Here is a 72,089-nt window from a genome sequence, read left to right as displayed (position 1 = left end):
CATACTAGGAACCGTGGGGACTTACAATACTTCTGCTACCTGCACGGTTCCCCAGCAGGATTTACACCATCGGAAGGGGTTATAGGAATGGGTGCCGTCCGTCCTTCCATCCTTCCGTTCTTCCATCCTTCCGTCCATCCGTCCGTCACATTTCGTTTCCGGAGCAGAACAGAAATATCTTAACCAAACTTGGCACATAGATAGGTCGAATTTCCATGGCAACGACTTTGACTTAGACTGAAAATGGTGATAGTCCTCGTTTTCGGAGCAGATCTTGAAAACAGTATATTATTTCTTCGCCAAACTTAGCGCGAAAAGAGGTCGAGTGGAAAATTTTGGATTTCTGAAAAAATATTTGTCAAGTTTCCCTGGCAACGACTTTGACTTAAACTGGAAAGTGCTCGTTTCCGGAGCAGATCTTGAAAACCGTACAATATTTCATCACCAAACTTGGCACATAAATAGGTCTAGTGGTAAACTGGTGGCTGAAAACTGATTTTGTTTCAAGTTTCCCTGGCAACGACTTTATCTTAGACTGAAAATGGTGATAGTGCTCGTTTCCGGAGCAGATCATGAAAACCGTACATTATTTCTTCACCAAACTTGTCACATCAATAGGTCTAGTGGTAAACTGGTACCTGTTGATACTTTGGGATTTAAAAACAACAACACATTTTCTAGTTTCCCTGGCAACGACTTTAACTTAGACTGAATATTGCGATAGTTCTTGTTCCCGGAACAGATCTTGAAACTCGTACAATTTTCTGTCATGGTTGTAAGAAAACAGTATCAAGGAACTTTGTAGGATATGACCTCACAATCCACAAGTCTCAAGGTAGCACCTATGAGCAGATGATTGGGAACATGACAACTACACAAGGAAGTAAATTTAAAGCCCTGTCTCGTCAAATGTATATGATGCTAAGAAGGGTCAAATCAAGGAAAGGCCTAAAACTTGTAGGTTTTGCACAAAATTGTAGTAAACAAAAACACATTGGATGAGATGAATAGATTACAAAATAAAGAGAACATTCATGGTGATGGACTCAAAGTAGCTCACTTGAATGTTCGATCCCCCAGTGCTCATTACGAAAATGTGAAGAATGATAAGTTTGTTGGTGTGCTTGATGTTTTGGTGTTTCACTGAAACACACATCAATGATTACAGGGATAGAGACCTGCCAGGATATCAAATCTATCTAGGAGAACACTGCACATGGTATTGCTGTGTATGTTTCAACAAGTTTAAAAAAACAGTGTCCAGCTGTGTGATGTAATGCCATCTCGCAGTATTGAATACATTTACAAGTTCTGCATTGCCTGTGTGTATGTTCCTCCGAAAGTGTCATGGACACGGTCATCGCATTCACGTACTAACTTCATGCAGAAACTTCAGGATCCCTCCAAGCAGTAGAAAGGTGAACATGTCCTCGTTACTGGTGATTACAACTGTGATCTGAGTGAAAAACTGAAACTTGAAGAATTCTTAAATGTGCGGAAAATGTCTCACCTCATTCATTTTCCAACTCAATGTCTTGGAGCTACACTGGATTTGTTGTTTACTGAGCATGCCAGTGCTGTAGCATTCCAGACTCCAATCTACTACTCAGACCATCAGATGATTGGTGCTGTACTTCTCATGGGGACCCCATGATCTCAATGATCTCTAATTAAAGTAAGAACTCACATACTTCTCTTATCATTGTTTAATCAAACACACAACTAATTACAAATACAACAGTGTAACTGCATCTTAAACCTACTCAACTGTATAAAAACCGCCTCCGATCCTGTATATATTCTTGTCAACCATACTCTGTACTTCACTTGCTTGATTAGTGTTAGAACCTACACCGGAACGTCGCTCCTAATTGTAATAAAGAAGATGTTCGTCCATTTGTCTCATCCTTACTCATTACAAATACAGTTACGTATTCTATCATAAACTGCAGATGGTAAAACAACACAAGTAATAACCTTTTTAGTGCTGCAATTAGGCCGGTTACGAAAAGGTCCAGTGAACAAAGTTCAGATGAGTTATTGCATTGCACACAACCGGACATCATACTTGCATGCTTGATGTTTGAATAGATTATCAAAACGAATAAGGAAGATCAGTGGGATTGTTTAGATAATGAACCAATGCAAATAGAGGGAGATAATTCAGCGATTATCACCTGTCACATATTTTTGGGGATACAATGACATGCATCAGCCAAGTCAGCGAGAATGACCACTGTAGCTGCTGGTGATAGTGCCGTGCAGTTGCTTGTAAAGTAGATGTAGGTGGTGGTCGAGGTGTCGTGCAGTTGGTAATGAAGTAGATGTAGGTGGTGGTCGAGGTGTCGTGCAGTTGGTAATGAAGTAGATGTAGGTGGTGGTCGAGGTGTCGTGCAGTTGGTAATGAAGTAGATGTAGGTGGTGGTCGAGGTGTCGTGCAGTTGGTAATGAAGTAGATGTAGGTGGTGGTCGAGGTGTCGTGCAGTTGGTAATGAAGTAGATGTAGGTGGTGGTCGAGGTGTCGTGCAGTTGGTAATGAAGTAGATGTAGGTGGTGGTCGAGGTGTCGTGCAGTTGGTAATGAAGTAGATGTAGGTGCTGGTCAAGGTGCAGTGCAGTTGCTAATAAAGTAGACGCTGGTCCAGGTACTGCCAAAAGCGCTATATGCGTGGGAGCGACGGAGGACGGACCCTTATACCAGGAGGGTAGCATCCGGCTAAAACAAATATAAGAAAAACTAATTCACCTGAGCATTAGGCAATTAATGAAATTCGTCTCTGCCTGGGTGGATTAAACAAACTAAAACTATATAAAACACACATAAATTACACATTTACTTCTTCTGAATACAAAATCACATGCACAAAATGTGGTTTGATGACTGTGTATGTCTGTGATTTATATTCAACCCTATTCAAACTGGACAGGTCATTCTAACGCTAGCAACGTCACAGTGAACGGAAATATTTCTATTTCAGTATTTCAGCAGTAATCTTGGCCTGTACATAAAATGAATAAAGTGTCATGCACATATACTAAGCTGACATGACGACACGCTACTATATTCTCGCAGTGTAGCAACCAAGCTGTATCACTTACATTATATGAAAATATGCCCTATCCTGCAGATAAAAACGACAAAACCCTGTCCATGTTCATATCTATACCAAAAGCAGAGTCGATTGTGCGATCATGAGCATGTGTTCATGAATCAATATCAACTATAGATGATAATAGTGTACAACACCCATCCTGCTATTTATTCCACGCAACATTGGATGTATACATTTAACCAACAGCTGTACAAACTGCTTCCTCACTGGTGAAACCCTAATACAAAAGCTGTACACAATTAAACAACACCTCTACACAAAGTTTCCACACAGTTGAAAACCTAATACAAAAGCCGTACACAATTCAACAACATTTGTACACACTGTTTCCACACGGGTAAAACCCTAATACATAAGACATACACAATTCAACACTAGCTGCATGCCATAAGTCAACAGGTGTGTACATAGCAACATATGTGATTCCATAACAACAGTTGTACTTAATTCAGCACCAGTTCAATGCCTGTGCACAACAACTATACACATTGTAATAACAGCTCTATATCTTTGTACAACAGTTATACACAATCCACAAACGACTGCATATGTTTATACAAAAGTGGTACACAAGAAAAACACACTGTGTATTTATACAAGAGTTGCCCACAATTCATCATCAGTTCTTTATAATCTAGCAACGATTTGATCCCCCAAGTCTGTCCTGTTAAAAATGCACCCTGCAACAACTCCCTTCCTGTGCAGTTGCCATGCAACAATATATGTATAAGTTTTTGCAGCATCGCTTCTGCTTGCGCCACCACCAGCTTCACCGACCCGTGAAGATCCATGGTTGAATAGGTCTTGAGCAACCCATGCTTGCCTTAAAAGGTGACTATGCTTGTCGTAAAAGGCGACTAACGGGATCGGGTGGTCAGGCTCGCTGACTTGGTTGATGCATGTCATTGATCCCAATTGCGTGGATCGATCCTCATGATATTAATCACTGGATTTTTCTAGTCCAGATTCGATTATTCACAGACCGCCGTCATATAGCTGGAATATTGCTGAATCCGGCGTTTAACAACCAACCAACCAACCAACCAACCATCCCAAAACATATGTATACGTTTTTGCAGTATCGCATCTGTTGCCACCACCACCAGCTTCACCTTTAGATTGTCCTTCTGGAGGACTGGGAGTCACATCCTTCAGGTTCAACTCTTCTTTCCCTGCAACAGGAGCGCAACCTTTACTCCGTGTTTCAGCGGACTCCAAGTAAGAAGAGGAACCTACAACAAAATAAGTGTTTTGTCAGCACCAGAGTGTCACAATCTAACGTCTTCAACGATAATACATCATTCTACAATGGAAAGTAATCAGCCCAGCCACCGAGCCTGACCATCCAATGCAATGAAGATGCCTCCATGTCCAGCTTCCTTACAAACAAGAATTGGTTACTGGAGAGTTCTTCCTAACAATGTCCACCGTTCAGGATCAACCATGCATGCTGGTCTGCATTAAGAGTCTTTCATATTTTAATAATATTTTTTTCAATATTCTTTGTTATAATAGTATAAATTATTAAGAAAAGCGTAGGAGGGCATGAAATATGCATATTAAAACCGAATATAAGTGTTGTCAACAAACGTCTGACGTCAAAGAACGTTTACGTCTGTAAAACACACCACCAAATCGCATACTATGTTTTGCATGTGTCTCACTATCACAGTGGTGAACAATAATAAGATCTCTATAACAGAGATCAGCCACTGTATAATTAAATTAATTAAAAGCCCTACACTAGGTTTACCTGCAACTGAGTGCATAACGTCAGATGTCCCTGTATTACATCAGGTTTACCCGCAACTGAGTGCATAACGTCAGATGTCCCTGTATTACATCAGGTTTACCCGCAACTGAGTGCATAACGTCAGATGTCCCTGTATTACATCAGGTTTACCCGCAACTGAGAGCATAACGTCAGATGTCCCTGTATTACATCAGGTTTACCCGCAACTGAGAGCATAACGTCAGATGTCCCTGTATTACATCAGGTTTACCCGCAACTGAGAGCATAACGTCAGATGTCCCTGTATTACATCAGGTTTACCCGCAACTGAGAGCATAACGTCAGATGTCCCTGTATTACATCAGGTTTACCCGCAACTGAGTGCACAACGTCAGATTTACCTGTACTACATCAGGTTTACCCGTAACTGAGAGCATAACGTCAGATGTCCCTGTACTACATCATGTTCACCTGTAATTGGGAGCCCAAAGTCAGATTTCCCTGTACTACATCAGGTTTACCCGCAACTGAGAGCATAACGTCAGATGTCCCTGTTCTAATTAGGTTTACCCGCAACTGAGAGCATTACGTCAGATGTCCCTGTACTACATCATGTTCACCTGTAATTGGGAGCCCAAAGTCAGATTTCCCTGTACTGCATCAGGTGTACCCGTAGCTGAGTGCACAACGTCAGATTTACCTGTACTACACCAGGTTTACCCGCAACTGAGAGCATGACGTCAGATGTCCCTGTACTACATCATGTTCACCTGTAATTGGGAGCCCAAAGTCAGATTTCCCTGTTCTACATCAGGTTTACCCGCAACTGAAAGCATAAAGTCAGATTTCCCCGTACTACACCAGGTTTACTAGCAACTGAGAGCACAACGTCAGATTTACCTGTACTACATCAGGTTTACCCATAACTGAGAGCATAACGTCAGATTTCCCTCTACTACATCAGGTTTACCCATAACTGAGAGCATAACGTCCAATTTCCCTGTACTACATCAGGTTTACCCATAACTGAGAGCATAACGTCAGATTTCCCTGTACTACATCAGGTTTACCCATAACTGAGAGCACAACGTCAGATTTACCTGTACTACATCAGGTTTACCCGTAACTGAGAGCATAACGTCCAATTTCCCTGTACTACATCAGGTTTACCCGTAACTGAGTGCACAACGTCAGATTTACCTGTAATATATCAGGTTTACCCGTAACTGAGAGCATAACGTCAGATTTACCTGTACTACATCAGGTTTACCCGTAACTGAGAGCATACCGTCAGATTTACCTGTACTACATCAGGTTTATCCGTAACTGAGAGCACAGTGTCAGAATTTCCTGTATTGCATCAGGTTTACCAATTACTGAGAGCATGACGTCAGATTTACCTGTACTACATCAGGTTTATCCATAACTGAGAGCATAACGTCAGATTTCCCTGTACTACATCAGGTTCACCTGTAGTTGGGAGCCCAAAGTCAGATTTCCCTGTACTACACCAGGTTTATCCGTAACTGAGAACACAACCTCATATTTCCTTGCACTACATCAGGTTCACCGGTAATTTGTAGCCCAAAGTCAGATTTCCCTGTACTACATCAGGTTCACCCGTAACTGAGAGCATAACGTCAGATTTACCTGTACTACATCGGGTATACCCGTAACTGAGAGCATAACGTCAGATTTACCTGTACTACATCAGGTTTACCCAATACTGAGAGCATAACGTCAGATTTCCCTGTACTACATCAGGTTTACACAATACTGAGAGCATAACGTCAGATTTCCCTGTACTACATCAGGTTCACCTGTAATTGGGAGCCCAAAGTCCGATTTACCTGTACTACATCAGGTTCACCTGTGATTGGGAGCCCAATATCAAGTTTACCCGTAATTGGGAGCCCTCCAGCACTAAAAGAACAGTTCTACTTTACCATTCCATCCAATACTGTGGTGGTGGGTCCAAGTGGAAGTGGCAAGACTATGTTTGTGTACAACATTTTACTACAGAATCGCATCCAACCTGTACCCAATAACATTATCTGGTGTTATATGGAGTGGCAGCCTCTGTATCAGATAATCAGTGAACAGTTACCCTATGTGACGTTTGTGAAGGGGATTCCTTACAACCTGCACGAGGATAACTATCTGGATGCACGGAATAACAACATGATTGTACTGGATGACCTCATGTCAGAGGCTAAAGATGATAAACGCATCTCCCAACTGTTCACCCGAATCTCTCACCATAAGAATGTCATTATTTTCTTACTGTTACAAAATCTGTTTCCCAGAGGTAAGGAGTCACGTGACATTGCTTTGAATTCTCATTACGTGACACTGTTTAATTCCCCTGTGGACAGACATCAAGTCAACTTGTTTGCCAGGCGCATCTATCCAAACAATGCTGTTCAGTTTATGTCTGTGTATAAAGAAGCTGTTGAAAAACCCTATGGCAATCTGACAATCGACTTGCGTCCTACTACCTTGGAATCAGGAAGACTACAACCTAATGTACTTGAAACAGTCATCACCCCACGGCCAATAAAAGAGGAGCAGGCTGTCAATCATTATCATTTGAAGCCAGACACCAGAAGAAATCACATCTCAGAAGTAGCCGCTCCAGTGGACAGTAATCAGAGGACGACACTAGTGATACAACCATGCCTTCCTGTGACGAGTGTGGTATTGTGTTTGAATATAATCATGACCTTCAGCGTCATGTCAGATCATGGTGCCCTGAGAATGGAGGGGGACCCCTAAGGAAACGAGTTAAAATGGAGACAGCTGATGAAAGCGATGTTCTACAGCCTACAATGACCTCTAAATTCAGTGATGCTGATAAAGAGTGGGAGGTGAAAGGCTTAGAATACATGTGGAAACACACTCTAAAGCACTGTCAAGATGATGTCTTTAAGAAGAAAGAGGAGTATGAAGATCAGGGGAAAAGTGAGAGATGGATTGAAAACAAGCTCAAGAAATGCTGGGAAGCTACCTTTCTAGATCGAATGTCAACAGCTATCCGATATGTGAGTTACTTTGGATATGGACTCCTCTTCAAGCCTATCCTGGAGAAAGTGAGAGCTATGGATCCCGATATTGATTCCAAAGGATTGTCTGCTAAAATCAACAAGTGGATGAAACCTGTTGTCAAGGACATTCTGTCTCATGTAGATCTTTCTGAGGCTGAAGATCTAGAGCGTGAACAGTCAGATGTTGATGATGATGATGACACAGACACTGAATAATCACTCCATGTACATGTTTACTGTTATTGTCTTAATGTTTGATTTTTGTGTTTTAATGAAATAAACCGTGTGTTAACAGTTTTACATTTCTGTCTGTTTTTCATTGGTAATTACATCAATCCTTGTGGTGAAACTGATACAGAATAGCTGTAGGATTATCATTGCAGTAAGAAATTCCCACAGCAAGTGTTCAACAACAACAAAAATAACAGAGCATCGACGTTTAATGTGTGTATTTATTCACATATAAGTCATTCAAAGGTGATACAACTGTACAACAAGCAACATAATGTTTTAATCACATAAAGTCCATAGACCCTCAGTACAGTAAACGTTACCTTCCCCAGTTGCAATAAAACTATGTACTGTGTCAACATTGCTGTGAATGCTGTAACTGGGGGAAATGGTTCAGGTATTTACACTCGGTATTTACAACTGTGAGGTATTATTCAGTCACCTCACAGTTGTAAATACCGAGTGTAAATACCTGAACCATGACTTATATGTGAATAAATACACACATTAAACGTCGATGCTCTGTTATTTTTGTTGTTGTTGAACACTTGCTGAGGGAATTTCTTACTGCAATGATAATCCTACAGCTATTCTGTATCAGTTTTTTCAACAGCTTCTTTATACACAGACATAAACTGAACAGCATTGTTTGGATAGATGCGCCTGGCAAACAAGTTGACTTGATGTCTGTCCACAGGGGAATTAAACAGTGTCACGTAATGAGAATTCAAAGCAATGTCACGTGACTCCTTACCTCTGGGAAACAGATTTTGTAACAGTAAGAAAATAATGACATTCTTATGGTGAGAGATTCGGGTGAACAGTTGGGAGATGCGTTTATCATCTTTAGCCTCTGACATGAGGTCATCCAGTACAATCATGTTGTTATTCCGTGCATCCAGATAGTTATCCTCGTGCAGGTTGTAAGGAATCCCCTTCACAAACGTCACATAGGGTAACTGTTCACTGATTATCTGATACAGAGGCTGCCACTCCATATAACACCAGATAATGTTATTGGGTACAGGTTGGATGCGATTCTGTAGTAAAATGTTGTACACAAACATAGTCTTGCCACTTCCACTTGGACCCACCACCACAGTATTGGATGGAATGGTAAAGTAGAACTGTTCTTTTAGTGCTGGAGGAGGTGGAGGAGGGGGAGACGTGGGAGGAGGAGGAGGAGGAGGAGGAGGTGAGGTTCCCAGAGGAGGAGGAGGAGGAGGTGAGGTTCCAGGAGGAGGAGGAGGATATGAATGCATCTGTCTCCTATGTCTATGCATATTATCATTTCTAGAGAACTGTCTCCCACAATCAGGACACGATGTGGACTCCATGACGATAGAAATGCAACTGACACTGGAATAAGAGGAAGACCCTTATATACTCTGAAGATCAGTTTCTGGGATCCAACTGTTAAACTTTTTGGGATAACCCATCCATTTCACAAACACCTCTTTTACGCCAGCTCGCTTCCTTTTCTTCAAAACTTTCTCCACTCTCCACACTGTGTCTGCGGGCTTGTCTACTCTCTGTAGTTCATTTGCATAGAAACTGCCTTGAACCGGATCATCAGCCATATCTTTCAACAGATAGATAGGCATACCATCACGATAGAACCTTCTTCTGATAATAAAGATTTCCTCAGTCCATTTTTCTTGATAGTCTCTTTGAAATGTATGTCTCAAATGAGAGAGTCTCACTTGATCGCCCACTTTAAATTTAAAGGGTTTCTTCATGGACTTCTTTTTGATTTCAGCTTTCGATTTGACTGGTCTCGTCAAAGTGTCAATGTATTGTTCTTTCCATACCAGAGCTTCATTCGTTTGATTAATATTTGAGGGTGATCTTTCATTCAATGATCTGTGAGGTCTGTGGTTATAATCCCGGACGAGGTCTTGTAAAATATCCAAATAATGATACGTTTGTTTGTAGGTGAAATATCTGTACATCGTGGTCTTGAGGGTCCGTATCACTCTCTCGGCATAAGAAGCCTTGGTTTCATTCTGTGTGGCATAGTAAGTGATGCCCTTGTTTCTTAAATAAGACCTCATTTTCTTATTTTCAAATTCTCGACCTTTGTCTGATCGTATAATTTGTGGCAGGGTAGCGCGGGAAAATATCTTCTTCAAGGCCTTAATGACCGCATCCGGTGTTTTATTTTTAAGGGGCTCAACCCACAGAAAACGTGTAAATACATTTATAGCTATGAGTAAGTATTTCACACCGTCATTGTCCGAGGCTATATTAGATACATCAGCCAAGTCAATATCCCATCGAGCATTGAGGCCTGAAGCCACCACTCTGTTCCGCTTGAACTTGTATCTTAAAGGTCGCTGAAGCGAAAAGGCATCTTGGGATGTCAACCACTTCTTTATGTGATGCAAACTAATATCAAATTTCCCCTCCTTTTTCACAATGTGATACAACTTAACAGGCCCAGAAAAGGAGGCTGGGTGTTTGGGATTCAAATAAATACTAGACAAATATGCTTTCCATCCGTCAGCAGGCATGGTTACACGTGAAATGAAGCCCACACGATGTAAATAGAGCTTATATGTTTATCCGCTTCATAGCCTATCAAAACTACAGAGACGGGCCTAGGTTACCTTCAATAACAAACGTGCTTGTGTGTTTATGTTAACCCGTGGATACAGAGGACTGCCTTCCTCGTAGGTTTGTTTACACAACTATTTGCCTTCAGTGGAGAAAACTGTTATGTGACCTAGTTCGTCCTCGTGTTTACAGTAACAAAACAATTCTTCTTTTACCTATGCAACTAATGTAAACATAGAAGAACTGACAACATTGCACCCTTTCTATTTTAAAGGAATTTCATACATACTATTGTATAGTTTTAATTATACTGATTAGGCTATGTTTGAATGTATAACCGTTGGTCTATCTTAAGCCAGGGTTTTCCCAGATTGCAACACAACCTGTAATGTACTACGCTGGTAAGCTATTTTTAGCGTGACGTCATTCTTTTACCTCCGTGCTTGGGGTCAATGGGTGCGAGCCTGGGGCAGAACGCCCAATGTTCTTTCATCAGACACTCTCGCGCGGGCATAATTCTCCATGTATTTGTGACTTTTTGTCATAAATTCTCGACGCCCACGTATCATATCAGCAATAGACTATCATAATATCGCTATGTGTGCCTGCGGTTGTGGTTGAGGTGAAATTTGGTGTTGTCGTGTGGTATGGGTATACAAAATAAGTTCTACAACTGGTACATATAGTCAGTACTTACGAAGAACCTTCCGCCGAAGTCTGAATACCAGAGCCAAAGTGACGACGACGACGACGACAACGACGACGACGACGACGACGACGACGACGACGACGACGGCTGCCAAATCTTCTGTTTCCATGTTTCCGTTTTTCTCTTGTGTAGGGTTCAATTTCTGCACCTATTACATAACATTCAACATATGTTTTACACACCATTAAAAACAGTCTGCACTATATGAAACAATTAAGGGATTAAGCAAGGTCAACGGTCACATTGTACAAACTCACTGACAGGCTCCTCTGCCTGAGTGACACTTATCCAACAGAAGTATGTTCACTGGAAAATTTAACCAGCAATGGCCGAGACACGTAGACACAATGACACAGCGCTGATAGTATTGTCAAACATATTTACTAGAACTGCCTGCATAGTAACCGACCCAGCTGAAGGGTTATTATCTGGGACCGTACCGGCATGAGTTGTGCATTGTATTATTACTAATCACACCTTGGACTTCCTTCTACTGACTGACCTATACACTCTGGTCTAACATTCTGGTTCAAAATCACGATGAGATCCAGTTGTCAGCTCTTGACCATTAGCACTTGTACTTCATGGTTAGTTAAAATATGTTCCACGTCGTACCAGAAAACATCATAATACTTTGTAGTAGCTACATTCTTATCTCCTATTTGGTTATTCATACAATCACTATGTCGAAGAAGAAGTACATAAAGGTGACGGAATATAAGTCAGCTTACCTTGTGTAGAGCTAAGAGTCAACTGAAAATCCGATTTAGTCAGGTATATATAAGGAAACGTCGGGACTTTAAGGGGAGTCCCCACTGAAGTGTGCACTAAAACGTTATCGCTCCATGTCACCCTCTGCATGAAGTGAGATCTTATTGAAACCCTATACAAGACACACGGCTCTTTACAAGCGCGTTCATAGTGTAGATTAACTGTGAATGATTACCCAAAACAATCAGCGCTGCAAAAACCTAATTTCAGGTTTAAAAAAAAGTAATAAAAAAAAAAAGTTGAAGAATGTAAGACAAATATTATTTATCCTTGCTTTGGTTTTGTGCATTACGATGCACTATAAAATAAAATAAAAAAAACTTCTTTTAATATTCACTAAATCCTTGCCTCGCCAAACCTTTCGGGGGTCGTACAAGTGTCTGTTGTATTATACATCACACGCTCCGTGTCTTTCCAGAGATTGGCGATATTGGCAGATACATATACACTAATTATCTGCATATTTTCTTCTTTAATTTCCAAAGATCCTGATAATAGCAGTGCTTGGTTCAGAATATAGCTCACAGGTTTCCCAGTCTGTATCTACTGATTCTGAACTTGCTGCAGATATATCTCAACTTCTTTTTCTCCAGTGAGTGAGTGAGTGAGGTAATGTTTTACGTCACATCGGCAATATTTCAGCCATATCGTGACGAGAAATTAGACATGAAATATACATATATTTAAACTTTATAATATCTGTCATCGAAGGACAGTATGAGAACTAGAATATCACAGATAAGATTTAAAACTAGTTGCGGAACATTTAAAAGCATTAAGTAGTAAGGAACAACACAATATAAAAATGGGCTAGAGATCGTCAGGAACTAAAGGGAGATCACCACACCAGGGACCATGGGGACTTACAGTACCTTAGCTTCCTGCATGGACCCCGGCAGGATTTACACCACCCCTTCAGTCGCTGGCGATTATATGCAAGTTTAGCCATGGAATAAAACTAACAAATATACTACGATTTAAAAGTCTGGTATGCAGAAAAAATACTACGAATGGAATGGGACTTACATACCCTCTTAGGGGGACAATAATTTTACGCTACTTCAACTCCCCTCGAGGGTACAGCCACTCACAATCTAAGTTATTTATTAGCACTACCAATTTATAAAATAATACATTAAGCACATCAAAATTTATGGACAAGTTCTATTTCTTTTAAAAAACTTAATATTAAATGAGAATTTACATCATTAAAAAGGTCCTTAACTGTTTTGACACTGAAATATTTATCCCTTGTGATGGAAAAATCAATACAGTCAAGCAGGACATGCTTGACTGTGATTCTTTCATCACAAGGGATACAAAACGGAGGATCCTCACCTTTTAATAAATATTCATTTGTGTATCTGCTGTGGCCAATACGACATCGTCGCATAATGACCTCTTCAAATCTGGACTGACATCCCAAGAAGGTATATCCGATATTTGGTTTAATTTCATGTAATTTATTGATACCTACTTGGGCGTCCCACTTCTGTTGCATAAGATCTCGGATGTAAGATCGAATCATGGGTTTAAAATCAGTGTATGGGATCAGAAGTGGTGTCACAGATTTGTTGAGTGCTGCTTTAGCAGCAGCATCGGCCAATGTGTTACCAATGATACCAACATGGCTTGGTAACCAACAAAAGACGATTTCATATTGGCCAGTAGCAAGATCAGTAAATAACTCAAGAATTTGGATTAAAAGTGGATTTTTTGAAGACATATTTTTAATTGCCTGAAGGCATGAAAGAGAATCTGAAAACAGTATGAATTGTTTATGTTTAGATTGATTAATGATATATTTAAGTGCTGTAAAAATGGTGTTTGCTTCTGCAGTGAATATTGAACTGTTATTAGGTAAACGTGAAGAGATTGTTCTGGATCCAATGACAGTGGCACTAGCAACTGTGCCACCATCCTTGGATCCATCTGTAAATATAGATTTATAACTGTCATGATTGTTTCTTAGTTGATGGTATTCTTGTTGGTATATTAATTGGTTAGTATCTGATTTTTTTAGTTTGGTTAATGTCAGGTCTACCTCTGGCTTTACCATTTGCCAAGGAGGAGATAAGAAAAGTTGAGTAGGAGCTATATCTTGGAGTTTAATATTTGAAGCTGATATTGCAGATTTTATTCTAATTCCGAGTGGTGGATTGAGTGCTGATTTCTTATTGCTTGTTCTCCAGAAGCGCATCCTGGCAAATTTCCCCTTAGGTTTAACTGCCAACGTTCAATTTCCAGGGGCTGGTTCCGTCACGTTTGACCCAAGTTACCCCAAGCTCAATTGAACATTCGAGTGTGACGGTGTCTAACCGCTCTCCTGTGCCAAATCCTTGGTTAAGGGTTTGATCTGGGTAACCAATTTCGGGACCAGCGCTGAAGCTGCAATTGATATTGTTCTCGAAGGATCATGTTTCTAGGATACGCGTAAACACGTTGCCCGGGTCAGTTTGGCTGTTCGTTAATGGATTTGTAGTTATATTCAGTGTCTAATATAATGTCTGATAGTTCAGTTGTTCAAGGATTCTTCAGGTTAGTCCGTGTTGAGAACAGTTGTTAAAGGGGAGTGGTGGATCGACATAAACACACTAATTACTGGTTCAAGAAGCACAGAGTCGAATTTGTGAAACGATATATAATATGCTTAACAGCTACCCGACGGCGTGGGAACTTGCTCATATTATCAAACACTGGAGTGTCCGGACACAGTTTAATAACTGTCCATCTGGATATCGTGAAGACTGCTGATTGTTTATAAAGCCAAAAAAAAAACACATTTAGAAATAAGTAAGAATAAAATATAGGGATGAACAACTTCAATTAGGAGCGACGTTTTGGTGTAGGTTCCAACACCGTCATAAAGCAAGTGATGTACAGAGTTGTTGTTGTTGCATTAAGTTTTTAAGAGGTCGCCTTCTGCCCAAGCAATTTCGGCTGCCCTGTCCCTCTGTTAGACTCATGTGTGTGAGTAGGGTACACATATCTATTGTGAGTTTGGTATTCACATAATTTCTGTTTTTGCATTGATATGATTTCTATTAACGTATATTGATATGATTTAATTTTTATCATTGGCTGTTCTGTTTATATACGTTCGAGTAGCTGTCCATCTCTCAGAAATAGAGTTAGTTTTGCCTTCGCTATTGCATCTCCTGGCTTTGGGAGATCTATGACAGATAGCGGATCTAACTGCAATTCTTGTTTTAACATAGCCCGGGCTGGGGCGTGGTCTTGACATTCAAGTATTACTGGGCTTGCTATCTTTGGGCTATAGGGGCTTTGATTTTGCTTTTTATCTCTAGTTTACTAAAGGGAATAGGCTGTATCTCTGCTTTGTCTAGAGCTAGCTTTGCCAGTGAGTCTGCTTTTTCATTTCCATGAATATCTATATGAGAGGAAATCCAACACAGCTCCACCTGTTGCCCTTGGTCCGGCAGTTTTGTATATTCGTATAGAATATTGTTGACTGTGTTTGGCCTGGAGTTTGAGTTTCTGCCACTGATGGCCTGAAATGCACTTAACGAGTCTCATTGGACGAATGCCTTCGCTTCGGGAAGTTCCGGTATGAGTTTGAGTGCATGATGAATTGCCTCCAATTCAGCAGTGAATACTGACTGACCATCAGGCAGGCGAACTGAAAGTGCTTGGGGTTTAGAACTGTGGATATGGATCCTGTAACCAGCACTGTTGATAGGATTCTTGGATCCATCAGTGTATAGATGGAGCCAGCTGTCTCAGGTTGTTTGAATTTTAGTGATAGCTACTGATCGTAGTAGGGTTAGCTTTTCTTTTTCAATGATTTCTGATGTTAAAGCAGTGTCAACTTTGGAAGTCCACGGAGGGTGAAACCCTTTGTAGTGACTTTCTGGAGGCTAAGGCTGAAACCCTTTGTAGTGACTTTCTGGAGGCTGCATATCACCACAATTGTGACTTCGGATGCGTTCACGTACTAATATCCAAGTTGGCTTTAGTGAGGGCTTCATCTCGAGTGTTTTTGTCTGGCTATATCTTTTTGACCAAAGGGTTTGATGTGGCCAGCATTAGGGCTCAGTTGTGTATTCTGTCGAGGCAGCTCATGACAGTATTTGATGATTAGTGAAAGACCTAACAACCTTAGTCTATTTTTGACCTGATAAGTGATTTGAAGAGGTCCAGCTGAGTGTCCCTCCATGTGCCCCAAGATGTGCCTGAAATTGCCCATAATATGTTCAGGTCTTTTTGACATGTGTTTTCCACGTATTCTATATGTTTGCGCCATGTGAAATATTGCGGATTTTTCGAATTTGATTGGTTTGTCTTTTATGAAGACACGGGGTATCATAGCATTTTTAACCATGGCTTCCATAGCTCTGCACGTGTTTCATTTAAGTGAGATCGGTCGAAAAGAGTTTGGTAGGGTTTCGTCTTTCCCTTGCGTTAGAAGCGGGATAACTACAGCATGTTTCCATGCTTTTGGTACTTCTCCTTTGGACCATATCGTATTATACAACTCAGTGAGTAAGCTTTTGGTTTGATCAGGTAGGTTTTTCAGTATCTCGTAACTGGTTGTGTCAAGACGAGGTGCTGTGCCTTTTCTATGTTGTATCGCATCATCAAACTCTGCCACAGTAAATGGTATATTGTGTACCAGATGCCATCTCCCCAAGGCAAGGGAGTTAACTGACTGAAAAAGTCCAGTTTCCACCCTTGCCGAACTAGGCTGGTATTATGGAGTTACATTTTGGATGGACTAATGAGTCTTTGCATAGTCCAATCCCAATCGCTAGTTGCTAGGTATAAATCTTTTGGGTGGACCAAGGTAGTGTGAATTTGGCCTTTTCGCTGAGTTTAGTCTCCTGTAGTGGAATGACATGCGGCTTTATCACCTGTTTTTTTACGAGTGCTTTCAGTTCATTTCCGTGGCTCTTAATGCCATTTGCGTTCTACTGTAATAAAAGCAAGTCCATGATTTGGTTATAGATGAGCGCTTATTGAGTTTGAGGGCATAACTTATTTAGGAACTGTTTCTTTGTTCCTTTGTATTTCAGTATTTTGGAAGCCAGTTTGAGGATACAGGTGGCTTTGTCTTCGACACTCATGTTTCTGCTTGCAATTTGGATCAATGCCGTGACAATGAACTCTGCAACTTTGTTCATGTTTTGAGCCTTTTATTTACCAAGAGCTGGTGTTTGGTTGAATGGTTCGTTGGCTTTGTGCCTCAGTTTGAGAATTAGAAGGTATGGGATATGATTAGGGGGCTTGGGTCTTTTTCCCCCTGCATTTTGCAGTGGCCTTGTGTCTGTGAGCAGGCGGATCATTGCTCACTGATTCGATTGTTTGCTCAGTGCTCACAAATTCCATTGTTTGCTAAGTAGTGTGTTCAGTAGTCTCTTGGGTTTTTCGACCTCAGTGGTTTGAATAAATTTTGATTCAGATTGCTGAGTAGGTATTATATTTATGCGTTTGCTGATGAGCAAGCGTTTAGGACATTTCGGCGCCAAGGATGAATGACCCTCTTTTCTGCAGCTTGTACACCATGTGTTGCAGTTTTTTTGCAAGAAACGCGGGAGCAGTTTTTGGATTTGCTTGGCTGGTTGCACAATGCTTTTGTATGTCCAAAGAGCATACAGTTTGTGTATTGGGTTGGCCTTTTTCTGTTTGGCATAGTTTCAGTGTCCTTATCATCTAGATTAAGGTGGTCGGCGACTGACTGGCCTAGTGAGGTGAGTATTACTACTCGTATGTTGGTTCTGCCCATTGATTTGAACGCCGACAGGATTGTAGGCTGAGTTACATTTTTGGGGGCTTGACAGATGATTTGATCAAGCTGGTCGTTATTAATCTTTTTATCCAGATGAAGAGCGCATCCGACATTGCTAGTTTGATCCCGTTTATGCTTTTGGGCATGTCAATTAACTCTGTAAGGTTGTCCCACATAATAACATCCTTAAGTGCAACTCTACACATCTACAACACATAAATAACATCTTTTACTGCAACTTGACACACATACAACACATAATAAACATCTTTTACTGCATATATACATACATACAACACATAAGTAACATATTTTACTGCATACATGTATCTACACACATACAACACACAATTAACATCTTTTACTGAAACTCTACACACATACAACACATTATTAACATATTTTACTGCAACTCTACACACGTACAACACATTATTAACATATTTTACTGCAACTCTACACACATACAACACATTATTAACATCTTTTACTGCATCTCTATACACGTACAACACATTATTAACATCTTTTACTGCATCTCTATACACGTACAACACATTATTAACATCTTTTACTGCATCTCTACACACATACAACACATTATTAACATCTTTTACTGCAACTCTATACACGTACAACACATTATTAACATCTTTTACTGCAACTCTATACACGTACAACACATTATTAACATCTTTTACTGCATCTCTACACACGTACAACACATAACTAACATCTTTTACTGCAACTCTACACACGTACAACACATTATTAACATCTTTTACTGCACATCTACACACGTACAACACATAACTAACATCTTTTACTGCAACTCTACACTCATAAAACACTTAATTAACATATTTTACTGCAAATCTACACAAATACAATTCATAATTAACATATTTTACTGCACCTCTACACGTACAACATATAATTAACATCTTTTACTGCACATCTACACACGTACAACACATAACTAACATCTTTTACTGCAACTCTACACACACACACACAACACATAATTAACATCTTTTACTGCAAATCTACACTCATAAAACACTTAATTAACATCTTTTACTGCAAATCTACACACATACAATTCATAAATAACATCTTTTACTGCATCTTGACACACACGTACAACATATCAGTAACATCTGCATCACGAAACACATAAAACATACAATAAACAACTTTTACAGCAACTTGACCCATATACAGCACATAATTAACATATTTTACTGCAACCTGAGCCATATACAGCACCTATTTAAAATGTTTTACTACAACTCTACACACATACAACACATAATTAACATCTTTTAATGCAACTTGACCAATATACAGAACATAATTAACATCTTTACTGCATCTCGACACACATACAACACACAATAAACAACTTTTACTGCAACTTGACCCATATACAGCACATAATTAACATCTTTTACTGCAACTCGACACACATACAGCTCATAATTAACATCTTTTACTGCAAATCTACACACATACAATTCATAATTAAAATCTTTTACTGGAACTTGACCAATATACAGAACCTAATTAACATATTTTACTGCAGTCGACATACATACAACTCCGAATTTACATCTTTTTACTGCATCTCTACTCACGTACAACACATAATTAACATCTTTTACTTAAACTCGCTCACTCACTGTGATGGTCTAGTGTTTTTACTGTCCTTTGTCGACAGATTTTAATGTCTCTTATGTATTATTACTGTCCAACTTGATTTAGTCACGATATGGCTGAAATATTGCCGATGTGACTATAAATCTTAACTCACTCACTCACTACTTAAACTCGACACACGTACAACACATAATTAACATCTTTTACTTCATCTCTACATACGAACAACACATAATTAACATCTTTTACTGCATCTCTATACACGTACAACACATAATTAACATCTTTTACTGCAACTCGACACACGTACAACACATAATTAACATCTTTTACTTCATCTCTACATACGAACAACACATAATTAACATCTTTTACTGCATCTCTATACACGTACAACACATAATTAACATCTTTTACTGCAACTCGACACACGTACAACACATAATTAACATCTTTTACTTCATCTCTACATACGAACAACACATAATTAACATCTTTTACTGCATCTCTATACACGTACAACACATAATTAACATCTTTTACTGCAACTCGACACACATACAACACATAATTAACATCTTTTACTTCATCTCTACATACGAACAACACATAATTAACATCTTTTACTGCATCTCTACACACGTACAGCACATAATTAACATCCTTTACTGCAATACAGTACATCGGTAACTCGTCACACATGCAGTACATCCGTAACATCCTTTGATGTAACTCGACACAAACGCAGTACATCGGCAACATCCTTTGATGTTACTCGACACAAATGCAGTACATCGGTAACATCCTTTGATGTAACTCGACACAAACGCAGTACATCGGTAACATCCTTTGATGTTACTCGACACACATGCAGAACATCTTCCTCGCGCATGTCATTATTTGCATATCGGTTTAATCTATGTGGGCAGCACGTATGTGAGCATCTGTACCGTGAACCTGAACAGAAGAGCTCCCAATAGCTCTCGACATAAACACAAGATCAGGGGTAGAATAAGTCTTCAGCAACCCACGCTTGCCATAAAAGGCGACTGTGCTTGTCGTAAGAGGCGAGTAACGGGATCGGGTGGTCAGGCTCGCTGACTTGGTTGATGCATGTCATCGGTTCCATTTGCGTGGATCGATGCTCATGGATTGTCTGGACCAGACTGGATTATTCACAGACCGCCGTCGTATAGCTGGAATATTGCTGGGTACGGTACTAAACAACAAACAAGCATCTGACTTTGTTGTTGCTACATACACACACAACTTTCAACTTTCAGTTGAAACTTTCAGTACTCGTCAAACTGTGAGTGAGTGAGTGAGTTAAAATTTTAAGTCACATCGGCAGTATTTCAGCCATATCGTGACTATCAATAGTTAAATATAATACATATTTTGAAACGGATGTAAAAACCTGTCAACGAGGGACAGTAAAACAACTAGACTTATCACAGCAATACATTTAAAACTAGTATGTAATCATAAAATCAATAGCACTATACATATACATTACATTATAAAAACGGGCTATAGATCGCCAGCAACTGAAGGTAGATCACCATGCTAGGGTCCATGGGGACTTACAGTACTTTTGCTACCTGCATGGACCCCAGCCGGATTGACATCATCCCTTCAGCTCGTCAAACTGTATCACGTCCAAGGTGTCTGAGCTACAAGTGCCTCCACGATCACTGTTGTTGTCTCCACCAAAACCTGTCCTTAACATGATTTTTTAAATCATAATACGACCTGTCAATCCAAGCAGTTGTCGACATACCACATCACAACACAAGTACCATCGGTAAGACGTCTGTGCACACCGTGATGTAACTGATGATGCAGATGCTGTGCAGTGGATGCTGGTGCTGAGATTACCCCGGCGTTATATTGGATCGAGACGCGGGGGAGGGGCTTCACCAACTGGAGGTGTCGGGGGACACACAGCGGACAACAGAGAGGAACAATCAGTCATTTCAATGTAGCAGGTTTTAAAATTAATGGACCCAACATCATATTCTTGGCTGGATGGTAGAGGGTGGGTTGGGTGGTGACGTGGTGGGGTGATGTGGTGTTGGGATAGGGTGGGCTGTGTTATGTAGTTATAAAGGGGATATGTTTTCGTCACTGCTTCAAAACATACAAGCCGAACAATTTATCTTTACCATGAAATATGTTCTTTTAAGGACGGACATCACGTCGAGCGGACAATTTATGAGTGAAAATATCTGACTGTTTTCAATTTGGGTTAGAGAACAAATAGATTTTCCTCCAAAGTCGAAAGCGGCCAGGAAACAGGGTGCATCTGAAACGTCAAACAATCGACGGCGCACAACGGAAAATAATCAGCTCAACCATCGAGTCTGACCAACGGCGTACAATGGAAAGTAATCAGCTCAGTCATCGAGCCTGACCGACGGCATACAATGGAAAGTAATCAGCCCAGGCACCGAATCTGACCGACGGCATACAATGGAAAGTAATCAGCTCAGTCACCGAGCCTGACCGACGGCGTTCAATGGAACCTAATTTGCCCAGCAACCGAGCCTGACCGACACTGTTCAATGGAAAGTAACCAGCCCATTCACTGAGTCTGACAGACGGCATACAGTGGGAAATAATCAGCTCATTCACCGAGTCTGCCCGACGGCATACAATGGAAAGTAATCAGCCCAGGCACCGAGTCTGACCGACGGCGTTCAATTGAAAGTAATAAGCCCTGTCATCGAGCCTGACCGACGGCGTACAATGGAAAGTACAGCTCATTCACCGAGCCTGACCGACGGCGTACAATGGAAAGTAATCAGCCCAGGCACCGATTCTGACCGACGGTGTACAATGGAAAGTAATCATCCCAGGCACCGATTCTGACCGACGGTGTACAATGGAAAGTAATCAGCCAAGCCACCAAGGCTGACCGACGGCGTTCAGTGGAAAGTAATCAGCCCAGGCACCGAGCCTCGTCGACGGCGTACAATGGAAAGTAATCAGCCCAGTCACCGAGCCTGACCGACGGCATACAATGGAAAGTAATCAGCCCAGTCATCGAGCCTGACCGACGGCGTACAATGGAAAGTAATCAGCCCAGGCACCGAGCCTGACCGACAGTGTACAATGGAAAGTAATCAGCCCTGGCACCGAGCCTGACCGACAGTGTACAATGGAAAGTTATCAGCCCTGACACCGAGCCTGACCGACAGTGTACAATGGAAAGTAATCAGCCCAGGCACCGAGCCTGACCGACGGCACACAATGGAAAGTAATCAGCCCTGGCACCGAGCCTGGTCGACGGCATAAAACGGAAAAGTAACCAGCCCAGTCATCGGGCCTGGCCGACAGTGTACAATTGAAAGTAATCAGCCCTGGCACCGAACCTGACCGACGGCGTACAATGGAAAGTAATCAGCCCTGGCACCGAGCCTGGTCGACGGCGTACAATAGAAAGCAATCAGCCCTGGCATCGAGCCTGACCGACAGTGTACAATGAAAAGTAATCAGCCCTGGCACCGAGCCTGACCGACGGCGTATAATATAAAGTAATAAGCCCTGGCACCGAGCCTGACCGACGGCATACAATGGAAAGTAATCAGCCCAGTCATCGAGCCTGACCGACGGCGTACAATGGAAAGTAATCAGCCCAGGCACCGAGCCTGACCGACGGCGTACAATGGAAAGTAATCAGCCCTGGCACCGAGCCTGACCGACGGTGTACAATGGAAAGTAATCAGCCCTGACACCGAGCCTGACCGACAGTGTACAATGGAAAGTAATCAGCCCAGGCACCGAGCCTGACCGACGGCATACAATGGAAAGTAATCAGCCCTGGCACCGAGCCTGGTCGACGGCATAAAACGGAAAAGTAATCAGCCCAGTCATCGAGCCTGGCCGACAGTGTACAATTGAAAGTAATCAGCCCTGGCACCGAGCCTGACCGACGGCGTACAATGGAAAGTAATCAGCCCTGGCACCGAGCCTGGTCGACGGCGTACAATAGAAAGCAATCAGCCCTGGCATCGAGCCTGACCGACAGTGTACAATGAAAAGTAATCAGCCCTGGCACCGAGCCTGACCGACGGCGTATAATATAAAGTAATAAGCCCTGTCACCGAGCCTGACCGACGGTGTACAATTGAAAGTAATCAGCCCAGGCACCGAGCCTGACTGACGGCGTACAATTGAAAGTAATCAGCCCAGTCACCGAGTCTGACCAACGGCGTACAATTGAAAGTAATCAGCCCTGGCACCGAGCCTGGCCGACGGCATACAATTGAAAGTAATCAGCCCAGTCACCGAGCCTGGCCGACAGTGTACAATTGAAAGTAATCAGCCCAGGCACCGAGCCTGACCGACGGCGTTCAATTGAAAGCATTCAGCCCAGTCACCGAGCCTGGCCGACGGCGTACAATGGAAAGTAATCAGCCCAGGCATCGAGCCTGGTCGACGGCATACAATTGAAAGTAATCAGCCCAGGCATCGAGCCTGGTCGACGGCATACAATTGAAAGTAATCAGCCCTGGCACCGAGCCTGACCGACGGCGTTCAATGGAAAGTTATCAGCCAAGGCACCGAGCCTGACCGATAGTGTACAATTGAACGTAATCAGCCCAGCCACCGAGCCTGATTACCCAATTAAATTAATTTGACTGCATTTCCAGTTCCCTTACCAAGATGAAATGGTTACAGGAGAGTTCTTCCCCGCAATGTCCACCGTTCAGGATTAACGATACATGCTGGCCTGTATTAAGAATATTTCATATTTTAGAGATTTTTTTCCAACCTTCTTTGTTAACATCTTAACAAAACGTGGGAATCATGAAATATAAATGTTAATACCGAGTATAAGTGTTGACGACAAACATCCGATGCAAGAACGTTCATGTTTGTAAAACGCGAATCACCAAATCGCACCCTATAGTTTGCACGTTGCTCACTTTTATTGAGAGCTCTACAACAGTGGTGAACTATCAGTGAGACCTTTATAACAGAGATGAGCGATAATCTCATTGTGATGGAAAGCCCTACATCAGATTTACCTGTAATTGAAATCCCCACATCAGATTTATCTGTATTTGAGAACCCCACGTCAGATTCTCAGTAATGGGGGCCCATAGTCAGATTTACCTGTAATTGAGAACCCTACATCATATTTACCTTTAATTGCATCTCCTGTCGGACTGATGGTTACATCGTCAATCTTCAAGCCTTTTTCACCTACAAGAGATAGTTTGTGTTTTAATAATGCGTGTTTGTCTATATCAGTAAACACCGGTAGTGTCCAGCTTTTGTTAATAATATTTCTATAACCTGTCATGAAATTTACGGCTATTTTCAGCTATGTGAACATCTATAGGCGAGGTTTCAACTACGTGAACATTTTTAGGCGACATATCAGCTATATAAAACACTTTAGGCGAGATAACAGTTACGTTAACATTTCTACGCGAGACTTCAGCTTCGTGATCAACAATAATCGAGATTTCAACTAAGTTAACATTTTTACGCGAAATTTCAGCTATGTGAACAACTCTAGGGCGAGATCTCAGCTATGTGAATATCTTTAGGCGAGATTTCAGCTATGTGAACATTTTCAGGCGAGATCTCTGCTATGTGAACAACTTTAGGCAAGATCTCAGCTATGTGAACAACTCTAGGGCGAGATCTCAGCTATGTGAATATCTTTAGGCGAGATTTCAGCTATGTGAACATTTTCAGGCGAGATCTCTGCTATGTGAACAACTGTAGGCGAGATCTCAGCTATTCGAACAACTTTAGGCAAGATCTCAGCTATGTGAACAACTTTAGATATATCGACTTACCTGATCCCACCACTGATCCAACGTTTTCGAGGCTGATTTGGTAATTATATGCAGCCCCTAGAAAAAAGAGAGCATCCGCACAATGCAACATCTTGATCTTTACACAATCAAGCAATCATTGTCAAATTATACTTTTAACAAAATCAGTAAATGCCATATCGTGTCACTGGGTTGTTTGGTCTATCACTGGGTTGTCTGGTCAAGACTCGATTGGTGTCATCACCGATTTTCTGTGATCCTTTCATATATTTTTCACCGCTATTTTGTCTTACACTCAATGAAATGTTTCCGGAAATGATCGAGCTTGGTAATTCTATGACAATAACGTTATTTATACTCACACGCAAGAAACGCAAGTGTTTTTAAGCAAATAGGTAACCATATACGGAACCATAAATTGATACGAGTTTTAGCATGTAGTGAAGCCTGATGGTGTTATCAATATTTTTGGTTGCATTTTGGAAGCCCCGAGTAAAAACGCAACATAAAAAACGAATAGCAAAAACGCACCATTTCAATGAATATGTGGGTATCATGCACCCATTTCTCGCGAAATCGAAAATGCACGAACTGTCACGAACTGTAGTGGGTATAAAACTGTGACCGATTCTTGGACCTACCACTCCTTGGTCAACAATGCCACGCCTAACTCAAACTCAGAGAAACCAGGCTATCGGACGTTTGGAAACTGGAGAGTCTGTCCAAGATGTTGCCCGTCTTTTTAACGTTGACATAACCACAATTTACCGTCTCCTGCATCGATACAATGCTACACAGACCACAGATGACCTTCCTCGGAGCGGTCGTCCTAGGGTCACCACACCTCGACACCTCGACAAGATCGGCAGATAACCCGTCAACCCCAGCGACATCCGTTCTTAACTGCAAGTGAAAGTGCTCAACAGACCATATAAACACATAATTAGCCGGCACACTGCGATCCGACGTCTCCGTACAAACAACCTCAGATGTGGCCGACCAGCACGTCGTCCTGTTCTCCAACCACGGCATCGACAAGCACGACTCCAGTGGGCACAGGGTCATCACAATTGGCGTCATCTTGAGTGGAGGCGTGTCATCTCCTCTGATGAAAGTCGATTTGTGTCTCCCATGCAGACGGAAGAGTCAGAATTTGGTGGCGACGAGGCGTTCGTTTCGCTGATAGAAACGTCGTGGAAAGGGATCCATAGGGTGGACCTAGCGTCATGATATTGGCAGGGATTGGACTTAATGCGAGACTTGGACCCATGTGCTTTCTGAATGTTGGTCAAGGTCGGGGACACGGCGTCACTGCTCAGCGGTATATCGACCAAATGATCAGACCCGCCGTTGTTCCATTGTTTGCACAACATCAACAACACATTTTCCAGCAGGACAACGCTCGTCCCCATGTTGTCAGAGCTACCATGGCCTTTCTGCAACAACACAACATCCGTGTTCTACCGTGGCCAGCCCTCACCCCTGATCTGAACCCCATCGAACACTTGTGGGATGAGGTTCAAAGGCGTCTGCACAATTTTTTTGTCAATCTTGCCCTATTAGTATTTCTTGTCCTTACTGTTGAAAATAAATAACACCTATACTTGCGTTTCTTTTGCGTGTGAGTATATTGTACATGTTATATATATTATATATGTTATATATTTTACATGTTATAAATTAGCGTCAATATATCACATGTCAGACCGATCTTTATCTGAAAAAGACACCAGTGACATGGAGAGGCAGATTTTGCATGACGGATTATTTTGACCAGAATCACAATTTATAGTGATTTCTATATACTGTCTCGTAGTACTAAAGTTCACCAATCACCATTTCATGTGGTAGAAGGGCACACGGCTGGACAAGTCGTCAAAGGCGTCGTATGTGATCATAGGTTCGAATCCCGCTTCGCCCTGATGATGTTTCACACACACACACGCGCACGCACGCACGCACGCACGCACGCACACACACACACACACACACACACACACACTGTTACTTTGTTGAGATTGTAATATGGTAAATCGATATGTGACTGATGGATGACAACACAGTGTCCCAGCAGCATGGTTACAGTTCAGATATGCTGATACAATTCTGGAAGATTTCAGAAATTCCATTTACTTCGGATCCTTCAGAAAAATTGGTTATATTTACTTTCTTGCAGCGTGCTCTCAGCAGAAACTGAGCTTTGTGGTTGTTGCTTTCGTCTACCTAGAGTAAGAATTGGTGTTTTTTGAAATACATAAAATGTTCTCTCAGTGGCTTGTTATCCCTATCTGTTTCTGAAAAATATTGAAAGCAGGATTCTGTGAAGGATGTCGGCTGGTCCGTGAACGTTTTCTAATATAGCGAACTTTCTAAATGAAAGGGAAAGAGGTGAGTCTACATTCTCTTGCGCTGGACGAGGCGAGGTGAGGTGAAATGGGGTTTAACGTCGCGTCCAAGATTATTGCACTTATATAGCGACGTGCATGTACGTGTGTGTGTTTGTGTGGCTGCTTGTACTAGTCCGGACTGATGCCGATTTATAGTGCTAGCTCACTGAGATACCATGCCGCAGTTTTACAAGAATACCCCACTCAGACACAGTATACTGACTTCGAGCCGACCAGCCTTGTTTTAACCCCTCAATGCCGAGCGCCAGACAGGGTAACAACAAGTACCATCTTTTAACGTCTTTTGGTATGACGCGATCGGGGATCGAACCCCGGACCTTCCGCTCTCCGGGGGGACGCTCTACCACTAGACCACGTAGGCGGTCTTCAGATATAAGATTAGATTTAAAATCAGACACTGCAAAGTGTTGTCCTAAGTTTAGTTTTGCGTTAAAGAAGTAATTTCCGTACCCCGATAAAAGTACTACAGTAAACTACGGTTATAGCGAACACGCTTATAACAAACTGACGGATATAACGAACTTACTTTTTTGGTCCAGACTATTTGCTGTAGTTATGCTGTATATATGCTTATAACGTTAAAACACCATGGTACACCCAGGCACATGTCAATTTCGTAGTGGTGATGTCTCGCAAGCAGTTCCTTACATTTGACGGCGTTGGTACAAGCAAACCATTTGAGGATTGGAACATGGTCGAAGTCAAACGTGGGTTAAAATGTCACTGGGACACATGTGGTAATGTCTCACAAGCAGTTCCTTACATTTGTCGGCGTTGGTACAAGCAAACCCTTTGAGGATTCGAACATTGTCGAAGTCAGAAATGACTTGAGTAGACCGGAACCACCAATTTCGTAGCGGCGATATCCCTCAAGCGCTGCATACATTAGACGGCCTTGGTTCAAGCAAACCATGTAATGATTCGAACAGGGTCGAGGTCGGAAATGAATTAAGTAGTCATCTGACACTCCGGCACGCCAGTAACGTAGCAACAATGTTCTGCAAGCGGTAGGTATCTTTTAAGGCGTTGGTACAAGCAAACCATTTGAGGATTCGAACATGGTCGAGGTCGGAAACGGGTTTACAACGCTCTCTGAAACCCTGGCACACGCCAATTTCGTAGCAACGATGTTTTGCAATCGGTGACGATCTTTTTACGTCGTTGGTACAAGCAAACCCTTTCAGAATTCGATCATGTTCGAAAAAGGGTTTATTGTCCCCTTGGACACCCCCGAAAACATGCAGAGTTCGTAGCGGCGCCTTACTTTTGACGACGTCTTTGGTACAAGCAAACCATTTGAGGATTCGAACATGGTCGAGGTCTGAAATGTGTTAAGAATGAGTCAGTTGGGTCGCCGCTTTCAAAAGTATTCTAGTTGTATCACGTTGTGTCGGCTTAATGTGGGAGGAAAGCCCAAAGTGATGCAGGCCTTATAGGCGTGAAACCCACATAATCGGGATGAACCGGGATTCGAACCTACAATCATAGGTTTCTGGCGTGTCCAAGGGACGCGACTGCAGCGAATTGCGAGGCTTGAAACGACTGGGCCACACGCGCCCTCGAAATGTGTCAAGAGCACCCTGAGACGCCTATTTCGTGGCGGCGCTGTCCCGCATCCGGTGCTATCTTTTAACGGATTCGGTTGAAGCTAACCTTTTCATAATTCGAACATGGTCGAGGTCGAAAATCGGTATATAGCACCCCCAGAACAGGCCAAATTCTTGTGGCGATATCCTGCCTGCCTTGGTGACTATGTTTTACGAGGTTGGTACAAGCAAACCGTTTGAGGATTCGAACATGGTCGAAGTCAAACATGGGTTAAGAAAATCCTGTGACACCCCGACACAAGCCAATTTCTTGCAAACCATGTGAGGATTCGAACATGGTCGAGATCGGAAAACACACCAGCACCCGCCAATTACGAAGAAGTAGTAGCTGTGATATGTCGACTCGGCTGCCGCTGGCTTAACCCCTGAAGGTTATAATCACAATATTTCAGTCCGTGCGACAGGTGTACGGATGCCTTTCAGGGCCATTTCTTTTTTTCTTGAAATTTCAAGTTACACACTAAGTATAATAATAACATAACAAGTTGAAATTTTAAGATTAATTATTACCTTGAAATGTCAAGATCATTATCGAAATTTTAACTAAGTATGTATCTTGAAATTTCAACTTAGTGTCTTGAAATTTGAAGAAAAATAAAATGGCCCGCTTCGTGAGGCAAGCTTTGCAAGTTGCTGTTTTACTTCACCGGTTTCTAACCGAGCTCCAACCCAGCGTTGCGACACAAATATGCACAGCTCAGCGTGCAAACTATCGCGGTAAGGAGTTTCTAAGGCAGGGCAGCCGTTTGAACAGTGCCGGGTCCAGACAGCCTTCTTCGAAGCCCTACAAATACGTGTGAATGTTTTAGAGAATTTACAAACCAACTTCCAAAGGTAGGTTACTTAAGTATCGTGTTGTGGTCTGATATTTGTAACTGATTATTTTGATCCATCAAGTAGTTGTATAAATATTAAGCGTACTATTCCGTCTCGTCACCTATCTTCGTGTTAGATACCACACCACCTCATTCATATTACATCTACTTGTTGCAAAAGTGTGATTTAGGGTTCTAGTGTGAACCACGACATTTGGTTGTTTTTTTCTATTTGCTGTACCTCAAGAATTGAATTTTGACAAGAATGTGTGTGCACGTAGTCTATGATTGTTGACTGTTTTAACTTGTTACGTGCCATATGCAACGCAATATATTGTCCCAAGGATAAGAGCACATTCATCCAAGGGAGATAACTCCCAATAAGTGATAGGTACAATACACCATTTGTGGCTTTTACGCCACAGAACTAATGGCATCCCCATAGCTATGAAGACCATGATAAGTTGAAACTGATATTATTGAAAGTAATTAACACATTCAAAGGTTGTTCAAATCACTGTATAATATTTAAATGTAGGAACCCCACTTCCCCAGGGAGATGTAAAGTTTTTGTTCATATTTCAAGTAAAGTGATATAATATAACTGAAAATTGAATGTTATTGAATGCATTCCCAAGTAGAAGAAATACATTTTGTTTAGTGATTGATTGAAATGTTGATGTTTCAGTACACCCTGAGTGGTGTTGTTTCAGGACAAGAGGACCTCTATCATCCAATCATACATAATTAAGACAAACTAATGCTCTTCATCTTTGGAATTTGTTTTATTGCATTTCCTAGTTTTCAGTATATATCTGACGAAGGTAATCATAGCAAAAGTTTGCTGTCACCTGACAGATTCATTACCACAGCTTTGTTTGAATAGGAATATAATGTTTGTTTGTTATGTATCACCGCACTCAGCAATATTCCAGCTATATGACGGCGGTCTGTAAATAATAAGGTCTGGATTAGGCAATCCAGTGACTGACATCATGAGCATCGATCCATGAAATTGGGATATGATGACATGCATCAACCAAGTCAGCAAGCCTGACCACCCGATCTCGTTAGTCGCCTCTTGCGGCAAGCATGGGTTGCTGAAGACTTATTCTATCCCAGATCTATATGGGTCTGGAATGAAATGAGTTTGTTTGAAGTTACTGGTGAAACAGATGGAGACGTCATATTTACCATAATAACACAGAGAGAAAAAATACATTGTATAATCATGGATCCTTATGGCTGTTGGTTGTCCATTAAGGACTCACAATTTAATAATCCCTGTATGCGTAATGTACCTCAGCACATCTGATGTCACAATTCACTGTTGTATCGATATGTGTGCATATGTTTAAACCTGATGATACAATCCATAATACACCTACCACTGTATCGAATCAAGCTTTAATTCTGTTTCCAACATTCAGAAAGTAGTATTTAGTGTTTTCAACAACTTGGCCTCATAACTGCTCCAGCAATCAAGGAAACACTCACCTTTTAATGAACACCTGATATCACTAATTCATAGTGATTTATGAACACATGCGTGTGTTAAAGTCAGAAACATACAATGAATTCTGCTTTTAGGAAAGATTTTGTGTGTTTATGAAATGGTTTTTGTGGCTTTCATTTACATACAGACCAGGTTGTAGCTAAACCAAAATAATACCTTACAAACATTGCTTCAGCTTTAAAAAAAAGTCATCATGAATCTGATGTTGTGTGAAATTTTATCGTCGTCAACACCCCTTTATGAGTCTCACTCCACCGTCGAAATTACAATGTGGAGGGACCCTGGGGTGATTTAAATCATCAACACACCTTCATGGAACTCACTCCACCATCAAAATTACAATTTTGGAGGGACCCTGAGGTGTTTCAGACTTGAAATTGATAAAACATTTTATCAAAATTGATACAGGATTCAAACATGTATCGCTACAACACCCCTTTGTGGGACTCACTCCACCATTGGAATTACAATGTGGAGGAGCCCTGAGGTCATTCAGGTCATTGTCAGCACCCCTTTGTGGGACACCCTCCACAGTCGAAAATACGTGGAGGGACCCTGAGGTGATGTCAAGTCGTCAACACATCGTCATGGAACTCCTTCCACCTTCGGGGGGCACGGGTGGCCCAGTCGTCTAAGGCGCCGCGATTCGCTGTGCAGAGTTGCGTCCCTTGGGCACGCCAGAAACCTATGATTGTGGGTTTGAATCCCGGTTCACCCCGATTATGTTTCTAGGTTTGTCAGCACCATACCCGTGGTGGAGGTGGAGGGACCCTGATGTGTCTCAGACTTGAATGTAAATAACAGCGACAAAATCAATTCCATGATCATAAGAAATCTCTACTAAAAGAAGAGTCCATTTAATAATTCTGACAATATCAAAAGCATGTGTTTTTGAATCACTATCATATAGTTATGATACAACATGTTCTTGACTATGTGAGTGCATACTTTCTAGCCGGAGTAGTTATCAGACCAGGTTGTTGTAAACAATATACTACTTATTGAGTATTATACAGAATGAAAACATAAATCAATATATCAGTAGGCTATTGTGTATCCTATCATCAGGTTTAAACATATGCACACATGTCGATACAACAGTGAAATTGTGACGTCACATGTGCTGAGGTACATTACGCATTCAGGGAATATTAAATTGTGAGTCCTTAATGGACAACCAACAGCCATAAGGATCCATGATTATACGGGGGGGTCGGGTAGCCTAGTGGTTAAAGCGTTCGCTCGTCACGCCGAAGACCCGGGTTCGAATCCCGACATGGGTACAATGTGTGAAGCCCATTTCTGGTGTCCCCCGCCGTGATATTGCTGGAATATTGCTAAAAGCGGCATAAAACTATACTCACTCACTCACTCATGATTATACAATGTATTATTTCTCCATGCTTTTATGGCAAAACAGGATGTCTCCTTTTGTTTCATCAAGAACTTCAAACTGTGTCATTTCATTCTGTTCATATTCAATCAAAGCTCTGGCACTGAATCTGTCCTTGGTTTTCATCATATTAGAATATAAAACACATTTAATACATAGAGCAATTGAGAATGTGCCATAAGCTGACATGAATTGTTTTTTTTGTATGTCTGCTAAAATATATACATTATAACTATTAAGTATCTTATGTTAACATGTTTTACACATAAAAATTAAATATATATATTATATAAATCACACACAAACACACAAATTAGTTCTGCCTAGATATATACAACTTCCCTAATCAATGTCACCACAATCAGGGACAAATCAGGAGATATCTCACACACCCCTATCCCAACCCTCTTTCTCTAAAGTTAGGTGCAATATATACATGAATTGTAGGTGCAGTTGTATTATGTACAAAAGATGTATTATATAGAGCAATTGAGAATGTGCCATAAGCTGACATGAATTGGTCTTTTTTTGTAGGTCTGCTAAAATATATACATTATAACTATAAGTTGGTTGGTTGGTTTGTTGTTTAACGCCGCACTCAGCAATATTCCAGCTATTTGACGGCGGTCTGTAAATAATCGAGTCTGGACCAGACAATCCAGTGATTAATATCATGAGCATCGATCCACGCAATTGGGATAAATGACATTCATCAACCAAGTCAGCGAGCCTGACCACCCGATCCCGTTAGTCGCCTTTTACGACAAGCATGGGTTGCTGAAGACCTATTCTACCCCGGAATCATAACTATTAAGTAGCATATGTTGATAACATGTTTTACACATAAAAATTATATATATATATATTATATAAAACACACACAAACACACAAATTAGTTCTGCCTAGATATATACAACTTCCACAATCACAATCAGGGACAAATCAGGAGATATCTCACACACCCCTATCCCACCCCTCTTTTTCTAAAGTTAGGTACAATATATACATGAATTGTAGGTGCAGTTGTATTATGTACAAAAGATGTATTATATTGTACAAATATGGGTAATTGAACACGTGTCATATGCCACAGTTATCAAGAAGTTTCTGGACATTGATGAACAAGCTGTTAACTCTTGGATTTACAAAATTATAAATTTTCCTCAAGCTAAGAGCATATTGTGATAATTAATTAAATACGATTATTATGAATTTCCAGTTTGTGCGAAAAATTAATTACTATTTTAGAGTGAGTGAGTGAGTGAGTTAAGATTTAACGTCACATCGGCATTATTTCAGCCATATCGTGACGAGAAGTACATTAATAATACACATAATTATACGAAATAAAAACCTGTCGACGAAGGACAGTAGAATAACTAGAATATCACAGACTTGATTTAAAACTAGTTGTGAATAATAAAAACAGTAAGCATTAATGAACATCACAATATAAAAATGGGCTAGAAATCGTCAGCCACTGAAAGGAGATCACCATACTGGGGACCATGGGGACTTACAGTACCTTAGCTTCCTGCACGGACCCCGGCAGGATTTATATCATCCCTTCAGTCACTGACGACAGTGTATCAGTTAAGCCTTAGATTAAAATAACGAATATACTACGTTTAAAAGCCTGGTTTGCAGAAAAATATCTGGAATGAAATGGGACTTACATACCCTCTTAGGGGGACAATAATTTTACGCTACTTCAACCCCCCTCGAGGGTATAGCCACTAACAATCTAAGTTATTAAATTGCACTACCAATTTTTAAAACAATACAGTTAGCACATCAAAATTTATGAAAAAGCTCTATTTCTTTTAAAAAACATAACAGTAAACAAGAATTAACATCATTAAAAAGGTCCTTAATTGTTTTAACATTGAAATATTTATCCCTTGTGATGGAAAAATCAATACAATCAAGCAGGACATGCTTGACTGTGATTCTTTCATCACAAGGGATGCAAAACGGAGGATCCTCACCATTTAAAAGATACTCATGTGTATATCTTGAATGGCCAATACGACATCGTCGCATAATGACCTCTTCAAATCTGGACTGACAGCCCAAGTAGGTGTAACCGATATTTGGTTTAATTTCATGTAATTTATTGATACCTACCTGGGCGTCCCACTTCTGTTGCATAAGATCTCGGATGTAAGATCGAATCATGGGTTTAAAATCAGTGTATGGGATCAGAAGTGGTGTCACAGATTTGTTGAGGGCTGCTTTTGCAGCAGCATCGGCCATTGTGTTACCAATGATACCAACATGGCTTGGTAACCAACAGAAGACGATGTCATATTGGCCAGTAGCTAGATCATTAAATAATTCGAGAATTTCGATTAAAAGTGGATGTTTTGAAGACATATTTTTAATCGCCTGAAGGCATGAAAGAGAATCTGAAAACAGTATGAATTGTTTATCTTTAGCTTGATTACTGATATATTTAAGTGCTGTAAAAATGGCGTTTGCTTCTGCAGTGAATATGGAACTGGTATCAGGTAAACGTGAAGATATTGTTCTGGATCCAATGACGGTGGCACTAGCAACTGCGCCACCATCCTTGGATCCATCTGTAAATATAGATTTGTAAGTGTCATAATTGTTTCTTAATTGACTGTATTCTTGTTGGTAAATTAATTCGTTAGTGTCTGATTTCTTTAGTTTTGTTAATGTAAGGTTAACCTCTGGCCGTACCATTTGCCAAGGAGGTGTTGAAAACAGTTGAGTTGGAGCTATATCTTGCAGTTTAATATTGGAAGCAAACAAGGCAGACTGGATTCTGATTCCGAGTGGTGGAACAAGAGATGACTTTTTATTGTAAATATCTTGGTAAAGAGGATTGAAGACGCAATTAAAAGCTGGATTGGACTGATTAGAATATAATTTAGTGACATATTGTAAAGATAATTTTAGACGGCGTTGTTTAAGAGAAGGTTCATCCGCTTCTACATATAGACTGTGAATTGGAGACGTCATGAAGGCACCAAGGCAAAGCCTCAGGCCCTGATGATGTATCGTATCAAGTTTTTTTAAATTACTTTTACAGGCTCCACCATAGACGATGGAGCCATAATCAAGTTTTGAACGGATGAGTGACCTGTATAAGTGTAAGAGGGTTGTTTGATCCCCTCCCCACTTTGAATTAGAAACAACTTTCAATAGATCGAGTGCCTTCAGGCATTTAGCTTTTAGGTATTTAATATGCGGGAGGAAAGTTAAGTGATGATCAAAAATAAGTCCCAAGAACTTGGCTTCCTTAACAACTTTGATAGGGGTGCCATTCAGAAATAGTTCAGGGTCCTTATGCGGTTTATATTTTCGGCAGAAATGTATGCAATTAGTTTTTGATTTGGAAAATTTAAACCCGTTTTCTAGACACCACTTGTTAATTTTATTAAGACATAATTGTAATTGCCTTTCAATTGTGTGCATATTTTTACCCCGGCAAGATAGATTAAAATCATCCACAAAAAGTGATCCATCAACTGAATCATTTAAAACTTTTGACAAACTGTTAATTTTTATACTGAATAAAGTGACAGACAAAATACTGCCTTGTGGGACACCCTGATCCTGATTATAATGATCAGACAGGGTTGTACCCACTCGGACTTGAAATTGCCTGTCTGTTAAAAACTGGGATATAAAATGAGGCAGACGGCCTCTTAATCCAAAATCATGAAGATCTTTTAAAATACCATGTTTCCATGTTGTATCGTAAGCTTTTTCTAAATCGAAAAAGATCGATACAGCATGTTGTCTATTTACTATGGAATTTTTAATGAACGATTCTAAACGCACTAAATGATCGATAGTACTTCTGTTCTTCCGGAAACCACATTGTATATTGGTAAGAAGATTATTTGTTTCCAAGTACCACACTAATCGATTATTTACCATGCGTTCCATCGTTTTACAAACACAGCTAGTAAGAGAGATAGGTCGGTAATTGAATGGATCAGAATGATCCCGCCCAGGTTTGGGTATGGGGATAACAATGGCTTTATGCCATGAAGGTGGAAATGTCCCTGCTGTCCAAATATCATCGAATATATTCAACATAGTTTCAAGACATGATTCTGGCAAGTGTTTAAGTAGCTGATAATGAATATTATCAGCGCCTGCTGCTGTATCATGAGCTTGCCCTAAGGCAGTATGTAGCTCATGTAGTGAAAATACCTCATTGTAATCTTCACCATTATCAGATGTAAAATTTACTTTTTTCTTTTCCTGTTGAAGCTGATATTTTTGAAACTCGGGAACGTAATTTGATGAAGACGAATGTTGAGATAAAGTTTTCCCAAGTCTATTGGCAATAGCAGATTTATCCATTAGCAAAGTGTCACCATCCTTTAAATGGTTTACTGTAGAATTTGATCCCTTGCCTTTGATCTTTTTGATCATGTTCCATACCTTGGAGATAGGGGTACGAGTGTTTATTTTGGAGACATAGTTCCTCCATGATTGACGTTTATTTTGCTTAAATAGACGTCTTGCCTTAGCATTTGAAATTTTGACAGTGTTTAAATTATGGACAGTAGGATGTTTACGGAAGTATTTCTCCGCCTTCTTACGACATTTCCTAGCTTGTTTGCACGTGTCATCAAACCATGGTTTACGAACACGTGGGTTGATAGAGGACTTAGGTATTGATTCATCAGCAATTTCATTCAGTTGATCTGAGAACAACTGAATGGGGTCAATAACATTCTGAAAAGACGTAGGTTGTAATTTATCTTTGCATAAAGATTGAAATAAAAGCCAATCAGCCTTCACAAAATTCCATCGAGGTGAAGGTGGATCATCAGCGGGATTAATGGGCTTAAGCACCGTGGGGAAATGGTCACTCCCACATAGGTCGTCATGGACGGACCATGAGAATTCATTTAACAAAACTGAATCCGTCAAAGACAGATCTAAAGATGAATAGGTGCCAGTAGCAGGGTGTAAGTAAGTGTCTGAGTCATCATTAAAAATGCAAAGATCATTATCGGAAACAAAATCTTCGATCACTTTTCCCTTTTGATTAATGGTTGAACTTCCCCATAAAGGATTATGCCCATTTAGATCACCCATGATGACACAGGGCTTTGGGAGCTGGTCGTATAGTTTTTGTAGATCATTACGCTGAAGATTTGAAGATGGAGGAATGTATAAGGAGCAAAGTGTGAAGGCAATATGCAGTGTAAGTCTAACTGCAACTGCTTGCAAATTCGTGTCAAGCGGAACAGGACTGTGAACAACGCCCCGCCGCACCAACATAGAAGCACCTCCAGTAGCTTTATCTCCCGGAGGAGAAAAAGAATGATAGGAACTATACTGCTTTAATTCAAATTTATCTGTATTTTTTAAGTACGTCTCTTGTAAAGAAATTGCTGATGGACTTAAATCTGTTGTTAATAATTGCAGCTCGTTAAAATTGTGCCTAAGTCCTCTGCAATTCCATTGAAAAATATTTGAATGGTTCATGGCGGTTCTATAGGAGATCGCTCACGTGAACGTGAAAAAGAGTCACCACTCATAGTAGATGGAGTAACATCCATCTCGAGAGGATCAAAGAAATTCTTAACATCAACAGATGTTTCAGTGACAGTAGGGATCTTAGTAGTAATTTTCTTGTTTTGTTTCTTCTTTTGTTTTTTGGGCATTTCAGTCGATGGTTTGTTAGTTGCTGGTAATTCAGGAGTCGGTTTAGGTTGGGCCGTAGTCTGAGTCACAACCTGAGATGCTGGAGAGATGCCAGATGATTGAGTATCTGAATCATCTGTCTGACTCTCAGATGTTGTAACCACAGGCACAGGGTGTTCAGAGTGTGCCCATGTCAAGTCAGTTTGACATTCTATAGATCTTGTGGTAGAAGGTCGAGAGACAGCAGCAGCATAAGTGTGCACTGATGGAGGTGACCGGCTGGCAATGACTTTTCTTGCTTCCTGAAAAGAAATGTTGTTTTGACATTTGACTGTCAAGATATCTTTCTCATGTTGCCAAAGAGGACATGATTTTGAAGATGCAACATGTTTACCCTTACAATTCACACATTTGGGGTCAGCTGAACAATCTGAGGCGTCATGATTTGCACCACAACGGTGACAAACAATCGGCCGATCGCATGATTTGGAACCGTGTCCAAACTTCTGACACTTGTAACATCGGAGTGGATTGGGGACATACACCTCCACTCAGATGTTAAAATATCCTGCCTTTATAGATTGTGGTATGGTCGACAGTGAAAAGGTGAACAAATAAGTATTTGTTGGGACAATGTTATCTCCATCCTTTCTTGTGAAACGTTTCACTGACGTGACATGTTGATCATTGAGTTCATCAAGAATTTCCTCTTCTGTCATTTCTGCCAGACAACGGGCTCTGTCGCGGATGATGCCTCGACTTGAGTTTAACGTTCTGTGCGCAGAGACAGCAACTTCAGTGTTTGCGAATGTAGTACATTTCAAAAGATTGATAGCTTGCTGTCTCCGTGCACACTCTACCAAAAGAGAACCGGTCCGGAGGCGTGAAACATTCTTGACTTCACCACAAATACCTGCAATGGCTTTAGAGATAGCAAAAGGATTAATTTTCAAGGGTAGTTGATTTCGTGATTCAACAACTATAAAACGTGCCCAAGAATTAGAATTTTGTGAAATCGAGACATCATCATCAGATGATAAAATCTCAGCTTCGAGTCGTCTCTTCTTTTCATTGCGGTTGGAACCAGAATGATTGTGAGCCATGATGAAAGTAATTTATTCAGCACCCCTTCTCCCCACCCACCATGGAGTGCTACAAAGAGCGATGTTTAATTGCACCGGATCTCCAACATGCAAACATCAGGGATACAGAGTTGGTATACTCCAGTAAAAACAACATGAGTGCATTTGTCTAACAAATAAAATGCCAGGTTGGTCCGGCCCATGACAAGAAATTGAAGACATACAGAACACAGAGGTCGAAAGTACCAGATTGGCCCATGAGCCACCGCCTTCTGGCGTAAGACTCTAGGCAATTTATACAATCCAAAATTGAGAATATACACAAGGTATGCATGGCCAAGACCAAAATATACATTACAATACAACACATGTGTGCATATACAATATTACGCACAGGGCCTGGCATGACCAGCCGATTGATAAGACCGGGCCCATCTTACCACCCGTCTAAGCGAAGTAAGGGTCGAAGTAGTGTGTTGGGCAAAGGAACACAGTTCCAGGAACCAGTGCCCTCAACTACCAGACTCCCGTCCTCCGCCGACACAGGGACGCAACCCACGGCAAACGGGCTGCCCACTTTGGTCGCCTCTTACGACCAGCAATGGGGTGCTGTGGAAATATTCTACCCCGGTTCCACACGGGGGAAGAGCTATTAGCGCTACCCAGCACTCACCACGAGGAGGTTGCTCTTCACGAGTGCCTACTATTTTAGATATGGTTATGTGAAGAGGGAAGGACAGCGGTAGTAGTGTTTTGTAAATGATTAATTAAGCTTTGGACGTGCATGCACGTGTATGTGTGTGTTGCTGCTTGTACTAGTCCGGACTGATGCCGATTTATAGTGCTAGCACACTGAGATACCATGCCGCAGTTTAACATGAATATCCCACTCAGACACAGTATACTGACTCCGAGCCGACCAGTCCTTGTTTTTGCCCCTTAATGCCGAGCGCCAGACAGGGTAACAACAAGTACCATCTTTAAACGTATTTTGGTATGGCGCGGCTGGTGATCGATCCCCGGACCTTCCGCTCTCCGGGCGGACGCTCTACCATTAGACCACGGAGGCGGTTTAAGAAATAAGAACAGTCATCTGATGGGATATCGCGTTTTCATTTTCAAATTTTCAAACTCGTGATATACGCGATCGGACCAAAAGTAAGTGGGCTGGATGTGACAAGGGTAGAAACTAGGCTTTGATATAGGCTATAATACACGTTTGCTTCAAGAAGATGGGCATGGACAAGATCGTATTTGGGTTTCCGATTTCGACAATTGGGCATGCTGTGTATTTTACCAAATATACCTATCTCCAAAAGGGGCACTGGGTATTATATTTAATACATTGAAGTTGGATGTTTTCATTATATAGTACTTAATATATTTCATGACAATAAAAGTTGCATAATGCTTATTCGTGCAATTAGGCGTGTATATAAGCTATCGTTTTCAAGATTCTCTTCTTTGAAAGACTGACTGACTGAGTATGATTTTAAGCCGCTTTTAGCAATATTCCAACAATATCACGGCGGGGAAAACCCATGTCGGGAATCGAACCCGGGTCTTCGGCGTGACGAGCGAACGCTTTAACAACTAGGCTACCCTACCGCCCTCTTTGAAAGAATGGTGTAGAAACTTTCTATTTTCCTGTTAATGTGGTAGTTATTGCTAATCTTAGTATATATTACAGGAAATAAACAAACACTTTTTAATTTCAATTGTTGAAATGATCAACACCTGGTTTTGGACTGAAAATTGCGTTATATGTTATTGTCATGATGCGAGTTGACTAAGCATAGATAACAACACGAGGATCTGGTATCTAATCGTCAAAATGGAGACCTTGAATCCGAGGGGCGTTCTCAGGTTAACCATTTTAAGGAATAGACAACAGATCCGAATGCCCGAAGGTCTAAGAAAGTCCCAGTTTTCTAACCAATTTAAACCATGTCCAGCATTTACAGTACCTAAAATTCTTTAAAAAAAACATTGTTTACACCGCAACCATAGCTTGATTAATATAATTTGTTCTCTTAATCTTTGTCGGTAGTATGATAAAAGACCCACATGTACAGGTGCTTGTTTGTGGTTTTCTCCCACTCGCGTCGTTATGTCACTGACAGTTATTTTTTATTCTTCCATAGTGCATTTCCAATGAACTACTTCTTTTATCGATTCTATACAGGAAACCACAAAAGCACACATGTCTGGCACCTTAAGACATGAGAAGACATCATTTTATGCATTCAACAAATTACATGTAACAGATAAAATACGCTTCCGAAATTTTGGTTGAAAATGTAAACATTTAGAGTTGATATAGTCCGCGGACTATTATCTGAGGCTCTCCCTTGTATTTACAGTTTCAACCCAATGTGAGAAGTCCAAATTATAAAGCTTCTTAATGCAAAAAATAGCAGAAAGAATTTTTAAAAAAAACACTTCAGGATAGGTTATAGTGAAACAATAGCATATTCGCTTTATAAAACGAATTCAGTGACGTCGGGCGACTGAAAAGGGTTCCTGGAAATCTAACCCGGATCTTCACGGGTTAGACTCGAACCATGTCGTGAAATTTCATAAGAAAATGAGTGACTTTTAACAAGGCAAAAATCAATAGATACATATTAAGACGTGATAAATATTTTCATTCAATACTATCGTCAGAGGTTCTTCAAATTGTCAAACATAAATGCAGACAATCTGGGGAAAATACAGGTATTATACACCTCTACTTTTTTCTAATCCTCCAGTGGCTGTCGGGTAGCCTATTGGGTAAAGCGTTTGTTTGTCACGCCGATGACCCGGGTTCGATTCCCGACATGGGTACAATGCGTTGTCCAATTCAGGTGTCCACCGCTGTGATATTGCTGGAATATTGCTAAAAGCGGTGTAAAACCAAACTCGCTCACTAAAACCTCCAACTTGATATAATTAAGTGATCTGTGATCTTAGCAGGGACATGTTAATTCAAATATTACTGAATTGCACAATGAGACTTGAACTCACATTTCTGAATTAACTGGTCAACCCCCAAGACAGAAACGCTACTGAAATGAAAACAATCCATTTTATATCCATATCTCGGGACTTTGACATGTTAAATTTAAGGGACGCCTTATGCAATTTTCGATTTTAAGGATATGTTTGAGAAAAGTTCGTTTTATATCGTATTTACTGGCATCAAGTTAGGCATAAAACAGTTACTTACGTTACTTCGGTTTTTCAATACTTTTTTTAAAAAGCCAGGAGCTTCCACTGAAACTGTAGGATATTGACCGATACAAAGCATTACTATTAAGAAATATTTTACTCTTGATGACTTCAAGTTGAATTGTAATTGCGGGAAAGTGATTGCACATATTTTACTGTTGCCGTCACTAAAATATGATCGGTGAGTTTTAATCAGTAGTCAACATTCTATTGTCAACATTCTGGTCAGTTTGGCATGGTTCTCGAGAGCATATAATTCAAAACCGTAACATCACATAAATAATATTTTTAGTTGAAAGACAGCAATCATCCTTTTTGCACCTCCTTCTCAGCAAAAAATTTCTTATAAATACGAGATCATACATGACCAATGTTTTCTACATTTTAAGGATGACATCGAATGAGAACATATTGAAAAGACTATTCATTTTAGTAAAAATCGAAACAAATTTCATACCAAATTGGTAATGTATGGAAGTTGATTAGAAGTAATCCTAATGATTACCATTTTTAGAGATTAGCTTATCTAATGTATGTGAATGGTTGGTAAATGAATACAGTCTCTGTATTGCTTTCCCCCATGGTTTTATTCATGTTTAAATCCGCAGTGGTTGTAGAGACACATGTCACGTAGATGCCAAATCAATAAATAAAACTTTGTCAACATCTACAACCACATGAGAATTCGAAAAGAAATGGTATAAAATGTTCTGAAAACTTCAACAATAAATTGTCTTGCTCTCACTTTTATATCTTTATTCAGTGTCTGTATCGGAAATTGTACTTTTTCTTCTTCTAAATGTTAGCTCCTTATTCTTATGTTAAAACAAAGCTTCGAAAAAAACTCTAATACTCTGCAGATGTACCATTCTATTTTCCTGAAATTAATTACCTTTATCATTATCTACCCTTATTAATATTGTCTTGGTTGTGATCTGTAAATTAATACACCTTTGCTATACGTATAATAAGTGTATTTACTGTCCTACTGTTCATATTTCTTTGTTGAATATACAAAATATATATTAGACACCAAGTCGGCGACAAATCACAACTGAAACTTCAAAATTCAAATTACACTTCCAGTTATGTTACATTCTTTATACAGTTGACTTGTTTCACTGAACATAGGCAGTTGCAATTATCTTTTAAAACTATTGACATTAATTGAAACGTATTGATTATATAGACATACTGATGAAAGTAAGTTTTCCTATTAGCATTCTTAAGTTTCAAGGGCGACACGGGTGGCCAAGTCGTCTGAGGCGCCGCAATTCGCTATGCAGAATTGCGTCCCTTGGGCACGCTAGAAACTTATGATTGTGGGTTCGAATCCCGGTTCACCCCGACTGTTTCTAGGTTTGTCAGCGCCATACCCGTGCCCGTGGGTTTCACCGAAGTGGTAAACGTTTCAGATCTCCATCACTTCGGGCTTTCCTCCCACATAAACTGACACGCCGTGATATAACTGAAATATTTATTGTTAAAAGCGGCATTACACCCAACATAATCGCTCAAACGTAATACTCTACGATCAAAAGAAATTAAATTTGTCATTGCATTTGTTACATCCCCAGCAAGGACAAAATGTCCATTTTTTCCTCGTTACCTCTCCGAGGAAGAAACATGGGCGATTCGGTACCTACCAAGATGCAGATGTTGTCGTCAGGGAAACACCTGGTCGAATCTCCAGAGTCCTAATGTCGGACGGCTTCCCGAACGTCCCGAGCTGTGGAACGTTTAACATGGCAACAGATGCCACTGTTGCCGATGACGGGACAGTACGGTTTTCAAGGAAGACGCAAGTAAGTAAATTATGTTTGTGACAATGTTAAAGGAAGATTATCAATTCTCATTAAACTTTTATCACACACAATATACAAAGCTACTCATAGATTGGAATAAGCGACAAAGCTTTTCCATATTCATGGCAAATATCTGCCAAAATCAGTCCATTGTCAAATTGTCATGTATTGTGCTAAGATCTGCTAAGCAGTGTTTGTTTCTTTACAAAAATGCACGCAACTGATTCTATATCTCATAACAATTCATATCTTAAACATTTCTTAGTTTCATAGAATATTGCTGAAACATGACAACAGTCTGAATATTAGGCGATGTGCACTAGATATTCCACTGATTGGCATCATAATTATCACTTGTGACTAGCGATTGAAGTGAAATATTGTAATACACAACCTGGCATGTCGCCATTTAAGTACCCGTACATGTAATCAGGAAGTCTTAATAAGTTTAATACAGATGTTGTTACGCAGTGTTTTTCGAACTAACTTTATTTTCACAAAGCTTGGCTATACACAGGCAATTTCACGTGCCGCACGATTTTCATGAACTACAAAATCCGCGAAGCACTCAGCGTTCGCACGAATGCTCCCAGTTAACTCCCAGTGGTATTCCCAGCGAACATTTCATGTTCCTGGCTATAGTTCTCCAGAACAGATGTCATTTCAAATATACATAACAGAAAACAAAACCTCATATGACCGCTGATGCCATCAACTCGCATCACAAATTCCAGTAAAAAATAGATTTGTTCCCACTTTTCTATTGAATTTACAATTTCCTGATTTAATCCAAAACATACTGATTTAGAAAAGTGAGTGAGTGAGTTGGGTTTAACGCCGCTTTTAACAGTATTCCAGTTATATCGCGGCGTGTCAGCTTAATGTGGGAGGAAAGCCCGAAGTGATGCAGGTCTCAGACGTTTACCACTTCGGTGAAACCCACGAGCACGGGTATGGTGCTGACAAACCTAGAAACATAATGGGGGCGAACCGGGATTCGAACCCACAATCAAAGGTTTCTGGCGTGCCCAAGGGACGCAACTCTGCACAGCGAATCGCGGCGCCATAGACGACTGGGCTACCCGTGCCCCCGATTTAGAAAAGATATTGGGTGAAAGTAGAAATTCTTACATCTAGAGGACACATCATGATCATACTATAGAATTCAAAGTCATTGAAGCTGGCCTAAATACCCCAGGATATCAAACAAACATTGCATCTGATGTTTGCTCATTTTTTATACAATAAGACATGGTTTTATAGGAAGAAAGTTTATATACAATAGGATAGTTCTATATTTTGCATCCTCTAAAATCCTATCTGTCGTACATTCGTGTCCGATGTTTTCACTCGTGTGTCTGTGTGTGTGTGTGTTTGTGTGTTTGTGTGTATATGTGTGTGTATATATGTCATATAATATAATTATACACTCATAATTGCAGATTTTATCAAGCCGAAAATTCAAATACGATGTAAAGGTGGTCTCCGAGTGCAAGTCGGGTGACTGCAAGAGCAAGAGTCATCCAGGTCTGTCTGATTACAAAATAATTAACATATTTCTTGCTCATGTATCCTAATGTACAATTGCTATTCCTAGAAGCAAACATACCCCCATCGTCAACAAATCAATTACCCCCGCAAAAGTAAAGAAAATAACACCGCGGCTATGATCATGTTTCTGAAAGACTGCATTTTAATCTAAGATTATGTTCCCTTGAAGGTAATTCCTCAAAGGGAGTCAACATTGAAAACGGTTATCCTTGGACAGGATGATGATCAAATACAGCTAAAACTGTGGAGGGGCGCAAGCGAGCTTGCAACTCCTCCGGGGTCTTTGGTACTCCTAAACCACGTGGTCATTGGCTAGTTTTGGGGTATCAACGACCTAAATTCAACCGATAAGACAACAATCCAGGTTTGTTTACATATTGAACAACTGATTGCTTTAAAGACAAAGTCAACGCCATCTCATGAAAACACTACAAAGACGTCTCGTACATAAAACAATTTTTCAAAAGTTTCTTTGAAATACTTTTGGAACAGACATAACATAATTGCAAGTTAAAACACAATTAAAAAAAATGAAAATACTGACGCACCGTGTTCATTGTAGATTCAACCCGAAGAGGTAACGACCGTTTGTGGTAACATTGAGGCCATTGGCTTCGAGGAGTAAGTATACCTGAAAGTGTCATGACATGATACCCATGCTTCACATAACATTTATGTGTGAATGCTATCGCATTCATACGTCATTATGTGAATATTTGATATAACAAGCGGACCTTGTACATGTTCAATTTGCAAGTTACCGACGAAATGCATGTAAGTAAACAGCTTGGTACACAATCCATTCATGGGTGAATAATGTAATTTTAATCGGATCGACAGACGTTTCTGTCAAAGTTGTACTACATTTACATATGTTCTCAAACCACAAGTTATGCCTGTAATCCGAAAGTACTTGTCACATTATTTCTACACACTTGGAAAATATCCCTTCCAAGGTATACTACATTTGGCCTGCATTTTCCCCAAAATAAAAGTGATCCTGTTTAACTGAAAGTTCAAACTACTCAAAATTAAAATTACTACCACATTATAGGTTATACGTCAAGCTGTGTTCATATTTTGATATAGCTCAATACAATATTATGTGAAGACATGTTTCATTAGCAAAAGTTCATAGTCGTGCGCCACATAATACTAGCATGACCAGTAACAAGATTACTATCCAAAAGAGATTATCTGACCAAAACTGAAACTTCAAACATGAAAACAATTCGTTGTCCTCAAAACTCCGTCGCGCTTATGTGATCCACGTGAAGCACTCACAATCCTGGCACCATCGTCTCTTGCTCTCAATAGGTTGCTCAGGGAAAGTTGTTCCACTCTTTAGTAATGGCATAGCCATGTTCCTGTAGAGTTGTCAGAAGGACAGGGTGTCATGAAGGTGTCATCTCTAAACCGCGTTCCACATGTGTTCAATAGGGTTGAAAGTCTGGTGACCTCTGTCCGTTGATAGTCCTATGGGGGTTATCCAATCATTTTGTACCGCTATATCGCAATCTCTATTTGTTGAAAGAATGTGTTTTGATATTAAACTTGATCCTCAGCAAGCTTTGAATATATGTATAAATAAGGCTTTTGAAATCTCTTTTGACTTTTACTGCATCAGACATGTGTCTTCCTTAAACCACTGCACTGTGGGTTTATATCCTCAACTCAGAAGGGGGCACGGGTGGCCCAGTCGTCTAAGGCGCCGCGATTCGCTGTGCAGAGTTGCGTCCCTTGGGCACGCCAGAAACCTATGATTGTGGGTTCGAATCCCGGTTCGCCCCGATTATGTTTCTAGGTTTGTCAGCACCATACCCGTGCTCGTGGGTTTCACCGAAGTGGTAAACGTCTGAGACCTGCATCACTTCGGGCTTTCCTCCCACATTAAGCTGACACGCCGCGATATAACTGGAATAATGTTAAAAGCGGCGTTAAACCAAACTCACTCACTCACTCAACTCAGAAATGATATTTCACCATCACCATATACCATTATGTCTTCCCTGATTACAACAGAAATACGTACTGCTTTGTTGTCATGTTTACACTAACTTCAACAACGTTATTATGAACATAGTTGAACACATCAATGTATTTCTGTCACATATTCTGAACTGGTGTCACTTTAATAAATGTGGTATCTGGATAAATTTGGAAAAAAAGGTGAAGATAAAACTCATCTTTTCCAAAGTATTACAAATACTTTACTTGTTCATTCATATTTACAAAACCAATAAATCTTTATCAAATTATTACACCATCTGATTACAGACACAACGCAATGATATTAATGAACGGGAAAACGTACCGGGGCAGTGCCGAAGTCATCGGCAAGGCATTTCCAAATAAAGAGATGCCAGATGGGATCTTCCATACTTTCAATGTAAGAATACTTTCAATGTAAGTATAATATTCGCATTTCGAATGATTTTTATGAAATATTGCAAGTAACTAGAAAGATGAAACAAATATCTAAATGTTGTGCTATGGCCTAAATAATAATCCGAACTGTGACGCATTCAGAAGTGTTGATATATGATTGAATCATCCAACATGTAAAAATCCTAATCCTACATCAAGTTTATCAAAATTGAAATGTCATTCACAACTAGAAACAGGATGCAAATACTTCTCATGCGTCTAAGGAACCGACCGCATGATATTGAGACGAGAGACGTGGGGACTGGGGCTATGATTTTGTATCGAGATTTCTTTCAACTACAAAACTATTTTTATTTTTCTAAAGAACATGTTGCAACAATGAAATTTGAGGCAATATCATTTTTCTTTTCAACAGTCTGAAGTGTGTTCAGGGAATCGATCAATAAAATACTGATAAGTGTTGCATACTGTACAGAATATTGATATCTCATAAGAAAGAAACGACTCGTGACCTTTCTTTATGTTACAATAAAACGTTGCAGGGAGAGGGAACCACTGGCATGGGGGCTGCGGCCTTCAAGGATTATTCGCCAGACAGTGTTTATCTTAACGCCCGCTCGTCTATTTCTAAATGACATCTGCTGACATTACATATATTAACAGACCTATTTCAAATATTTAATAGGTTTGACTTCAGTTGATAATAAGCTTGTCTGCCATCTTAGATTCATTTTTGCAGTACAATTGCACCAAAGACACTCAAAGATGTGACGTTAAATTATGTACCAATTCCTTCCAAACAGCACAAATAACATAAATAATTGCAATCAAAAGCACGACCTTGGACACTGTGTTCCGGGGATGTCCAAATTTTTTTTTTTCAAAACGGACCAATGAAAGATCAAATTCTTAATTACATAACATATTTATAAAGTGGATTCAAGTAGGCTCGAACTAAATGACTCGGTGGTATGAAAAATCATAGAGCCCGACATCGCTGCCCGCAGCTTTAATTATTATTATTATGATCATTAGGTAAAAAGGGGGTATTAGACAGTCTCACATACACTGACGTTATTGATTAGTAGCTGACACCGTGAGCTCCAGACGCTGAGTGTCATGCGAACACAGCCCTGTGCATTTCTACTTGTGCAGAGATGAATTATTGTCAATCTTACACTATTGTATATTAATGTCTTCAATCCATAGTCATCTACCGTGAGATATCATGCATCAAGCTAATACTTGTCGGGGTTGTAAAGATTCAGGAATACTGACCATCTTATCTAAAGCAGACAACATGACCCGTCTACCACCATTACCATCAGTGCATGTCAAGCATCACACCTTCCCCTCTATAGTGTAAGGTCTTCTGGCCCATATAACGTACAACACAGAGGTACGAACACAAGACGTTTACTTGACAAAGACAATAACGAGACTGGTTACAATCGAAATCGGATCACGCGTCATAGTCCATGATTCCACGTGCAGTCACACACTACTGTTGGGGACCGTTGCGTTCGGGCGAAGCTGTCCATTACCGGGAACAACCTCACAATAGCATGTCGCCCATCACACCTTCCAAACTATAACATGTCGCCCATCACACCTTCCAAATATAACAAGTTGCCCATCACATCTTCCCCTCTATAGCATGTCGCCCATCACACCTTCCCCTCTATAGCATGTCGCCCATCACACCTTCCCCTCTATAGCATGTCGCCCATCACACCTTCCCCTCTATAACATGTCGCCCATCACACCTTCCAAACTATAACATGTCGCCCATCACATCTTCCCCTCTATAGCATGTCGCCCATCACACCTTCCCCTCTATAACATGTCGCCCATCACACCTTCCAAACTATAACATGTCGCCCATCACATCTTCCCCTCAATAGAATGTCGCCCATCACACCTTCCCCTCAAAAGCATGTCGCCAATTACACTTACGGCTCCATAGCATGTCGCCCATCAGATACTCCCCTCTATGGCATGTCGCCCATCACATCTTCCCCTCTATAGAATGTCGCCCATCACACCTTCCCCTCAAAAGCATGTCGCCAATTACACTTACGGCTCCATAACATGTCGCCCATCACATACTCCCCTCTATAGCATTTCGCCTATCACACCTTCCCGTCTATAGCATGTCGCCCATCACACCTTCCAAACTATAGCATGTCGCCCGTCACACCTTCCAAACTAAAGCATGTCGCCCATCTCATCTTCCAAACGATAGCATGTCGCCCATCACACCTTCCCCTCTATAGCACGTCGCCCGTCACACCTTCCAAACTATAGCATGTCGCCCATCTCATCTTCCCCTCAAAAGCATGTCGCCCATCACACCTTCCAAATATAGCATGTCGCCCGTCACACCTTCCCCTCTATAGCATGTCGCCCCTCACATCTTCCCCTATATAGCATTTTTGCCCATCACACCTTCCAAAATATAGCATGTCGCCCGTCAAAACTAAAGCATGTCGCCCATCTCATCTTCCAAACGATAGCATGTCGCCCATTACACCTTCCCCTCTATAGCATGTTGCCCATCACACTTTCCAAACTATCGCATGTCGCCCCTCACATCTTCCCCTGTATAGCATGTCGCCCATCACACCTTCCAACCTATAGCATGTCGTATTTCACACTTTCAAAGTTACAGCATATACTTCCTTTATAAACTGTCACCATTCGCAAAATATTCCTATAGACAAACCCAGAGTATCCACACAGAAAACAGTAGAAAACCCTTAAGACAATAGCAGAGTATTTCTGAAGACGATAGCAGAGTATTTCCGTAGACGATAGCAGAGTATTTCTGAAGACGACAGCAGAGTATTTCTGAAGACGATAGCAGAGTATTTCTGAAGACGATAGCAGAGTATTTCTGAAGATGATAGCAGAGTATTTCTGAAGACGATAGCAGAGTATTTCTGAAGACGATAGCAGATTATTTCTGAAGACGATAGCAGAGTATTTCTGAAGACGATAGCAGATTATTTCTGTAGACGATAGCAGATTATTTCTGAAGACGATAGCAGAGTATTTCTGAAGACGATAGCAGATTATTTCTGAAGACGATAGCAGAGTATTTCTGAAGACGATAGCAGATTATTTCTGTAGACGATAGCAGAGTATTTCTGAAGACGATAGCAGATTATTTCTGTAGACGATAGCAGATTATTTCTGAAGACGATAGCAGATTATTTCTGAAGACGATAGCAGAGTATTTCTGAAGACGATAGCAAAGTATTTCCGTAGAAGATAGCAGAGTATTTCTGAAGACGATAGCAGAGTTTTTCTGATGACGATAGCAGAGTATTTCTGTAGACGATAGCAGAGTATTTCTGTAGACGATAGCAGAGTATTTCTGAAGACGATAGCAGATTATTTCTGAAGACGATAGCAGAGTATTTCTGAAGACGATAGCAGATTATTTCTGTAGACGATAGCAGATTATTTCTGAAGACGATAGCAGAGTATTTCCGTAGACGATAGCAGAGTATTTCTGAAGACGATAGCAGAGTTTTTCTGATGACGATAGCAGAGTATTTCTGTAGACGATAGCAGAGTATTTCTGTAGACGATAGCAGAGTATTTCTGAAGAGGATAGCAGGGTATTTCTGATGACGATAGCAGAGTATTTCTGTAGACGTTAGCAGAGTATTTCTGTAGACAAAAGCAGAGTATTTCTGATGACGATAGCAGAGTATTTCTGAAAGACGACAACAGAGTATTTCCGTAGACGATAGCAGAGTTTTTCTGAAGACGATAGCAGAGTATTTCTGTAGACGATAGCAGAGTATTTCTGTTGACGATAGCAAAGTATTTCTGAAGACGATAGCAGAGTATTTCTGTAGACGATAGCAAAATATTTCTAAAGACGATAGCAGAATATTTCTGTAGACGACAGCAGAATATTTCTGTAGGCGACAGCAGAGTATTTCTGAAGAAAATAGCAGAGTATTTCTGCAGCCAATAGCAGAGTATTTCTGTAGACGATAGCATAGTATGTCTTAAGGAAATGTCACCTGCCGTGATACTCCTGGAAGATTGCTAAAAGCGGTGTAAAACCATATTCTTTCATAACAGGATACTTAAATAGACAAGAGCAGAATATTTCTATTGACAATAACATAATATTTCTGTAGACAGCAGCAGTTTATCCGTTTAGACAACAGCAGTGTATCCCTTTAGACAGCAGCAGTGTATCCCTTTAGACAACAGCAGTGTATCCCTTTAGACAACAGCAGTGTATCCCTTTGGACAGCAGCAGTGTATCCCTTAAGACAACAGCAGTGTGTTCCTAAGAGACGATAGCGTGTTCCTACACAATCAATTTTCTTACTATCTGCCAACTGGGGGCACGGGTGGCCCAGTCGTCTAAGGCGCCGCAATTCGCTGTGCAGAGTTGCGTCCCTTGGGCACGCCAGAAACCTATGATTGTTGGTTCGAATCCCAGTTCGCCCCGATTATGTTTCTAGGTTTGTCAGCACCATACCCGTGCTCGTGGGTTTCACTGAAGTGGTAAACGTCTGAGACCTGCATCACTTCGGGCTTTCCTCCCACGTTAAGCTGACACGCCGCGATATAACTGGAATACTGTTAAAGCGGTGTTAAACCCAACTCACTCGCAAACTCACTCACTATCTGCCAACTACCGGGTTCTGCCTCTGAGACAAACGACCTTCCCACACACACCGACCAGCTATTGTGGCGTTAAACAACAAACAAAACAAATCACTTTGACAAGCTTGTGGTATATAAATATGTGTGGAATGTGTTGAAATTACACACCCTGGAAAATCTCCCAAACATACATAATTGTCTTTGAAACAGACAGTATATCATTAGAACACTGAAAAGGGGCCAAGTGCCGTACTTCTAGAACCCTGAATCGGCATATTGACTGTCATGTTGTGCAATGAAAAAAATGTTTAATTTGAATTTCTTGCTGTATTTTGAGGGAAAGAACCAAAAATTTTCACAAGGAACCAATATTGTTTAATTAAGTTTGAAATCGTTACCAGTTTGTGAACTTGGTATTTCTACTTCAGAACTAACAAGTACACAATTGATTTCCTTGTGATTAAAATTTAAGAAGAAACGCAGGACAACAGATTCCATTGATAGAAATAGATTGAATCGGACTGCACACAAAACATAACGTATAGAAATAAACAACTTAAATATTTTACTTATAAGACAGCCATAAAAAAAAGTAATTCTAAACATTTAAAAGCTTCATTTGTATCGGACGACTCGTTTTATGCATCATGAATTGAAGTTCCTCCTTCTATCCCCTTGTTACAAGAATGGTGACTACACAGAGTATTAAAGTCCAGGGACTGTGATGTTCTCTGAGGACCCATGTGGTATGGCCCTAACATTCCCCACTGGTGGCCGAAATATACTGCTGACGGAAGGTCGATGTGTCTGGCCGCACCTTTGGTGACTACAGGCAGCGGTCTAGAGCATGCATGCTCGAGTCTTCTTAACTGTGAACAAGCAGGCGAATTAAGTTCAAAAGAAAAAGAAAAACAGCTTTACGGTGATCAAACAATTTGCAAACTGAATTAAATCAAGTTCAAATATAGACTGAATACTAGTGCTTTATAAGGGACATTTTTCACGTAGTTTAGTATTGCCATCTGCCTACATCCCCATTACCCCCATGCTTGTGAGAGGTTACTAAGAGGATCGGGTGGTCAGGCTCATTGACTTAGTTCATGAATGTCACCATTTCCCAACTTTGTAGATCAATGTTCATGATTTCAATCACTGGCTGGTCTGGGCCAGACTCAATTGTTTTCAGATCATCATGGTAAAACTGGAATATTGCTGAGTGTGGCATTAAACATGAAACAAACAAACAAAACCAACATAATCCTTCTCTCGCCCGTTTGAGTCAAATAAACATCAGTCACTATGACAAGATTGCTTTGCAGAATGCTTGTCCTGGTGTTTGCTGATATTGTTGGCTGGTGTACAAATCATCCTTCAAACTCAAGTCACCCTCCTCCTGGATGAGTTGAGTGAGAACATGGGTAGGGTTTCCCGCAAGATGTCAGAAATATAACTGCAGGGGGCACCAGAAATATGCTTCACACATTGTACCTATGTGGTGAATCGAACCCGGGTCTTCGTGACGAGCAAATGCACTAGGCTACCCGACCACCCCCTGAATGTGATGATGTTGCGACTATGCTTTTTATACGAGGTGACCATGCTTGTCATAAGAGGCGACCATGCTTGTCATAAGAGGCACCTATGCTTGTTAAAGGTATCAGGTGGTCAGACTCACTGACTTGGTTGACTTGGTCTTCTTATTAATCACTTAGACTGATGCTCATGATGTCAATCACTTGATTTTCTGGTCCAGACTCGATTACGTATTTACAGACCGCCGTCATCCAGCTGGAATATTTCTGAGTGAGGCGTTAAACAAACAAACAAGGTGAGGTGAAATGGTGTTTAACGTCGCGTCTAAGGATATCTCACTGATACAGCGACGTGCATACACGTGTGTGTGTGGCTGCTTGTACTAGTCCGGAATGATGCCGATTTTTAGTGTTAGCTCGCTGGGATACCATGCCGCAGTTCAACACGAATACCCCATTCAGACACAGTATACTGTCTCCGAGCCGACCAGCCCTTGTTTTAGCCCCTTTATGCCGAGCACCAAACAAGGTAACAACAAGTACCATCTTTTAATGTCTTTTGGTATGACGCGGCCGGGGATCGAACCCCGGACCTTCCGCTCTCCGGGCGGACGTTCTACCACTAGACCACGGAGGCGGTCCACAGTCTAGTTGAAACATAGTAATCAATTACTAGTATCATGTATGAGAAGGGTTTGAATGACGCATGGCGATTACTAAATCAAGGTTGAAGCAACACTACGTAAGTGTGTGAATACTTACAGGAAGGTCGTCTACACTACAGGGGACACGGGTGGCCAAGTCGTCCAATAATGTGTCAGATTGACCGCCGAGCAGGGACTTATCAATATCTTCTCAACAACAAACGTTCCTGGGACACTAATATTTTAGTTTATTTTTCAAACAAGTAAAGTTTGGTTTTCAATATTGTAGTACATGTATGGAATCAAGTCAGAAAAACGTAACAACTACAACAAAGCATGCATTCCATATAAAAGTTGACTTTTATGCAAGGCCCATGCACTTCACAACCCAAGAATGGGTATTAAAACATGTGCGTTAACGGGATTCCATATGCATTGTTTAGCATCGTGCTGACAACAACGACTCAGAAGAACAACAAAATGACGCAATTATTCAACATTATGAAATGCCGTGCCTGTCCGAAAATGAGCGTCTGCGAGTCACCGGTATGCTTGAAGCAGGATCAAGTCAACGTGATGTTGCAATACAATCTAAGGTCCACAGAAACACCATTTGGTGTTTATGGCAACGTTGGCAACAGACGAATGCAGTCGGAGACCATCCTCTGAGTGGCAGGCCACGCGTAACCAATAATCGACAAGACAACTCGCTTTGATCAACACACCTACGAAATCGATTCCAGCCAGCAACAGTGACTGCAAGAAGCATCCCTGGCCTCCGACGAATATCTTCACAAATCGTACGTCGCCGCCTCAGTAGTGCAGGGGTTGTCGTCAGAAGACCCGCCAGACAGGAGGGAGAGGAAAGACAACAGGATGGACGGGGACGTCAGGATGAGAGGCGAGATACGCGCTCGAGGTCACAGAGGCCAGCAGTAGGGAGACAGAGATACGGGTGTGGCCAGGGCCTACACACTCATATTTGACATTTTGACAGAAAACCACCGTCAAGCACGTCTACAGGGGTGCAGAGAGCTTTTTCGCTGGACGGCCATGCAGTGGGGACAAGTTCTATTCACTGACGAGTCTCGTTTTCACCTCAACCACAGCAATGGACGGAATCGAGTGTAGCGACGTCGAGGTGAACGTTACGTCAATCATTGTGTCATGGAAGAAGGTCGTTTCAGCGGCGGCAGCGTTATGGTATGGGGTGGGATTACAGCAAGACAGAGGACCCGTTTGATAGTGGTAGGGGGAAATCTCAATGGACAGCGCTACCGCGACGAGATCATCGGCCCTGTTGTTCTACCGTTTTTGTGTCGTCATGGCCCAGGCATTACCTTTCAACATGACAACGCCCGGCCTCATATTGCTCGACTGGTTCAGGAATCTCTTCAACAAAACAACGTGAATGTCATCCCCTTGTCGGCTCGCTCCCCTGATCTCTCAGCAATCGAGCACATGTGGGATGAGATGGATCGGCGCCACAGACACTCCAGGAACTTCGAAACATGCTCCAGCAGATATTGACAGCTATCCCACGGGACTTTGTGCGACGCCCAGTCCATTCCATGAGACGAAGATGTTTTGCTTGCATCGCAGACAGAGGTGGACACACACGCTATTGATTTGTACATTGACAAATGTTCATGTTTTTTTTAATGAAATCACGCATTTTCTGAAGTCAGTATGGCAAATTAAACCTTTTGAATACTGAAATTGTTTCAGATTTGGTTAAAAACATACCTTTGCATTAAATCTTATTCAATGTCACAGGAACTTTTGTTGTTCAATATATATATATATATATTTATCACTTATTAGCGACGTGTATAGCGAACTGAGAAATGTCACTCAGTGTCAAGTGTCACTGACAATTGGCTCTATGCAATCAGCGGCGAATCAAAACAATGGCGGCGAATCATTACAATCAGTGGTGACGGATCAACCTTGTTAAATTTGCATTGTGTTAATCTTACCTGTACATGTAATCTTGTCTGTAAAACAAACAGTTTTTGACAGTTTGGCGGATCTGAACGATGCCGTTTCAAGAATGCAGTCAGCGAAACGAGGCCAAAGTAAAATCACAGACCACACATCTCGTATGTAAATCGAAAAATGATGAATATGTTTAAATTTTTAATGTGTATTTGATAACAATCTTCAGAAAATGTTATGAATTTAATGTTATTAAAAGAATGTTGTAAATTGATATCAGTTGAATGATCACTGCTAATACAAATCAATGCTGCAGTTACGTGTGTATTGTGTTTTGTTGTATCCAAGATGGCGGCGGTTTCCGAGCGAAAACGTGTATAACGAACAACGGATATAACGAACTGATTTCTCTGGTCCCTAGTAGTTCGTTATATCCGTGTTCTACTGTATATCTATACATTTTTCCGTTATTTTGCACCATTTAATATAGTGCTGTAGTTGCTTCTTTACAAGTACAATTATCCCACCTGTCTTAGACAGTCCATTAGCATCTTTACTATAAAGGGTCAAGTCTGTGACGGTGACCTTCAGATCCTCTACGTTATCCAACCAAGTTTCGGTGTCACCAATTATATCAATTTTGTTCACATAGTTGACAAAGTCATTATCTGTTATCTCCATTCTACCATGACTAAATTAAACGCGAATTCTTTGGTGTTTGCAAATATACTGAGCGAAGCGGCACGGGTTGAGTTCAGTGTTTTGAGTGGGTTATCGATCTGAATTACGGAATCACCGAACAAAATATGGTGCGGTATATACTCAAGCAGTTTGTTTACACCGTAATACTTCACTCGAACGTATGATAGACATTGAAAGCATATAAGCATGGCAACTTGGTAAGCTAACATGAGGTGGTCATCCCTAAAGAAAACAAAGCAAGTTTTGCAAGGCTTTCGCTCTGCATCGCGCGTCACCATTATGACGTCATATCGCTCATTGTTACGCAAAAGATATGTCGTCACAGTCGTTTATAGAAAAGCGACAAAATTCCAAGCTCTCTGTTGTCTCCAATACGTAAATACATTCCCTTTGTTGATTTCTGTCGTGTTTTTCTGCACGAAATGTATTGCCACACATCCTTTTAATATTGTAGTAACCTCATCTGTGCATTTTGTAACCTGTAAATGTAGATATAATTATTTTAATATGCCTACCGACAATGACTGAAAATGGCCGTCAAACCAGCTGTTTCTATCAGAGGGGGTTTATTGTGATTTAATAGCCTCTGATTGACCAATCAGAATCGAGTAAATGCCAAATTCATGGTAGAATATAAATGAACTTATATTTGATGCCTGAAACATTCCAGGTAGAGAAAGGTAATAAAGTTGTTATTGCTGTCGCTTCCCTCACTTGGTGGGCTCTCTTGATGGGCAGTAAAATCACTGTGTAGGCCCTGGCCACAACCGTATCTCTGTCTCCCTACTGCTGGCCCCTGTGACCTCGAGCGCGTATCCCGTCTCTCATCCTGACGTCCCCGTCCATCCTGTTGTCTTTCCTCTCCACCTGTGCCTCCAGATATGCTTTCCTGCGCAGCTTCGTCTTTTCTGGTATCTCCCCCCTCTTTGGTTTCCCTCACTACTTTCCCTCCTTTGTAGTAGAACCGCGTGTCTGGCTCATCTCTTCTGCATATTAGTAGTTCCTGCCAACTGATTCAAAGTCAAGTATTAGAAATACCATATCCTTTATCTTTAAGGACACTCCTCATCGATACGGGTTGCATTTTGTTGTCCCAGTGCAGCATCTTCACGATAAGAGGTCGACGTTTATTAGAGTTCTTCTTCGAAATACGATGTGCACGTTCCACATCTCTGAAATTGAGTGGGGGACATTTCTTCTCTACCCTGCTGGCCACTATTCAGTATCCAGTACTTTCTCCTTACACGCCATATATGATTGATGTTGTTATTCAGGCATTTCATACAATATTACAATAGTTCTCCTGTTTCTGCGTTCTTGGTTTTCTATCTTGGATTCTAAATCATAAAATAGCTTTCCATCAGCTTGCTTTTCTCAAATAGTGAATCTACGTCTAACCAATTATGTCATGCTCTTCTTAAGTTGAACCGACATCTGACTCCAGATCACTGATATCTCTGACATTTCATGGATCTGGTCTCATCCTTAATTGAACTTATGTTTTTAGATAACCTGTCCTCTGCTTCCTTGGTTTGATTAATTATAGCTTTATTGAGGTCGCCTTGTTCACTACAAGAGGGTCCAGGGTTTAGTTCAGTGTCGCCGGATCTGTGTAACAACATGGGTACAAGCAAAAAAATATGTCCACAGACATCCTACAGTTCATAACATAAAACTTACACATGCAAAACAAAGCAAGCGTCAATCTTTGAGGAACTATGTCTTCAAATTAAAGTCCGTACTCCTATGTCCAAGGTATGGAACATAATCCATAACGTCAAAGACAAAAGATCAAAGTCTTCTGTTCACCATCTTAAGGAAGGTAATCAGTTATTAACTGAAAATCAGACATTGCCAATTAACTTGGTGAAACATTTGAAAAAAATCGTAAAATCGTATAATTATATCCCCGAATTTATAAAATATCAGAACTAACAAGAGAGGAAGAATATTAATTTTAATTCTGATAGTGGGGAAGACTACAGCGAAGTATTTTCATTGTCCCTAAACCAAAACCTGGTCGGGATCAAACATATCCATCTAATTACCTATGTATATCTTTCAGAAGCTGTGTCGGTAAAACCATGGAACGAATGGTAAATTAGAGATTAGTAAGGTATTTGGAAATCTCTAATTTGATTACAAATATTCAAAGCGGTTTCTGCAAAAATCGAAGTACCATCGACCATCTAGTATGTTTAGAATCCTTTGTTACAAATGCTTCTGTAAACAAACAGCATGCAGTGTCAGTCTTTTTCGATCTTGAGAAAGCCTATGATACTTCTTGGAAGCATGATATTCTGAAGGATTTACATAAGTTTGGTTTGAGAGGCCCTTTGCCTCAAATAATATCACAGTTTTTAACAGACAGGCAATTTCAAGTCCGAGTGGGTTCAACCCTGTCTGACCATTATAATCAGGATCAAGGTGTCCAACAAAGAAGTATCTTGTCTGTTACTTTATTTAGTATCACGATAAACAGACTGTCAAAAGTTTTAAATGATTCAGTTGATAGATCGTTATTTGTTGACGATTTTAACATTTTTTGTCATGGTACATGCACACTATTTAGAGACGACTGCAACTGTGTCTCAACAAAATCCACAAATGGTCGCCTGCTTACGGCTTCAAATTTTCTAAAACACAAACTAGTTGTATACACTTCTGCATGAAATACAAATAGGACACAGACCCAGAACTGTTTCTATCTGGCACACCCATCAAAGTAGTTGAGGAGTCCAAGTTCTTTGGGCTTATTGTTGACCGCCACCTGACTTTCTTGACACACTTAGAATATCTCTAGACTTGCTGAAAGTCGTATCAAACTTTAAGTGGGGCGGGAATCACACCACCCTTCTCAATTTGTACAGAGCTTTGATCCGCTCAAAATTGGACTATGGTTCCATCAATTATGGTGAAGCCACTAAAAGTAACTTACAAAAACTGGATTCAATTCTTTCAATTCTTTAAGCTTTCAGGACTTCTCCTGTTGACAGTCTCTATTTAGAGCCTGATGAGCCTTCATCAAAATAGCGCCGTCTAAAACTTGCTTTATAATATATCACAAAATTAAAATCAAACCCGTCGAATCCAGCATATCATTGCATTTTTATCACTTTTACAAGGAATTATTTCAAACTAAACCGAAGCTGGTTCCGCCACTTGGGATCAGAATAAAACCTCATCTAACAGCAGCTCATATTGACCTTAACAATATTGCATCCTACCGATTACTCCTTGGCAATTAGTCAAAACAGAAGTAGACCTCACACTTACTAATTTTAAAAAGTCTGATACAAACCAGCTAATTTTTCAGCAAGAATATGTCCAGCACCGCTCCATCTTCACAGATGGATCCAAGGATGGCGGCAAAGTTGGCAGTGCCACCATCATTTGTTCAAAAACTATTTCTTCCAGATTTCCAGATAACAGCTCAATATTTACTGCTGAAGCTAAGGATATGCTGGTAACACACGAGCTGATGCTGCAGCTAAAGCAGCTATTGGTAAATCAGTGTTTCATATTTCCATTCCCTTCAGTGCATCAAGGAATACATTTCTAGTTTGATGCATAAACGATGGGACACCGATGTAGGTACAAATAAACTTCATAAATTTAAACCCATCCAGGGTACACCTTCTTTGGTTGCCAGTCCAGAAATGATGAAGTTGTTCTGCCACGAAGTCGCATTGACCACAGTCGCTACATCCATGAATATTTATTGAAAGGTGAGGATCCTCCGTGTTGTGCCCCTTGTAATGAGCGAATTACAGCCAAGCATATTTTGCTTGACTCTATATACGTTTCTCTCACAAGGGATACATATTATCATTCAAGCCTTCAAAGGATCTTTTTACCAATGTCAATGCTCGTTTAATTCTCGATTTTGTAAGTATTTGATGAATTTTGAATTTTGCATTGTTATAAATTTGTGTGATGTTATTGACAACTAAATTATTGAAGACTGTGCCACTCAGGGGATTATTGGTGTGTATGTTATCAACTTGTGTTTTAATGTATTGATTGTGCTTCTATTTTTTAATATTGGACAGCAAAACATACAATAACTGGTGACCAAAGTGATGGCATAAATCCTGACGGGAATCCTGTAGGAAGCAAAAGCATAGTAAGTCCCTATGATTCCCGGTAAGGTCGTCTAGCTTTGGTTGCTAGTGGTTTTAAGCCTGGTTTAAATATATTTAAACTCATGAACTGAAATATTCTTTGTTTCAATGTTGCTTAGGTTTCATTTATATATAAACTATGATATTAACCTCACTGTTTTACTTTCCTTCGTCGACAAGGGGTCTAATAATAATAACTACCTTGTTCTCATCGCGATATTGCTGCAATATTGTCGAAGCAATGTAAAACTCACTCAATCAATTCACAAGTGTGACACCAACAACGCAACGAAGATTAACTATTTCGTCTGTGTATTCACTTAAACACATCAAAGAGTAACATATTTCTTCTATGCATCCATCAAAACACCACGAGAAGTAGCATATCTCGCCTATGTGTTCACCACAACCCCAGGTAGAGTAACATACCTCGCCTGTGTGTTCACCAAAACACCAGGTAGAGGAACATACCTCGCCAGTGCGCCCACCACAAACCCAGGAAGACAAACATACCTCGCCAGTTTGTTCACAACACAACCCCAGGTTGAGTAACATGCCTCGCCTGTGTGTTCACCAAAACACCAGGTAGAGGAACATACCTCGCCAGTGTGTTCACCAAAACCACAGGTAGAGTAACATACCTCGCCTGTGTGTTCACCACAACCACAGGTAGAGGAACATACCTCGCCAGTGTGTTCACCAAAATCACAGGTAGAGTAACATGGCTCGCATGTGTGTTCACCACAACCACAGGTAGAGTAACATACCTCGCCTGTGTGTTCACCACAACCACAGGTAGATTAACATAACCTGGCTCGCCACAACCCCATATAGAGTAACATACCTCGCCTGTGTTTTCACCACAACCCCAGGTAGAGTAACATACCTCGCCTGTGTGTTCACCACAACCACAGGTAGAGGAACATACCTCGCCAGTGTGTTCACCAAAATCACAGGTAGAGTAACATGGCTCGCATGTGTGTTCACCACAACCACAGGTAGAGTAACATACCTCGCCTGTGTGTTCACCACAACCACAGGTAGAGTAACATAACCTGGCTCGCCACAACCCCATATAGAGTAACATACCTCGCCTGTGTTTTCACCACAACCCCAGGTAGAGTAACATACCTCGCCTGTGTGTTCACCACAACCCCAGGTAGAGTAACATATATCGCCAGTGTGTTCACCAAAACACCAGGTAGAGGAACATACCTCGCCAGTGTGTTCACCAAAACCACAGGTAGTGTAACATACCTCGCCTGTGTGTTCACCACAACCACAGGTAGAGGAACATATCTCGCCAGTGTGTTCACCACAACCCCATATAGAGTAACATACCTCGCCTGTGTGTTCACCACAACCCCAGGTAGAGTAACATACCTCGCCAGTGTGTTCACCACATTCCCATATAGAGTAACATACCTCGCCAGTGTATTCACCACAACCAAAGGTAGAGTAACATAACATGGCTCGCCAGTGTGTTCACCACAACCCCAGGTTAAGTAACATTCATCGCCAGTGTGTTCACCACAACCCCGGGTAGAGTAACATACCTCGCCTGTGTGTTCACCACAACCCCAGGTAGATTAACATACCTTGCCCGTGTGTTCACCACAAACCTAGGTAAAGTAACATACCTCGCTAGTGTGTTCACCACAATCCCAGGTAGAGTAACATACCTCGCCTGTGTGTTCACCACAAACCTAGGTAGAGTAACATACCTCGCCTGTGTGTTCACCACAAACCTAGGTAGAGTAACATACCTCGCCTGTGTGTTCACCACAATCCCAGGTAGAGTAACATACCTCGCCCGTGTGTTCACCACAAACCTAGGTAGAGTAACATACCTCGACTGTGTGTTCACTGCAAACCCTGGTAGAGTAACATAACCCGCCTGTGTGTTCATCACAACCTAACAAGTAGTTACATACCTCGACTGTGTGTTCACCGCAAACCCTGGTAGAGTAACATACCTCGCCTGTGTGTTCACCACAACCTCTTATGGAGTAACATACCTCGACTGTGTGTTCACCGCAAACCCTGGTAGAGTAACATAACCCGCCTGTGAGTTCACGACAACCTCACAAGGAGTAACATATACGTACGCCGCCTGTGTGTCCAGCACAACCCCTTAAGGTGTAACATACTTCGACTGTGTGTCCACATCAACCTCACGAGGACTAACATACCTCGCCATTATGTCCACCCCTAAAACTGAAATATAAATACTATTCAAAACGGTGTTAAGCCAAACTTATTCAGAGCCATGGCGGCGGCTGTACATTGGGTTACATTTCCAGTATAAGAATGCCTTACATGTGAAGGTCGCAAAAAATTGGTATTTAGTGTTTGATTGATTTTTAAAAAAGACATGGGAGACGAAAGACATTTTATTTTGAACATTTTATTTTCTTTCTTATCAAACTTTTTAAGGCATGTGTACAATTGCTGTCGTAGGGGGCGATTCACGTGCATCATGCGTGTTCAGTGTGTGGAGTGTTTCATGAACTAAAGAAAGTAGGAACACACACATATTAGTGATTTATTGATTTCGTGAAACATGGAGCCAGTAGAATGTAAGGTGGGATGTTTTGTAGTCAGGCGGGAGTGGATGAAAATCTATTAATAAGTTTTGTTTTGTCTAAAGTAGCGAATATGGTGTCGCGTAAAAACACCGGACAATCTCAGTTTAGCCCCTTTGTAACAAATTGGTCTTTGAGAGTCTTGTTTTATAGAATTTTCAAGCCGTGTAAAAATATTGCCTCATGGAGAAACTCACTGGCCTGTGAATATTTCAGATCTTTAACTGACAGTGTAGCCGCGAATAGCTGCAATACTGCTGATGCTCCTTCAAGCAATATTTACTCACTTACTGATATTTTTTTCCAGCTATCGGACACTTTAATGTTTTCACTATCATTGGACATTCATGCAGAGAATTTCTTTTGTAAAATTATATTGAGCATGTTGACGGTTTCAATTTCAAGTACGAAGGAAACTGCGCACGTTAATTTTCAAACACACAACTGGTGCCAGATCGATAGGCAACAGATTTATACACATGAATTAGTCATCTAAATGTTATTGATTTGCCTTACTAACCTACGTTTATTTCGCGATATATGTATCAGGTTGCGATTTAATGAAAACACATATGTTTGGAGGGATATTTTACATGTTTTTTAACAGTATGTATTCTGAACTATTAATTTGAAATGGTCAGGAATATAAGTAATTAATCTTTAACCTGAGTAATATTTGTTACACCTCTGATCAGTGACCCATTTTCACTTACCTATGTACCATGTGTAATTGTACATTCCCAAAGACAACCGTTTTAAAGCATTCTTGTCGTCATGGTAGAATCTCAAAATACAGTATCTTCATCTAGTATTTGTTATTCGATTTTATTTGACGGGTGGTACAGAACTACGAATTAAAAACTAGTTTCTGAATCATAATGTCGTGATTGTGGGTTTTAGCAAAAATGGTAAACATCGAAATTTGTTTGTCTTTTTATTTGTTGTTTAACGCCTCGCTGGTCAATATTCCAGGTACACGACTGATGAACGTCTGAAACGTGCATCACGATGAACTTTCTTTCCACATCAAGTTGAAATATATCAGCAATCTCTACTTTCAAACCAAACAAAGCTACGACGAACTCACTCACTCACGTTAACATTTAAAAAAGAACTTCGAACGTTTCGATAAATTAATGCACACAGTCACATGCACCCAGTTAGCACTGATACAGCTTTTTAGAAAGAAGGAGTGCAGTATGAATTCAAATAAACTGCGACCAACACCATCTTTAAGATACACCTGATGTCAAACACACATCTGGCCGTAGATCGATGGACAACACATTGATTGATGTCCCTTACCAATCGACAGTTTATGACTGGAGTTGGAAAAGAAGTCACAAAAAGCGAGCGTAATTAGAGTTCAACAGCGGGCAGAATAGAACAAGCGACCTGTTGGCTGACATTTTTCGTCTTCCCGAGACAAGCGTGTTAACTAACTATGGCCGTCCATAGGTTTGAAATCGCATGGATGAACACATGACAATTGGCAGTGTTGTTAACTACTTCTCTTTCACGCATTTATCAAAAAAAATATTCTTTAAATGGAGCCAATCAATTAGTTTCTCGCAATTATATCCACGACTAAAACTGAAAAATATAAATACTGTTGAAAGCGGTGTTAAGCCAAACTCACTCACTTATTCAGAGCCATGGCGGTTCCGGAGGCTGTACATTGGGTTACATTTCCAGTATAAGCATGCCTAATATGTGGAGGCCGCAATAAGGTGATCTTAAGAGTTTGATTGATTTTTAAAAAAAACATGGCAGACGAGAAGCGTTTTATTTTGAACATTTTCTTCTCTTTCTTATCGAACTATTTCAGGCATGTGTGTACAATTGCTGTCGTAGGGGGCGATTCACGTGCATCATGCGTGTTCAGTGTGTGGAGTGTTTCATGAACTAAAGAAAGTAGGAACAAACATGTCAGCAATTTTTCTATTTCATGAAACTTGGAGGCAGCAGAATAATGTAAGGTGGGATGTTTTGTAGTCAGGCGGGAGTGGATGGAAATCTATTAATTAATTTTGTATTGCCTAAAGTAGCGAATATGGTGTCGCGTGAAAAACACCGGACAATCTCAGTTTACCCTCTATGCAACAAATTGGTCTTGGAGAGTTTTGTTTTAATGAAGTTTCTAGCCGTGTAAAAATATTGCCTCATGGAGAAACTCACTGGCCTGTGAATATTTCAGATCTTTAACTGACAGTGTAGCCGCGAATAGCTGATGCTCCTTCAAGCAATTTTTATTCACTTAAAGATATTTTGATTCCAGCTTGCGGACACTTTAATGTTTTCATTTTTTTAATGTCAGGTTTAAGATCAAGGATGCCGTTGTACAAAGAGATCTTAGCACTAAGGTGATCGTAGCCCATACCTTAACATAGACCTACGTCAGTCGGAACGATAATGTTGTTTTGTACAACAGTATCCTGTACATCAAAATCCTCGCCAAAACCATCAGACAATGTTCGTTTATAGTTGTGCTGTAGATCGGTAGTCATTGGTGTATGTATCATGTAGGCTATGAATGTATCCATTGGGTGAGGTGAGGTGAAGTGGGATTTACCGTCTCGTTCAAGATTATTACACCTGTATGTGAATGTGGCAGCTTGTTCTTGTGCGGAATAATGCCGAGTATCTATCCCACTGAGTATACTGACTCCAAGTCGACCGGTCCATGTTTTAGCCCCAGACAGGGTAGCAACAAGTACCACTTTTTAACGTCTTTGAGTATGACGCGGCCGGGGATGGAACCCACGACTTTCGCTCTCCTTGCAGACGCTGTACCACTGAACCATGGAGACGGTTGTGTGTAAAAAGGCTTAATTTTGTGGTATAAAATGGAATACCCAATGATACGCCAAACATTCTTTAAATTCACAACAGAATAAGTATTACTACTATATGTGTCCACAATTGAAAATCTAAGAAGGTCAGGAGACGTATAATATTTAATTGATTCCTTGTAAATTCAGAAAGCAGGATGCAGAACAGAAACAGAATGCAAATAGACGTTGGCCCTCCAAGATAGACACGTCTTTAAAGAATATATAAGCTGCTGCAGATACCATGTTCATTTCCCCCCAGAGATGCCATGTTGATCTTTCCCCAGAAATTTACTTGCAAATATCAGTATTTGCACGGAAGCATTTTTAGCTTTGTCGATCCCTCTCTAGTCAGTGATGAATGTGCAACCATATCTTAAATCCGTTTACAGAATATTATTCTTGATATTCTGTCAGACCAAACCTGCAAGACATGAAAGGACAAAGAATATTTTTCACAAGATTCGAAAGAATAGTTAAAAAATTCAGAGATCGACTAGTACCACAAAAGCTAGATTGATCTAATATGGTTACACCAACACCTCTCGTCCATTGCTCTCAGAAACGTGGAATTTGTTACGATGCTTCTGCACATACCAATGTTTGATAGTTTAGAAACACAACAACAGCTACATGATCACTGAATGCCAATAGTGATTGCTGCTTACAGTTTGGGTGTGTAACTGGTGAAAATATGCACTCTGTGAATTATTTTTGTTGACGTATTTGATTGTAGGAATTGACTTTTTTTTGTTGTTGTGTATTTATAAACCGGCAAACACACTTTGTGTAAATTCGCAAGACGAATGTCAACAGTATGCATACTGGATTTGACGTTTATACATCCATAAACGCAAAATATATCAAAGTTAATTGTTTGATTTGACATGACATTCCGGGAGTTTACAGAGAGGTTTATATGGACATTTAGAAATAAACCCTTTAAGATAGAAAATACGTGGCTCTTACAAATTATGTGTTTTGTGCATTCTAGATCTATGCGTAAAGATTCAGAATGACAATACAGTATTCAAAATCATGACCATTACCAGAGTGTTAATTTCAAATCTCCAATAGCCAGAGGCTTTGGTTGCGTTTTCAGGGAGTTTTGTTATAGGCAAGAACGCCCTGTTTGTGTGTCATGTGTTCCCGTGTTTGTTTCACGATGATATGTTCTCAAGCTTTACAAAAATGTTTGCAAAACATGCTGAATATCCTGTGAAAACTTGTGCGGTGTAAAATACCTACTGCTATGCTGTGACCGAAACATATCCTGTCTTGAAAAAAAAACTTGTTATGTTCCTAACTTTACCTAGAATCCGAGCAGGCAGTCACCACACTTGGTTGGACAGTCCCGGGTTCATTCCTGTGTTGTCTCGCCAGTGCAGCTGTCTTGGAGACAAGTCCTTGTTCTTCTGTCTTTGACAACCCGTTGTTTGGTGGAACAGTCACGGTAACAGTCCCTGCTCTTCCATGAAGTCCAGTCAGTAAATTCTGAAACGGTCGTCCAATATAAGTACATGTAGTAAAGGCTTGACTCATACAAGGTTATTAAATCTTTGTTTGTTTGGTGGGGTCGAACATTTACAGACCGCCGTCATGTAGCTTGAATAATGTAGGGTGCGGCGTTTAACATCAAACAAAGAAACAAACTGCAGAGCGAAGTGAAATGACATAGACGCCACGATCATCCGTACGTAACTCGATGACATCTTTGAATAGATCTTCAATCTATTGAAGGTCAAAGTCTTATATAAAGGGGGGCGCGGGTGCGCGAACCTTGGTCACGCAAAAACATGATTGAGGGTTTGAATCCCGGTTCGCCCTGAATATGTTTCTAGGTTTGTCAGCACCATACCAATGCTCGTGGGTTTGACCGAAGTGGTAAACGTCTGAGGCCTGCATCACTTCGGGCTTTCCTCCCACAATAAGCTGACTCGCCTTGATATAACTGGTATAATGTTAAAAGCGGCTTTAAACCTAACTCACTCACTCACTCACTCACTCTTATAAAAAGTGATTGTCAAATTCATTAAAACTGCTTCATTTCAATGTATTCGCTGTTGATTTATGAATAACATGTATTAATTTTCTACATAACTAGTGCACGGCAATAAAAGAAAGGAGATGGTAACAAAAACACAACAACCCCTTATTTCATTCCATATTGCAAACTGAACAGTTATGTTCACAGTCGTTATTGAATGTAAGGCACTATTAGGGATACTCTGTCTCTCCTGATATAAAATAGGACCGTCTTCGTGGTCTCGTGCACATGTATATGCGTCTGTCAGGTGAGTGGATGGTTGGTTGTTCAATCCCCTAGCCCCATCATACCAAAATATGTTAAACGATAGAGCTTGTTGTGAAACGACGACTGGTCAACATACTGTGTCTGAGTTGGGTGTAAATGTTGAATTGCAACTCAATTGTACCTCAGTGGGCCTAAACATTATAGTATTAGTTATATATAATATTTAAAAATGTCAACAAAAGTCCACAAGTGTCCTTGGTTAACTAGGAGCAACACTTGGACTGATAATTTAAGCATTTAGTAATACTGGGCTGCTGGGTTCAAGGCTGCGGTCTAAACGTTTTTAACTTTATCCTAAACTCCACCTCCTGGCTAATGACCAGGAGTACGTTTTTAGGGAAGGACAGAAGGCCTCTTCCTTTGCATGAGGGCTGACGGGTTTGATATGGCAGAACACACAGAATGATCAATTTGTTTTCCTTACCTATTATGTACAAATGATCTAAATTAGAAATATTTTATCTGAGTAATGTTAATTTGGACAATTTGATATTTGAATATTTGTATACTTTGAAAGGTTCAGGTTTGTGTGGTATGCTTAGCAACCGTTTGGTTTTTCTTTGTAGTTTTTCTGATCTTCATAATCATTATGAGGTATATTATCTTATACGCTAACGCTGAAATGTACACATGTTTTGTGCAACCAAAAAACGGAAATAAACTTTTGAAGAAAGAGTATCTGTGGATCATATCAAAGGTACTGGAGCTTAAGCTATGATTAGACCAAATGTTAGCTTTTATTTTCAACGAAATATCTAAGTTAGACTGTAGGGTATAAATGTAACGTATACCAGCTAACACTGACATTTATAGAGACCATCTGCTTCCATAACTAGTGCCTTAACAGTGGTGTTTAATTTAGTTGTATTAGCATGTTAACGGGTGCCTTTATGATACAACTGAACAAAAAAAGGTGTTATAAAAAATGGATTCATCAATAAACATTAACAACTTTATGATGATTGGTACCCACAAAAAATAAGTGCATATGTTTAGAAATACTCAACGTATTCTCTTCATCTCTAGATATAATCGATTGTAAGCAATCCATGTAAATTATATGTAGTATTTGCTAACCTTGTCCACGATAGGACATTCAGTGCATTTCATGCACATTACTGACTTTGTGGGCGTGTCAAGTTCTGTGCATCAATTATAAAATCACCTCATTCATGTAACGCCACAGTATGTATTCCTACACCTGGAATGTTTATCAATCTCATCATGTTTGTCTGTTATGAAATATACCACTGTTTTGGTTAAACTATTGGAGATGACACGTTTTTGTTATCGTATTTAATTATAAGAATTGACTGTGGATGATTCGAAAAGCTGATGTGCAATATTGTTTGTTATAATCCTCGAATCAATACAGCGTGCACAGCGGTTTTAATGAATTGCCACTATTAGGGTCATCATCCTGTGGAAGCACTCAATCTCAAATTGTGGCCTGGGGAATGTTCACCCTCCCAGGCCCCAGTGCTTGTGCCATCCAATGCTTCCTATAAATGTTCGATTGGATTTTAATCTGGAGACCTGGAGACAATGCCACAGATTCACACAAACAAAATATGAGGCTAAATAATTCTGATTGTGAAAAAAAATCATTGCTTTTTTCATGACATATCGAATTATCATCAAAATGTGCAGATCAAACGAACATGTTCTCTATTTTACGACAGTTTCATAATGACATTGACAACATTCTCAAATACCAACAAGTCTTTTAATAAAATAGTACGCAGTCTTCGGTCACTGTAGTTTCAATCTATGAGCAAGCTAGTCATTCCGTTTTCCTAATTTCATATGAAAGTATACTATTTGGGTTTCTGTTAGTGAGACGGTTAAGATTCGTATTAAAATAGACTGTTTTGTAACAAAACATGTTTGATCATGTAATAATGGTCAATTTCATTTGGAAACGTTTTTCGACATCATCATTATTTTAATATCATCATCTTAATGATGTAACCATGGGATTATCTAGCGAGTAGATGTAATTATTTA

The 72,089-nt window shown here is 40.5% G+C and overlaps 1 pseudogene; it reads left to right on the top strand.

Annotated features, from left to right (window-relative positions):
• The first annotated feature begins 12,067 nt into the window (after positions 1 to 12,067).
• Positions 12,068 to 48,843, top strand: LOC139457143 (uncharacterized; annotated as a pseudogene).
• Positions 48,844 to 72,089: the final 23,246 nt, after the last annotated feature.

This window comes from Haliotis cracherodii, unplaced genomic scaffold (assembly GCF_022045235.1).
Source record: "Haliotis cracherodii isolate W230 unplaced genomic scaffold, xgHalCrac1.p SCAF_12, whole genome shotgun sequence".
Lineage (NCBI taxonomy): Eukaryota > Metazoa > Mollusca > Gastropoda > Lepetellida > Haliotidae > Haliotis > Haliotis cracherodii.
Note: the sequence above shows the minus strand (reverse complement) of the source record. Positions and strands in the feature narration are given on the sequence as shown.